We start from the raw sequence: 69760 nt of genomic DNA on the forward strand, positions 1-69760 counted from the left end.
AGTAGCAGGGACATTGAGGGCTAATGTACCAAAGACTGATACCATTTATCCATACTGTGGTTCAGGAGTAGCAGGGACATTGAGGGCTAATGTACCAAAGACTGGTACCATTTATCCATACTGTGGTTCAGGAGTAGCAGGGACATTGAGGGCTAATGTACCAAAGACTGGTACCATTTATCCATACTGTGGTTCAGGAGTAGCAGGGACATTGAGGGTTTATGTACCAAAGACTGGTACCATTTATCCATACTGTGGTTCAGGAGTAGCAGGGACATTGAGGGCTAATGTACCAAAGACTGGTACCATTTATCCATACTGTGGTTCAGGAGTAGCAGGGACATTGAGGGTTTATGTACCAAAGACTGGTACCATTTATCCATACTGTGGTTCAGGAGTAGCAGGGACATTGAGGGCTAATGTACCAAAGACTGGTACCATTTATCCATACTGTGGTTCAGGAGTAGCAGGGACATTGAGGGTTTATGTACCAAAGACTGGTACCATTTATCCATACTGTGGTTCAGGAGTAGCAGGGACATTGAGGGCTAATGTACCAAAGACTGGTACCATTTATCCATACTGTGGTTCAGGAGTAGCAGGGACATTGAGGGCTAATGTACCAAAGACTGATACCATTTATCCATACTGTGGTTCAGGAGTAGCAGGGACATTGAGGGTTTATGTACCAAAGACTGGTACCATTTATCCATACTGTGGTTCAGGAGTAGCAGGGACATTGAGGGCTAATGTACCAAAGACTGGTACCATTTATCCATACTGTGGTTCAGGAGTAGCAGGGACATTGAGGGTTTATGTACCAAAGACTGGTACCATTTATCCATACTGTGGTTCAGGAGTAGCAGGGACATTGAGGGTTTATGTACCAAAGACTGGTACCATTTATCCATACTGTGGTTCAGGAGTAGCAGGGACATTGAGGGTTTATGTACCAAAGACTGGTACCATTTATCCATACTGTGGTTCAGGAGTAGCAGGGACATTGAGGGTTTATGTACCAAAGACTGATACCATTTATCCATACTGTGGTTCAGGAGTAGCAGGGACATTGAGGGTTAATGTACCAAAGACTGGTACCATTTATCCATACTGTGGTTCAGGAGTAGCAGGGACATTGAGGGCTAATGTACCAAAGACTGATACCATTTATCCATACTGTGGTTCAGGAGTAGCAGGGACATTGAGGGCTAATGTACCAAAGACTGATACCATTTATCCATACTGTGGTTCAGGAGTAGCAGGGACATTGAGGGCTAATGTACCAAAGACTGATACCATTTATCCATACTGTGGTTCAGGAGTAGCAGGGACATTGAGGGCTAATGTACCAAAGACTGGTACCATTTATCCATACTGTGGTTCAGGAGTAGCAGGGACATTGAGGGCTAATGTACCAAAGACTGGTACCATTTATCCATACTGTGGTTCAGGAGTAGCAGGGACATTGAGGGTTTATGTACCAAAGACTGGTACCATTTATCCATACTGTGGTTCAGGAGTAGCAGGGACATTGAGGGCTAATGTACCAAAGACTGGTACCATTTATCCATACTGTGGTTCAGGAGTAGCAGGGACATTGAGGGTTTATGTACCAAAGACTGGTACCATTTATCCATACTGTGGTTCAGGAGTAGCAGGGACATTGAGGGCTAATGTACCAAAGACTGGTACCATTTATCCATACTGTGGTTCAGGAGTAGCAGGGACATTGAGGGCTAATGTACCAAAGACTGATACCATTTATCCATACTGTGGTTCAGGAGTAGCAGGGACATTGAGGGCTAATGTACCAAAGACTGGTACCATTTATCCATACTGTGGTTCAGGAGTAGCAGGGACATTGAGGGCTAATGTACCAAAGACTGGTACCATTTATCCATACTGTGGTTCAGGAGTAGCAGGGACATTGAGGGTTTATGTACCAAAGACTGGTACCATTTATCCATACTGTGGTTCAGGAGTAGCAGGGACATTGAGGGCTAATGTACCAAAGACTGGTACCATTTATCCATACTGTGGTTCAGGAGTAGCAGGGACATTGAGGGTTTATGTACCAAAGACTGGTACCATTTATCCATACTGTGGTTCAGGAGTAGCAGGGACATTGAGGGTTTATGTACCAAAGACTGGTACCATTTATCCATACTGTGGTTCAGGAGTAGCAGGGACATTGAGGGTTTATGTACCAAAGACTGGTACCATTTATCCATACTGTGGTTCAGGAGTAGCAGGGACATTGAGGGTTTATGTACCAAAGACTGATACCATTTATCCATACTTTGGTTCAGGAGTAGCAGGGACATTGAGGGCTAATGTACCAAAGACTGATACCATTTATCCATACTGTGGTTCAGGAGTAGCAGGGACATTGAGGGCTAATGTACCAAAGACTGATACCATTTATCCATACTGTGGTTCAGGAGTAGCAGGGACATTGAGGGCTAATGTACCAAAGACTGATACCATTTATCCATACTGTGGTTCAGGAGTAGCAGGGACATTGAGGGCTAATGTACCAAAGACTGATACCATTTATCCATACTGTGGTTCAGGAGTAGCAGGGACATTGAGGGCTAATGTACCAAAGACTGGTACCATTTATCCATACTGTGGTTCAGGAGTAGCAGGGACATTGAGGGCTAATACCAAAGACTACCAAAGACTGGTACCATTTATCCATACTGTGGTTCAGGAGTAGCAGGGACATTGAGGGCTAATGTACCAAAGACTGGTACCATTTATCCATACTGTGGTTCAGGAGTAGCAGGGACATTGAGGGCTAATGTACCAAAGACTGGTACCATTTATCCATACTGTGGTTCAGGAGTAGCAGGGACATTGAGGGCTAATGTACCAAAGACTGGTACCATTTATCCATACTGTGGTTCAGGAGTAGCAGGGACATTGAGGGCTAATGTACCAAAGACTGGTACCATTTATCCATACTGTGGTTCAGGAGTAGCAGGGACATTGAGGGCTAATGTACCAAAGACTGGTACCATTTATCCATACTGTGGTTCAGGAGTAGCAGGGACATTGAGGGCTAATGTACCAAAGACTGGTACCATTTATCCATACTGTGGTTCAGGAGTAGCAGGGACATTGAGGGCTAATGTACCAAAGACTGGTACCATTTATCCATACTGTGGTTCAGGAGTAGCAGGGACATTGAGGGTTTATGTACCAAAGACTGGTACCATTTATCCATACTGTGGTTCAGGAGTAGCAGGGACATTGAGGGCTAATGTACCAAAGACTGGTACCATTTATCCATACTGTGGTTCAGGAATAGCAGGGACATTGAGGGCTAATGTACCAAAGACTGGTACCATTTATCCATACTGTGGTTCAGGAGTAGCAGGGACATTGAGGGTTTATGTACCAAAGACTGGTACCATTTATCCATACTGTGGTTCAGGAGTAGCAGGGACATTGAGGGCTAATGTACCAAAGACTGGTACCATTTATCCATACTGTGGTTCAGGAGTAGCAGGGACATTGAGGGTTTATGTACCAAAGACTGGTACCATTTATCCATACTGTGGTTCAGGAGTAGCAGGGACATTGAGGGCTAATGTACCAAAGACTGGTACCATTTATCCATACTGTGGTTCAGGAGTAGCAGGGACATTGAGGGCTAATGTACCAAAGACTGGTACCATTTATCCATACTGTGGTTCAGGAGTAGCAGGGACATTGAGGGCTAATGTACCAAAGACTGGTACCATTTATCCATACTGTGGTTCAGGAGTAGCAGGGACATTGAGGGCTAATGTACCAAAGACTGGTACCATTTATCCATACTGTGGTTCAGGAGTAGCAGGGACATTGAGGGCTAATGTACCAAAGACTGGTACCATTTATCCATACTGTGGTTCAGGAGTAGCAGGGACATTGAGGGCTAATGTACCAAAGACTGGTACCATTTATCCATACTGTGGTTCAGGAGTAGCAGGGACATTGAGGGTTTATGTACCAAAGACTGGTACCATTTATCCATACTGTGGTTCAGGAGTAGCAGGGACATTGAGGTTTATGTACCAAAGACTGGTACCATTTATCCATACTGTGGTTCAGGAGTAGCAGGGACATTGAGGGTTTATGTACCAAAGACTGGTACCATTTATCCATACTGTGGTTCAGGAGTAGCAGGGACATTGAGGGTTTATGTACCAAAGACTGATACCATTTATCCATACTTTGGTTCAGGAGTAGCAGGGACATTGAGGGCTAATGTACCAAAGACTGATACCATTTATCCATACTGTGGTTCAGGAGTAGCAGGGACATTGAGGGCTAATGTACCAAAGACTGATACCATTTATCCATACTGTGGTTCAGGAGTAGCAGGGACATTGAGGGCTAATGTACCAAAGACTGATACCATTTATCCATACTGTGGTTCAGGAGTAGCAGGGACATTGAGGGCTAATGTACCAAAGACTGGTACCATTTATCCATACTGTGGTTCAGGAGTAGCAGGGACATTGAGGGCTAATGTACCAAAGACTGGTACCATTTATCCATACTGTGGTTCAGGAGTAGCAGGGACATTGAGGGCTAATGTACCAAAGACTGATACCATTTATCCATACTGTGGTTCAGGAGTAGCAGGGACATTGAGGGCTAATGTACCAAAGACTGGTACCATTTATCCATACTGTGGTTCAGGAGTAGCAGGGACATTGAGGGCTAATGTACCAAAGACTGGTACCATTTATCCATACTGTGGTTCAGGAGTAGCAGGGACATTGAGGGCTAATGTACCAAAGACTGGTACCATTTATCCATACTGTGGTTCAGGAGTAGCAGGGACATTGAGGGCTAATGTACCAAAGACTGGTACCATTTATCCATACTGTGGTTCAGGAGTAGCAGGGACATTGAGGGCTAATGTACCAAAGACTGGTACCATTTATCCATACTGTGGTTCAGGAGTAGCAGGGACATTGAGGGCTAATGTACCAAAGACTGGTACCATTTATCCATACTGTGGTTCAGGAGTAGCAGGGACATTGAGGGCTAATGTACCAAAGACTGGTACCATTTATCCATACTGTGGTTCAGGAGTAGCAGGGACATTGAGGGCTAATGTACCAAAGACTGGTACCATTTATCCATACTGTGGTTCAGGAGTAGCAGGGACATTGAGGGCTAATGTACCAAAGACTGGTACCATTTATCCATACTGTGGTTCAGGAGTAGCAGGGACATTGAGGGCTAATGTACCAAAGACTGGTACCATTTATCCATACTGTGGTTCAGGAGTAGCAGGGACATTGAGGGTTTATGTACCAAAGACTGGTACCATTTATCCATACTGTGGTTCAGGAGTAGCAGGGACATTGAGGGCTAATGTACCAAAGACTGGTACCATTTATCCATACTGTGGTTCAGGAGTAGCAGGGACATTGAGGGTTTATGTACCAAAGACTGGTACCATTTATCCATACTGTGGTTCAGGAGTAGCAGGGACATTGAGGGCTAATGTACCAAAGACTGGTACCATTTATCCATACTGTGGTTCAGGAGTAGCAGGGACATTGAGGGTTAATGTACCAAAGACTGGTACCATTTATCCATACTGTGGTTCAGGAGTAGCAGGGACATTGAGGGCTAATGTACCAAAGACTGGTACCATTTATCCATACTGTGGTTCAGGAGTAGCAGGGACATTGAGGGCTAATGTACCAAAGACTGATACCATTTATCCATACTGTGGTTCAGGAGTAGCAGGGACATTGAGGGCTAATGTACCAAAGACTGGTACCATTTATCCATACTGTGGTTCAGGAGTAGCAGGGACATTGAGGGCTAATGTACCAAAGACTGGTACCATTTATCCATACTGTGGTTCAGGAGTAGCAGGGACATTGAGGGTTTATGTACCAAAGACTGGTACCATTTATCCATACTGTGGTTCAGGAGTAGCAGGGACATTGAGGGCTAATGTACCAAAGACTGGTACCATTTATCCATACTGTGGTTCAGGAGTAGCAGGGACATTGAGGGTTTATGTACCAAAGACTGGTACCATTTATCCATACTGTGGTTCAGGAGTAGCAGGGACATTGAGGGCTAATGTACCAAAGACTGGTACCATTTATCCATACTGTGGTTCAGGAGTAGCAGGGACATTGAGGGCTAATGTACCAAAGACTGATACCATTTATCCATACTGTGGTTCAGGAGTAGCAGGGACATTGAGGGCTAATGTACCAAAGACTGGTACCATTTATCCATACTGTGGTTCAGGAGTAGCAGGGACATTGAGGGCTAATGTACCAAAGACTGGTACCATTTATCCATACTGTGGTTCAGGAGTAGCAGGGACATTGAGGGTTTATGTACCAAAGACTGGTACCATTTATCCATACTGTGGTTCAGGAGTAGCAGGGACATTGAGGGCTAATGTACCAAAGACTGGTACCATTTATCCATACTGTGGTTCAGGAGTAGCAGGGACATTGAGGGTTTATGTACCAAAGACTGGTACCATTTATCCATACTGTGGTTCAGGAGTAGCAGGGACATTGAGGGTTTATGTACCAAAGACTGGTACCATTTATCCATACTGTGGTTCAGGAGTAGCAGGGACATTGAGGGTTTATGTACCAAAGACTGGTACCATTTATCCATACTGTGGTTCAGGAGTAGCAGGGACATTGAGGGTTTATGTACCAAAGACTGATACCATTTATCCATACTTTGGTTCAGGAGTAGCAGGGACATTGAGGGCTAATGTACCAAAGACTGATACCATTTATCCATACTGTGGTTCAGGAGTAGCAGGGACATTGAGGGCTAATGTACCAAAGACTGATACCATTTATCCATACTGTGGTTCAGGAGTAGCAGGGACATTGAGGGCTAATGTACCAAAGACTGGTACCATTTATCCATACTGTGGTTCAGGAGTAGCAGGGACATTGAGGGCTAATGTACCAAAGACTGATACCATTTATCCATACTGTGGTTCAGGAGTAGCAGGGACATTGAGGGCTAATGTACCAAAGACTGGTACCATTTATCCATACTGTGGTTCAGGAGTAGCAGGGACATTGAGGGCTAATGTACCAAAGACTGGTACCATTTATCCATACTGTGGTTCAGGAGTAGCAGGGACATTGAGGGCTAATGTACCAAAGACTGGTACCATTTATCCATACTGTGGTTCAGGAGTAGCAGGGACATTGAGGGCTAATGTACCAAAGACTGGTACCATTTATCCATACTGTGGTTCAGGAGTAGCAGGGACATTGAGGGCTAATGTACCAAAGACTGGTACCATTTATCCATACTGTGGTTCAGGAGTAGCAGGGACATTGAGGGCTAATGTACCAAAGACTGGTACCATTTATCCATACTGTGGTTCAGGAGTAGCAGGGACATTGAGGGTTTATGTACCAAAGACTGGTACCATTTATCCATACTGTGGTTCAGGAGTAGCAGGGACATTGAGGGTTAATGTACCAAAGACTGGTACCATTTATCCATACTGTGGTTCAGGAGTAGCAGGGACATTGAGGGCTAATGTACCAAAGACTGGTACCATTTATCCATACTGTGGTTCAGGAGTAGCAGGGACATTGAGGGCTAATGTACCAAAGACTGGTACCATTTATCCATACTGTGGTTCAGGAGTAGCAGGGACATTGAGGGCTAATGTACCAAAGACTGGTACCATTTATCCATACTGTGGTTCAGGAGTAGCAGGGACATTGAGGGCTAATGTACCAAAGACTGGTACCATTTATCCATACTGTGGTTCAGGAGTAGCAGGGACATTGAGGGCTAATGTACCAAAGACTGGTACCATTTATCCATACTGTGGTTCAGGAGTAGCAGGGACATTGAGGGCTAATGTACCAAAGACTGGTACCATTTATCCATACTGTGGTTCAGGAGTAGCAGGGACATTGAGGGCTAATGTACCAAAGACTGGTACCATTTATCCATACTGTGGTTCAGGAGTAGCAGGGACATTGAGGGTTAATGTACCAAAGACTGGTACCATTTATCCATACTGTGGTTCAGGAGTAGCAGGGACATTGAGGGCTAATGTACCAAAGACTGGTACCATTTATCCATACTGTGGTTCAGGAGTAGCAGGGACATTGAGGGTTTATGTACCAAAGACTGGTACCATTTATCCATACTGTGGTTCAGGAGTAGCAGGGACATTGAGGGCTAATGTACCAAAGACTGGTACCATTTATCCATACTGTGGTTCAGGAGTAGCAGGGACATTGAGGGCTAATGTACCAAAGACTGATACCATTTATCCATACTGTGGTTCAGGAGTAGCAGGGACATTGAGGGCTAATGTACCAAAGACTGGTACCATTTATCCATACTGTGGTTCAGGAGTAGCAGGGACATTGAGGGCTAATGTACCAAAGACTGGTACCATTTATCCATACTGTGGTTCAGGAGTAGCAGGGACATTGAGGGTTTATGTACCAAAGACTGGTACCATTTATCCATACTGTGGTTCAGGAGTAGCAGGGACATTGAGGGCTAATGTACCAAAGACTGGTACCATTTATCCATACTGTGGTTCAGGAGTAGCAGGGACATTGAGGGTTTATGTACCAAAGACTGGTACCATTTATCCATACTGTGGTTCAGGAGTAGCAGGGACATTGAGGGTTTATGTACCAAAGACTGGTACCATTTATCCATACTGTGGTTCAGGAGTAGCAGGGACATTGAGGGTTTATGTACCAAAGACTGGTACCATTTATCCATACTGTGGTTCAGGAGTAGCAGGGACATTGAGGGCTAATGTACCAAAGACTGATACCATTTATCCATACTGTGGTTCAGGAGTAGCAGGGACATTGAGGGTTTATGTACCAAAGACTGGTACCATTTATCCATACTGTGGTTCAGGAGTAGCAGGGACATTGAGGGCTAATGTACCAAAGACTGGTACCATTTATCCATACTGTGGTTCAGGAGTAGCAGGGACATTGAGGGCTAATGTACCAAAGACTGATACCATTTATCCATACTGTGGTTCAGGAGTAGCAGGGACATTGAGGGCTAATGTACCAAAGACTGATACCATTTATCCATACTGTGGTTCAGGAGTAGCAGGGACATTGAGGGCTAATGTACCAAAGACTGATACCATTTATCCATACTGTGGTTCAGGAGTAGCAGGGACATTGAGGGCTAATGTACCAAAGACTGGTACCATTTATCCATACTGTGGTTCAGGAGTAGCAGGGACATTGAGGGCTAATGTACCAAAGACTGGTACCATTTATCCATACTGTGGTTCAGGAGTAGCAGGGACATTGAGGGCTAATGTACCAAAGACTGGTACCATTTATCCATACTGTGGTTCAGGAGTAGCAGGGACATTGAGGGCTAATGTACCAAAGACTGGTACCATTTATCCATACTGTGGTTCAGGAGTAGCAGGGACATTGAGGGCTAATGTACCAAAGACTGGTACCATTTATCCATACTGTGGTTCAGGAGTAGCAGGGACATTGAGGGCTAATGTACCAAAGACTGGTACCATTTATCCATACTGTGGTTCAGGAGTAGCAGGGACATTGAGGGCTAATGTACCAAAGACTGGTACCATTTATCCATACTGTGGTTCAGGAGTAGCAGGGACATTGAGGGCTAATGTACCAAAGACTGGTACCATTTATCCATACTGTGGTTCAGGAGTAGCAGGGACATTGAGGGCTAATGTACCAAAGACTGGTACCATTTATCCATACTGTGGTTCAGGAGTAGCAGGGACATTGAGGGCTAATGTACCAAAGACTGGTACCATTTATCCATACTGTGGTTCAGGAGTAGCAGGGACATTGAGGGCTAATGTACCAAAGACTGGTACCATTTATCCATACTGTGGTTCAGGAGTAGCAGGGACATTGAGGGCTAATGTACCAAAGACTGGTACCATTTATCCATACTGTGGTTCAGGAGTAGCAGGGACATTGAGGGCTAATGTACCAAAGACTGGTACCATTTATCCATACTGTGGTTCAGGAGTAGCAGGGACATTGAGGGCTAATGTACCAAAGACTGGTACCATTTATCCATACTGTGGTTCAGGAGTAGCAGGGACATTGAGGGCTAATGTACCAAAGACTGGTACCATTTATCCATACTGTGGTTCAGGAGTAGCAGGGACATTGAGGGCTAATGTACCAAAGACTGGTACCATTTATCCATACTGTGGTTCAGGAGTAGCAGGGACATTGAGGGCTAATGTACCAAAGACTGGTACCATTTATCCATACTGTGGTTCAGGAGTAGCAGGGACATTGAGGGTTAATGTACCAAAGACTGGTACCATTTATCCATACTGTGGTTCAGGAGTAGCAGGGACATTGAGGGTTTATGTACCAAAGACTGGTACCATTTATCCATACTGTGGTTCAGGAGTAGCAGGGACATTGAGGGTTTATGTACCAAAGACTGGTACCATTTATCCATACTGTGGTTCAGGAGTAGCAGGGACATTGAGGGTTTATGTACCAAAGACTGGTACCATTTATCCATACTGTGGTTCAGGAGTAGCAGGGACATTGAGGGCTAATGTACCAAAGACTGGTACCATTTATCCATACTGTGGTTCAGGAGTAGCAGGGACATTGAGGGCTAATGTACCAAAGACTGATACCATTTATCCATACTGTGGTTCAGGAGTAGCAGGGACATTGAGGGCTAATGTACCAAAGACTGATACCATTTATCCATACTGTGGTTCAGGAGTAGCAGGGACATTGAGGGCTAATGTACCAAAGACTGATACCATTTATCCATACTGTGGTTCAGGAGTAGCAGGGACATTGAGGGCTAATGTACCAAAGACTGGTACCATTTATCCATACTGTGGTTCAGGAGTAGCAGGGACATTGAGGGCTAATGTACCAAAGACTGGTACCATTTATCCATACTGTGGTTCAGGAGTAGCAGGGACATTGAGGGCTAATGTACCAAAGACTGGTACCATTTATCCATACTGTGGTTCAGGAGTAGCAGGGACATTGAGGGCTAATGTACCAAAGACTGGTACCATTTATCCATACTGTGGTTTCAGGGACATTGAGGGTTTATGTACCAAAGACTGGTACCATTTATCCATACTGTGGTTCAGGAGTAGCAGGGACATTGAGGGCTAATGTACCAAAGACTGGTACCATTTATCCATACTGTGGTTCAGGAGTAGCAGGGACATTGAGGGCTAATGTACCAAAGACTGGTACCATTTATCCATACTGTGGTTCAGGAGTAGCAGGGACATTGAGGGCTAATGTACCAAAGACTGGTACCATTTATCCATACTGTGGTTCAGGAGTAGCAGGGACATTGAGGGCTAATGTACCAAAGACTGGTACCATTTATCCATACTGTGGTTCAGGAGTAGCAGGGACATTGAGGGCTAATGTACCAAAGACTGGTACCATTTATCCATACTGTGGTTCAGGAGTAGCAGGGACATTGAGGGCTAATGTACCAAAGGCATTTATAATGTCAGGACCAAAGACTACCAAAGACTGGTACCATTTATCCATACTGTGGTTCAGGAGTAGCAGGGACATTGAGGGTTTATGTACCAAAGACTGGTACCATTTATCCATACTGTGGTTCAGGAGTAGCAGGGACATTGAGGGTTTATGTACCAAAGACTGGTACCATTTATCCATACTGTGGTTCAGGAGTAGCAGGGACATTGAGGGTTTATGTACCAAAGACTGGTACCATTTATCCATACTGTGGTTCAGGAGTAGCAGGGACATTGAGGGTTTATGTACCAAAGACTGGTACCATTTATCCATACTGTGGTTCAGGAGTAGCAGGGACATTGAGGGTTAATGTACCAAAGACTGGTACCATTTATCCATACTGTGGTTCAGGAGTAGCAGGGACATTGAGGGCTAATGTACCAAAGACTGGTACCATTTATCCATACTGTGGTTCAGGAGTAGCAGGGACATTGAGGGCTAATGTACCAAAGACTGATACCATTTATCCATACTGTGGTTCAGGAGTAGCAGGGACATTGAGGGCTAATGTACCAAAGACTGGTACCATTTATCCATACTGTGGTTCAGGAGTAGCAGGGACATTGAGGGCTAATGTACCAAAGACTGGTACCATTTATCCATACTGTGGTTCAGGAGTAGCAGGGACATTGAGGGCTAATGTACCAAAGACTGGTACCATTTATCCATACTGTGGTTCAGGAGTAGCAGGGACATTGAGGGCTAATGTACCAAAGACTGATACCATTTATCCATACTGTGGTTCAGGAGTAGCAGGGACATTGAGGGCTAATGTACCAAAGACTGGTACCATTTATCCATACTGTGGTTCAGGAGTAGCAGGGACATTGAGGGACATTGAGGGCTAATGTACCAAAGACTGGTACCATTTATCCATACTGTGGTTCAGGAGTAGCAGGGACATTGAGGGCTAATGTACCAAAGACTGGTACCATTTATCCATACTGTGGTTCAGGAGTAGCAGGGACATTGAGGGCTAATGTACCAAAGACTGGTACCATTTATCCATACTGTGGTTCAGGAGTAGCAGGGACATTGAGGGCTAATGTACCAAAGACTGGTACCATTTATCCATACTGTGGTTCAGGAGTAGCAGGGACATTGAGGGCTAATGTACCAAAGACTGGTACCATTTATCCATACTGTGGTTCAGGAGTAGCAGGGACATTGAGGGTTTATGTACCAAAGACTGGTACCATTTATCCATACTGTGGTTCAGGAGTAGCAGGGACATTGAGGGTTTATGTACCAAAGACTGGTACCATTTATCCATACTGTGGTTCAGGAGTAGCAGGGACATTGAGGGCTAATGTACCAAAGACTGGTACCATTTATCCATACTGTGGTTCAGGAGTAGCAGGGACATTGAGGGCTAATGTACCAAAGACTGATACCATTTATCCATACTGTGGTTCAGGAGTAGCAGGGACATTGAGGGTTAATGTACCAAAGACTGGTACCATTTATCCATACTGTGGTTCAGGAGTAGCAGGGACATTGAGGGCTAATGTACCAAAGACTGGTACCATTTATCCATACTGTGGTTCAGGAGTAGCAGGGACATTGAGGGCTAATGTACCAAAGACTGATACCATTTATCCATACTGTGGTTCAGGAGTAGCAGGGACATTGAGGGCTAATGTACCAAAGACTGGTACCATTTATCCATACTGTGGTTCAGGAGTAGCAGGGACATTGAGGGCTAATGTACCAAAGACTGGTACCATTTATCCATACTGTGGTTCAGGAGTAGCAGGGACATTGAGGGCTAATGTACCAAAGACTGGTACCATTTATCCATACTGTGGTTCAGGAGTAGCAGGGACATTGAGGGCTAATGTACCAAAGACTGGTACCATTTATCCATACTGTGGTTCAGGAGTAGCAGGGACATTGAGGGTTTATGTACCAAAGACTGGTACCATTTATCCATACTGTGGTTCAGGAGTAGCAGGGACATTGAGGGCTAATGTACCAAAGACTGGTACCATTTATCCATACTGTGGTTCAGGAGTAGCAGGGACATTGAGGGCTAATGTACCAAAGACTGGTACCATTTATCCATACTGTGGTTCAGGAGTAGCAGGGACATTGAGGGTTAATGTACCAAAGACTGGTACCATTTATCCATACTGTGGTTCAGGAGTAGCAGGGACATTGAGGGCTAATGTACCAAAGACTGGTACCATTTATCCATACTGTGGTTCAGGAGTAGCAGGGACATTGAGGGCTAATGTACCAAAGACTGGTACCATTTATCCATACTGTGGTTCAGGAGTAGCAGGGACATTGAGGGCTAATGTACCAAAGACTGATACCATTTATCCATACTGTGGTTCAGGAGTAGCAGGGACATTGAGGGCTAATGTACCAAAGACTGATACCATTTATCCATACTGTGGTTCAGGAGTAGCAGGGACATTGAGGGCTAATGTACCAAAGACTGGTACCATTTATCCATACTGTGGTTCAGGAGTAGCAGGGACATTGAGGGCTAATGTACCAAAGACTGGTACCATTTATCCATACTGTGGTTCAGGAGTAGCAGGGACATTGAGGGCTAATGTACCAAAGACTGATACCATTTATCCATACTGTGGTTCAGGAGTAGCAGGGACATTGAGGGCTAATGTACCAAAGACTGGTACCATTTATCCATACTGTGGTTCAGGAGTAGCAGGGACATTGAGGGCTAATGTACCAAAGACTGGTACCATTTATCCATACTGTGGTTCAGGAGTAGCAGGGACATTGAGGGCTAATGTACCAAAGACTGGTACCATTTATCCATACTGTGGTTCAGGAGTAGCAGGGACATTGAGGGCTAATGTACCAAAGACTGGTACCATTTATCCATACTGTGGTTCAGGAGTAGCAGGGACATTGAGGGCTAATGTACCAAAGACTGGTACCATTTATCCATACTGTGGTTCAGGAGTAGCAGGGACATTGAGGGCTAATGTACCAAAGACTGGTACCATTTATCCATACTGTGGTTCAGGAGTAGCAGGGACATTGAGGGCTAATGTACCAAAGACTGGTACCATTTATCCATACTGTGGTTCAGGAGTAGCAGGGACATTGAGGGCTAATGTACCAAAGACTGGTACCATTTATCCATACTGTGGTTCAGGAGTAGCAGGGACATTGAGGGCTAATGTACCAAAGACTGGTACCATTTATCCATACTGTGGTTCAGGAGTAGCAGGGACATTGAGGGCTAATGTACCAAAGACTGGTACCATTTATCCATACTGTGGTTCAGGAGTAGCAGGGACATTGAGGGCTAATGTACCAAAGACTGGTACCATTTATCCATACTGTGGTTCAGGAGTAGCAGGGACATTGAGGGCTAATGTACCAAAGACTGGTACCATTTATCCATACTGTGGTTCAGGAGTAGCAGGGACATTGAGGGTTAATGTACCAAAGACTGGTACCATTTATCCATACTGTGGTTCAGGAGTAGCAGGGACATTGAGGGCTAATGTACCAAAGACTGGTACCATTTATCCATACTGTGGTTCAGGAGTAGCAGGGACATTGAGGGTTAATGTACCAAAGACTGGTACCATTTATCCATACTGTGGTTCAGGAGTAGCAGGGACATTGAGGGCTAATGTACCAAAGACTGGTACCATTTATCCATACTGTGGTTCAGGAGTAGCAGGGACATTGAGGGTTTATGTACCAAAGACTGGTACCATTTATCCATACTGTGGTTCAGGAGTAGCAGGGACATTGAGGGCTAATGTACCAAAGACTGGTACCATTTATCCATACTGTGGTTCAGGAGTAGCAGGGACATTGAGGGCTAATGTACCAAAGACTGGTACCATTTATCCATACTGTGGTTCAGGAGTAGCAGGGACATTGAGGGCTAATGTACCAAAGACTGGTACCATTTATCCATACTGTGGTTCAGGAGTAGCAGGGACATTGAGGGTTTATGTACCAAAGACTGGTACCATTTATCCATACTGTGGTTCAGGAGTAGCAGGGACATTGAGGGCTAATGTACCAAAGACTGGTACCATTTATCCATACTGTGGTTCAGGAGTAGCAGGGACATTGAGGGCTAATGTACCAAAGACTGGTACCATTTATCCATACTGTGGTTCAGGAGTAGCAGGGACATTGAGGGCTAATGTACCAAAGACTGATACCATTTATCCATACTGTGGTTCAGGAGTAGCAGGGACATTGAGGGCTAATGTACCAAAGACTGGTACCATTTATCCATACTGTGGTTCAGGAGTAGCAGGGACATTGAGGGCTAATGTACCAAAGACTGGTACCATTTATCCATACTGTGGTTCAGGAGTAGCAGGGACATTGAGGGTTTATGTACCAAAGACTGGTACCATTTATCCATACTGTGGTTCAGGAGTAGCAGGGACATTGAGGGCTAATGTACCAAAGACTGGTACCATTTATCCATACTGTGGTTCAGGAGTAGCAGGGACATTGAGGGTTTATGTACCAAAGACTGGTACCATTTATCCATACTGTGGTTCAGGAGTAGCAGGGACATTGAGGGTTTATGTACCAAAGACTGGTACCATTTATCCATACTGTGGTTCAGGAGTAGCAGGGACATTGAGGGTTTATGTACCAAAGACTGGTACCATTTATCCATACTGTGGTTCAGGAGTAGCAGGGACATTGAGGGTTTATGTACCAAAGACTGATACCATTTATCCATACTGTGGTTCAGGAGTAGCAGGGACATTGAGGGCTAATGTACCAAAGACTGATACCATTTATCCATACTGTGGTTCAGGAGTAGCAGGGACATTGAGGGCTAATGTACCAAAGACTGATACCATTTATCCATACTGTGGTTCAGGAGTAGCAGGGACATTGAGGGCTAATGTACCAAAGACTGATACCATTTATCCATACTGTGGTTCAGGAGTAGCAGGGACATTGAGGGCTAATGTACCAAAGACTGATACCATTTATCCATACTGTGGTTCAGGAGTAGCAGGGACATTGAGGGCTAATGTACCAAAGACTGATACCATTTATCCATACTGTGGTTCAGGAGTAGCAGGGACATTGAGGGCTAATGTACCAAAGACTGATACCATTTATCCATACTGTGGTTCAGGAGTAGCAGGGACATTGAGGGTTTATGTACCAAAGACTGATACCATTTATCCATACTGTGGTTCAGGAGTAGCAGGGACATTGAGGGTTTATGTACCAAAGACTGATACCATTTATCCATACTGTGGTTCAGGAGTAGCAGGGATTTGTCACCATTAGATTTACTGAAGTGATGTGATGATGTCTCTCTCCCTGCAGGACTTCCAGAGGAGTGTGCTAGCAGAGGAGATGTCCCTCCAGACAGACTCTGAGTCCAGCCAAGCCCTAGACCAGCTGCTTACCAGGATCTAGACAACATAGACCTGCAGGAAAGACCCATTTCACAACCAGTTCACAGACTACCTGTCCCTTCTAATCAGTATATATATCTATAGTCATCTCTCTCCACTTGTCTGCTGTTCAGTCTACAGAGTGATCTAGACTGTATAGATCTATAGTCATCTCTCTCCACTTGTCTGCTGTTCAGTCTACAGAGTGATCTAGACTGTATAGATCTATAGTCATCTCTCTCCACGTGTCTGCTGTTCAGTCTACAGAGTGATCTAGACTGTATAGATCTATAGTCATCTCTCTCCACTTGTCTGCTGTTCAGTCTACAGAGTGATCTAGACTGTATAGATCTATAGTCATCTCTCTGTATTAGTAATAGGAGCTGTATTAGTAATAGGAGCTGTATTAGTAGTAGATGGACCCTGGGCTGGGGGAGGGGGGAGGGATCCAGGTCTGATGGACCCTGGGCTGGGGGAGGGGGAGGGATCCAGGTCTGATGGACCCTGGGCTGAGGGAGGGGGGAGGGATCCAGGTATGATGGACCCTGGGCTGAGGGAGGGGGATCCAGGTCTGATGGACCCTGGGCTGGGGGAGGGGGATCCAGGTCTGATGGACCCTGGGCTGGGGGTGGGGGGAGGGATCCAGGTCTGTATTAGTAGTAGATGGACCCTGGGCTGGGGGAGGGGGGAGGGATCCAGGTCTGATGGACCCTGGGCTGGGGGAGGGGGGGGATCCAGGTCTGATGGACCCTGGGCTGGGGGAGGGGGGAGGGATCCAGGTCTGATGGACCCTGGGCTGAGGGAGGGGGGAGGGATCCAGGTCTGATGGACCCTGGGCTGGGGGAGGGGGATCCAGGTCTGATGGACCCTGGGCTGGGGGAGGGGGATCCAGGTCTGATGGACCCTGGGCTGGGGGAGGGGGAGGGATCCTGGGCTGATGGACCCTGGGCTGGGGGAGGGGGGTGAATCCAGGTCTGATGGACCCTGGGCTGGGGGAGGGGGTGAATCCAGGTCTGATGGACCCTGGGCTGGGGGAGGGGGATCCAGGTCTGATGGACCCTGGGCTGGGGGAGGGGGATCCAGGTCTGATGGACCTTGGGCTGGGGGAGGGGGATCCAGGTCTGATGGACCCTGGGCTGGGGAGGGGATCCAGGTCTGATGGACCCTGGGCTGGGGGAGGGGGATCCAGGTCTGATGGACCCTGGGCTGGGGGAGGGGGGAGGGATCCAGGTCTGATGGACCCTGGGCTGGGGGAGGGGGATCCAGGTCTGATGGACCCTGGGCTGGGGGAGGGGGATCCAGGTCTGATGGACCCTGGGCTGGGGGAGGGGGATCCAGGTCTGATGGACCCTGGGCTGGGGGAGGGATCCAGGTCTGATGGACCCTGGGCTGGGGGAGGGGGATCCAGGTCTGATGGACCCTGGGCTGGGGGAGGGGGAGGGATCCAGGTCTGATGGACCCTGGGCTGGGGGAGGGGGATCCAGGTCTGATGGACCCTGGGCTGGGGGAGGGATCCAGGTCTGATGGACCCTGGGCTGGGGGAGGGGATCCAGGTCTGATGGACCCTGGGCTGGGGAGGGGGATCCAGGTCTGATGGACCCTGGGCTGGGGGAGGGATCCAGGTCTGATGGACCCTGGGCTGGGGGAGGGGGATCCAGGTCTGATGGACCCTGGGCTGGGGGAGGGGGATCCAGGTCTGATGGACCCTGGGATGGGGGAGGGGGATCCAGGTCTGATGGACCCTGGGCTGGGGGAGGGATCCAGGTCTGATGGACCCTGGGCTGGGGGAGGGGGATCCAGGTCTGATGGACCCTGGGTTGGGGGAGGGGATCCAGGTCTGATGGACCCTGGGCTGGGGGAGGGATCCAGGTCTGATGGACCCTGGGCTGGGGGGGGGATCCAGGTCTGATGGACCCTGGGCTGGGGGAGGGATCCAGGTCTGATGGACCCTGGGCTGGGGGAGGGGATCCAGGTCTGATGGACCCTGGGCTGGGGAGGGGGATCCAGGTCTGATGGACCCTGGGCTGGGGGAGGGGGATCCAGGTCTGATGGACCCTGGGCTGGGGGAGGGATCCAGGTCTGATGGACCCTGGGCTGGGGGAGGGGGATCCAGGTCTGATGGACCCTGGGCTGGGGGAGGGATCCAGGTCTGATGTGTGTAGGATCTGTTTACGCAGATGTGTTCAGATCTAGGTGTGTCCTGGCAAACAGACTAGCCTGCCCTGTCAGTGTGTGTGTGTGTGTGTGTGTGTGTGTGTGTGTGTGTGTGTGTGTGTGTGTGTGTGTGTGTGTGTGTGTGTGTGTGTGTGTGTGTGTGTGTGTGTGTGTGTGTGTGTGTGTGTGTGTGTGTGTGTGTGTGTGTGTGTGTGTGTGTGTGTGTGTGTGTGTGTGTGTGTCTAGGCGTACGACACACCAAAGTAACTGCGTGCCTGGTTCTCTTTGATGACCCTTTAAAGGAGACCAGGGCAAAAGATGTTGATGGACAGAGAGAGAGGGAGAGAGAGAAAAGAATGGGGGGTGGAAAAGGGGAGAGGGGGGGAATATAGAGAGAAAAGGAGGAAGGGAGAAACAGGTGTCTCCTTTGGTCTGCCATTGGCGAAGAGAGAGAGAGAGATGTCCCCTCAAGACCACAATCCTTTGTCTGTTTCTCCATCTCACCGCTGATCCCTCTCTTCCACCCAGAGGACAGACCTAGAGAACAGGACCTGTAGCTGGGACTAAACCAGAGCTCTGAACTGCCTGATCCCTCTCTTCCACCCAGAGGACAGACCTAGAGAACAGGACCTGTAGCTGGGACTAAACCAGAGCTCTGAACTGCCTGATCCCTCTCTTCCACCCAGAGGACAGACCTAGAGAACAGGACCTGTAGCTGGGACTAAACCAGAGCTCTGAACTGCCTGATCCCTCTCTTCCACCCAGAGGACAGACCTAGAGAACAGGACCTGTAGCTGGGACTAAACCAAAGCTCTGAACTGCTTGTGTCCCTTACTTCCACCCAGAGGACATGTTAAGGTAAATAAGATCAGTGCCAGGACTTTCACAAAAACATTGTTGAATTGTCCTGAATGGCTGAGCTTGTCAGAACATCCAGATATACTGTGTCACCGTAGTGTTTATGATATTGCATTCAGAATAAAAGCATACTTCGCTGTAATGTTAATGATATTGACTTCAGAATAAAAGCATACTGTAGTGTTAATGATATTGACTTCAGAAACACTGTAGTGTTTATGAATTGTAGTGTTAATGATATTGACTTCAGAATAAAAGCATACTGTAGTGTTTATGATATTGACTTCAGAATAAAAGCATACATCACTGTAGTGTTTATGATATTGCCTTCAGAATAAAATCATACTTCACTGTAGTGTTTATGATATTGACTTCAGAATAAAAGCATACTGTAGTGTTAATGATATTGACTTCAGAATAAAAGCATACTGTAGTGTTAATGATATTGACTTCAGAATAAAAGCATACTGTAGTGTTTATGATATTGCCTTCAGAATAAAAGCATACATCACTGTAGTGTTTATGATATTGCCTTCAGAATAAAAGCATACTGTAGTGTTTATGATATTGCCTTCAGAATAAAAGCATACATCACTGTAGTGTTTATGATATTGACTTCAGAATAAAAGCATACTTCACCATAGTGTTTATGATATTGACTTCAGAATAAAAGCATACTTCACTGTAGTGTTTATGATATTGCCTTCAGAATAAAAGCATACTGTAGTGTTTATGATATTGCCTTCAGAATAAAAGCATATTTCACTGTAGTGTTTATGATATTGCCTTCAGAATAAAAGCATACTTCACTGTAGTGTTTATGATATTGCCTTCAGAATAAAAGCATACTTCACTGTAGTGTTTATGATATTGCCTTCAGAATAAAAGCATACTTCACTGTAGTGTTAATGATATTGACTTCAGAATAAAAGCGTACTTCACTGTAGTGTTTATGATATTGACTTCAGAATAAAAGCGTACTTCACTGTAGTGTTTATGATATTGACTTCAGAATAAAAGCATACTTCACTGTAGTGTTTATGATATTGACTTCAGAATAAAAGCGTACATCACTGTAGTGTTTATGATATTGACTTCAGAATAAAAGCGTACTTCACTGTAGTGTTTATGATATTGACTTCAGAATAAAAGCAGAGGAAAGAGTAACTGTTGTATGTCGTGTCTCTATTAGTGTGTCTGCATCTCTAGTGTGTGTGTGTGTGTGTGTGTGTGTGTGTGTGTGTGTGTGTGTGTGTGTGTGTGTGTGTGTGTGTGTGTGTGTGTGTGTGTGTGTGTGTGTGTGTGTGTGTGTGTGTGTGTGTGTGTGTGTGTGTGTGTGTGTGTGTGTGTGTGTGTGTGTGTGTATGTATGTGTGTGTGTGTGTGTGTGCGTGCGTGTATGTATGTGTGTGTGTTCCTAGAACAAGGAACATAAATGGAGGGCTACAGTTCTATTCTACCGCTTCTCCTGTCCTCCATTACACTAACTCTATCCAGAGAATGACATACTGGTCTCTCTCCTGTCCTCCATTACACTAACTCTATCCAGAGAATGACATACTGGTCTCTCTCCTGTCCTCCATTACACTAACTCTATCCAGAGAATGACATACTGGTCTCTCTCCTGTCCTCCATTACACTAACTCTATCCAGAGAATGACATACTGGTCTCTCTCCTGTCCTCCATTACACTAACTCTATAAAGAGAATGACATACTGGTCTCTCTCCTGTCCTCCATTAAACTAACTCTATCCAGAGAATGACATACTGGTCTCTCTCCTGTCCTCCATTACACTAACTCTATCCAGAGAATGACATACTGGTCTCTCTCCTGTCCTCCATTACACTAACTCTATCAGAGAATGACAGAGAATGACAACCATTACACTAACTCTATCCAGGAATGACATCTGGTCTCTCTCCTGTCCTCCATTACACTAACTCTATCCAGAGAATGACATACTGGTCTCTCTCCTGTCCTCCATTACACTAACTCTATCCAGAGAATGACATACCGGTCTCTCTCCTGTCCTCCATTACGCTAACTCTATCCAGAGAATTACATTTACATTACATTTAAGTCATTTAGCAGACGCTCTTATCCAGAGCGACTTACAAATGCATTCACCTTATGAGATCCAGTGGAACAGTCACTTTACAATAGTGCATCTAAATCTTAAAGGGGGTGAGAGGGATTACTTATCCTATCCTAGGTATTCCTTAAAGAGGTGGGGTTTCAGGTGTCTCCGGAAGGTGGTGATTGACTCCGCTGTCCTGGCGTCGTGAGGGAGTTTGTTCCACCATTGACATACTGGTCTCTCTCCTGTCCTCCACTACACTAACTCTATCCAGAGAATGACATACCGGTCTCTCTCCTGTCCTCCATTACACTAACTCTATCCAGAGAATGACATACTGGTTTCTCTCCTGTCCTCCATTACACTAACTCTATCTAGAGAATGACATACTGTCTCTCTCCTGTCCTCCATTACACTAACTCTCAGAGAATGACATACTGGTCTCTCTCCTGTCCTCCATTACACTAACTCTATCCAGAGAATGACATACTGGTCTCTCTCCTGTCCTCCATTACACTAACTCTATCCAGAGAATGACATACTGGTCTCTCTCCTGTCTAACCCTCCATTACACTAACTCTATCCAGAGAATGACATACTGGTTTCTCTCCTGTCCTCCATTACACTAACTCTATCCAGAGAATGACATACTGGTCTCTCTCCTGTCCTCCATTACACTACCTTATAGTGAACCACTAAAACAAAACAGAAAAAGAAGGAAGAGCTTTTCAGAAATCAGCTATATGTAATTGAAAAATCCATAGAATCTAACCACTTCTGAGAAAATGGGAAAACACTAAACAAACAACATCACGAAGAGTTATCTATTCAAACCGGAGATGTATGGATAAACCACTTCTCCAATCTGATTGGCTCTATAGCAAAGAACAAACAGCAAAAACATGTACATGATCAAATCCAAATCCTAGAATCAACTGTTAAAGACCAGCAGAACCCACTGGATTCCAGAACAAACTGGAATCCAGAACCCATTGGATTCCAGAACCCACTGCATTCAACAATTACATTGAATGACGTTCTGAATTGATTAAATATACAGACCACAAATTCCAATTGGCTATACTTAAAATCTTTAACATCAGCCTTGGCTCTGGCAACTTTCCCAATATTTTGAACCAAGGACTTTTAACCCCAATCCACAAAAGTGGAGATAAATTTGACCCCAATAACTACCGTGGGATATCCGTCAACAGCAACCTTGGGAAAATCCTCTGCATTATCATTCAAATCAGATTCCTACATTTCAAGCAATGTACTGAGCAAATGCCAAATTGGCTTTTTATGAAATGAGTCTACGACAGACCACGTATTCACGCTGCACATCCTAATTCACAAACAAACCAAAACAAAGGCAAAGTCTTCTCATGATTTCAAAAAGGCTTTTGACTCAATTTGGCATGAGGATCTGCTATACAAATGGATGGAAAGTTGTGTTGGGTAAAAAACATACGACATTATAAAATCCATTTACTAAAACAACATTTGTGCAGATAAAATGGGCAAAAAAAACATTTATTTCCACAGGGCCGTGGGGTGAGACAGGGATGCAGCTTAAGCCCCACCCTCCTCAACATATATATCAACGAATTGGTGAGGGCACTAGAACAGTCTGCATTACCCGGCCTCACCCTACTAGAATCTGAAGTCAAATGTCTACTGTTTGCTGATGATCTGGTGCTTCTGTCCCCAACCAAGGAGGGACTACAGCAGCACCTAGATCTTATGCACAGATTCCGTCAGACCTGGGCCCTGACAGTGAATCTAAGTAAGACAAAAATAATGGTGTTCCAAAAATGTCCAGTTACCAGGAACACGAATACAAATTCCATCTAGACACCATTGCCCTAGAGCACACAAAAGACTATACATCAACGCCACAGGTAACTTCCACAAAGCTGTAAATGATCTGAGAGACAAGGTAAGAAGGGCCTTCTATGCCATCGAAGGAACATAAATTCTACATAGAAATCTGGCAAAAAATACTTGAATCAGCGATAGAACCCATTGCCCTTTATGGTTGTGAGGTCTGTGGTCTGCTCACCAACCAAGAATTCACAAAATAGGACAAACACCAAATTGAGAAAGCATGCATAATTCTGCAAAAATATACTGTGTACAACGTAAAACACCAAATAATACATGCAGTGAATTAGGCTAATTCTCGCTAATTAGCAAAATCCAGAAGTGAGCCGTTATATTCTACAACCACCTAAAAGGAAGCGATTCCCAAACCTTCCATGACAAAGTCATCACCTACAGTGAGATGGACCTGGAGAAGATTCCCCTAAGCAAGCTGGTCCTGGGGCTCTGTTCACAAACACAAACACACCCCACAGAGCCCCAGGACAGCAGCACAATTAGACCCAACCAAATCATGAGCAAAATCATCCTGTCTCAGCCTCCAGTATTTATGCTGCAGTAGTTTATGTGTCGGGGGGCTAGGGTCAGTTTGTTATATCTGGAGTATTTCTCCTGTCCTATTCGGTGTCCTGTGTGAATCTAAGTGTGCGTTCTCTAATTCTGTCCTTCTCTCTTTCTTTCTCTCTCTGAGGACCTGAGCCCTAGGACCATGCCCCAGGACTACCTGACATGGTGACTCCTTGCTGTCCCCAGTGCACCTGGCCATGCTGCTGCTCCAGTTTCAACTGTTCTGCCTTACTATTATTCAACCATGCTGGTCATTTATGAACATTTGAACATCTTGGCCACGTTCTGTTATAATCTCCACCCGGCACAGCCAGAAGAGGACTGACCACCCCACATATGCTCTCTCTAATTCTCTCTTTCTTTCTCTCTCTCGGGAGGACCTGAGCCCTAGGACCGTGCCCCAGGACTACCTGACATGATGGCTCCTTGCTGTCCCCATTCCACCTGACTGTGCTGCTGCTCCAGTTTCAACTGTTCTGCCTTATTATTATTCGACCATGCTGGTCATTTATGAACATTTGAACATCTTGGTCATGTTCTGTTATAATCTCTACCCGGCACAGCCAGAAGAGGACTGGCCACCCCACATAGCCTGGTTCCTCTCTAGGTTTCTTCCTAGGTTTTGGCCTTTCTAGGGAATTTTTCCTAGCCACCGTGCTTTTACACCTGCATTGTTTGCTGTTTGGGGTTTTAGGCTGGGTTTCTGTACAGCACTTTGAGATATCAGCTGATGTACGAAGGGCTATATAAATAAATTTGATTTGATTTGATTTGATGAGAAAACTCAGTTAATTACTTAATATATAATAATAATATATGCCATTTAGCAGACGCTTTTATCCAAAGCGACTTACAGTCATGTGTGCATACATTCCACGTATGGGTGGTCCCGGGAATCGAACCCACTACCCTGGCGTTACAAGCGCCATGCTCTACCAACTGAGCTACAGAAGGACCATGGACACATTGGAAAAAACTAACAAAAAACAGAGCAAACTAGAATGCTATTTGGCCCTAAACAGAGAGTACACAGTAGCAGAATACCTGACCACTGTGACTGACCCAAAATGAAGGAAATCTTTTTGACTGTACAGACTCAGTGAGCATAGCCTTGCTATTGAGAAAGGCTGTCGTAGGGAGACCTGACTCTCAAGGGAGACAGGCTATGTGCACACTGCCCACAAAACTTCCTAACCTCCTGCCAAATGTATGACCATATTAGAGACACATATTTCCCTCGGATTACACAGATCCACAAATAATTAGAAAACAAACCCAATTTTGATAAACTCCCATATCTACTGGGTGAAATACCACAGTGTGTCATCACAGCAGCAAGATTTGTGACCTGTTGCCACAAAAAAGGGCAACCAGTGAAGAACAAACACCATTGTAAATACAACCCAAATTTATGCTTATTTATTTTCCCTTTTGTACTTTAACTATTTACTCATTGTTACAACACTGTGTTGTATGGCACACATGTGACATTTGAAATGTCTCTATTATTTTGGAACTTATTTTGTAATGTTTACTGTTCATTTTGATAGTTTATTTCATTTATGATCTATTCCACTTGATTTGGCAATGTTAACATATGTCCCACATGCCAATAAAGCCCCGTAAATTGAATTTGAATTGAGGGAAAGAGATAGAGAGACAAAGTAAACATCACCTGAGACAAATCAGTTCATCAAAGTTTTGTGGAGCCGGTTCAGGAATGTGCCAGAGGCTGGGCTTAAGCACGCACACACACACACACACACACACACACACACACACACACACACACACACACACACACACACACACACACACACACACACACACACACACACACACACACACACACACACACACACACACACACACACACACACACACTAGGGGAATGTAGAGGTGTAGCCAACACATGACACCCTGTGAAAGTGCAGCCTGGAGGCTGTTTATGACTTCAGAACACAGGCTCTCCTTACATTATCCTGTTCTGCTCCCTCTCAGAACACAGGCTCTCCTTACATTATCCTGTTCTGCTCCCTCTCAGAACACAGGCTCTCCTTACATTATCCTGTTCTGCTCCCTCTCAGAACACAGGCTCTCCTTACATTATCCTGTTCTGCTCCCTCTCAGAACACAGGCTCTCCTTACATTATCCTGTTCTGCTCCCTCTCAGAACACAGGCTCTCCTTACATTATCCTGTTCTGCTCCCTCTCAGAACACAGGCTCTCCTTACATTATCCTGTTCTGCTCCCTCTCAGAACACAGGCTCTCCTTACATTATCCTGTTCTGCTCCCTCTCAGAACACAGGCTCTCCTTACATTATCCTGTTCTGCTCCCTCTCAGAACACAGGCTCTCCTTACATTATCCTGTTCTGCTCCCTCTCAGAACACAGGCTCTCCTTACATTATCCTGTTCTGATCCCTCTCAGAACACAGGCTCTCCTTACATTATCCTGTTCTGCTCCCTCTCAGAACACAGGCTCTCCTTACATTATCCTGTTCTGCTCCCTCTCAGAACACAGGCTCTCCTTACATTATCCTGTTCTGCTCCCTCTCAGAACACAGGCTCTCCTTACATTATCCTGTTCTGCTCCCTCTCAGAACACAGGCTCTCCTTACATTATCCTGTTCTGCTCCCTCTCAGAACACAGGCTCTCCTTACATTATCCTGTTCTGCTCCCTCTCAGAACACAGGCTCTCCTTACATTATCCTGTTCTGCTCCCTCTCAGAACACAGGCTCTCCTTACATTATCCTGTTCTGCTCCCTCTCAGAACACAGGCTCTCCTTACATTATCCTGTTCTGCTCCCTCTCAGAACACAGGCTCTCCTTACATTATCCTGTTCTGCTCCCTCTCAGAACACAGGCTCTCCTTACATTATTCTGTTCTGCTCCCTCTCAGAACACAGGCTCTCCTTACATTATCCTGTTCTGCTCCCTCTCAGAACACAGGCTCTCCTTACATTATTCTGTTCTGCTCCCTCTCAGAACACAGGCTCTCCTTACATTATCCTGTTCTGCTCCCTCTCAGAACACAGGCTCTCCTTACATTATCCTGTTCTGCTCCCTCTCAGAACACAGGCTCTCCTTACATTATCCTGTTCTGCTCCTTCTCAGAACACAGGCTCTCCTTACATTATCCTGTTCTGCTCCCTCTCAGAACACAGGCTCTCCTTACATTATCCTGTTCTGCTCCCTCTCAGAACACAGGCTCTCCTTACATTATCCTGTTCTGCTCCCTCTCAGAACACAGGCTCTCCTTACATTATCCTGTTCTGCTCCCTCTCAGAACACAGGCTCTCCTTACATTATCCTGTTCTGCTCCCTCTCAGAACACAGGCTCTCCTTACATTATCCTGTTCTGCTCCCTCTCTGTTCTGCTGTCATCTGGGTCAGATAGATACAGGGCATTCCATAAGTATTCAGACTACTTGACTTTCCCCACATGTTGTTACGTTACAACCTTATTCTAAAATGGAATACATGGTTTTAAATCTACACACAATACTCCATAATGAAAAAGCAAAAACAACCATTCAGACCCTTTTACTCAGTACTTTGTTGAAGCACCTTGGGCAGAGATTACAGCCTGGAGTCTTCTTGGGTATGATGCTTGCCACACCTGTATTTGGGGAGTTTCTCCCATTCTTCTCTGCAGATCCTCTCAAGCTCTGTCAGGTTGGATGGGGAGCGTTGCTGCACAGCTATTTTCAGAGTTAGATCTTGGTTTCATCAGACCAGAGAATCTTGTTTCTCATGGTGTGAGTTCTTCAGATTCCTTTTGGCAAACTCCAAGCGAGCTGTCATGTGCCTTTTACTGAGGAGTGGCTTTTCTTTTGGCCACTCTACCATAAAAGACCTGATTGGTGGAGTGCTGCAGAGATGGCTTCTGGAAGGTTCTCCACAGAGGAACTCTGGAGCTCTGTCAGAGTAACCATCGGGTTCTTGGTCACCTCTCTGACCAACGCCCTTCTCCCCCGATTTCTCAGTTTGGCCAGGCGGGCAGCTCTAGGAAGAGTCTTGGTGGTTCCAAACGTCTTCCATTTAAGAATGATGGAGGCCACTGTGGTCTTGGAGTCATTCAATGTTGCAGACATTTTTTGGTTCCTTTCCCCAGATCTGTGCCTCGACACAATCCTGTCTCGGAGCTCTACAGATGGCTTTGTTTTTTCTCCGTATATAGACAATTCATGTCCAATCAATTGAATTTGCCACAGGTGGACTCCAATGAAGTTGTAGAAACATCTGAAGGATGATCAACGGAAACAGGATGCACCTGAGCTCAATTTCAAGTCTCATAGAAAAGGGTCTGAATGCTGACGTAAATAAGGGATTATTTTTTAAATGTGCTAAAATTCCTTAAAACCTGTTTTTGCATTGTGATTATGGGGTGGTGTCTCTAGATTGATGAAGACATTACACACTTCATTCTAGATTAAAGGTGTAATGTCACAAAATATGGAAAAACTCAAAGGGTCTTTTATGACTGTAGGTTTAATCCACTATGATGTTACAGGGCTGGGTTGTTCTGATAGGTTTAATCCACTATGATGTTACAGGGCTGGGTTGTTCTGATAGGTTTAATCCACTATGATGTAACAGGGCTGGGTTGTTCTGATAGGTTTAATCCACTATGATGTAACAGGGCTGGGTTGTTCTGATTGGTTTAATCCACTATGATGTTACAGGGCTGGGTTGTTCTGATTGGTTTAATCCACTATGATGTAACAGGGCTGGGTTGTTCTGATTGGTTTAATCCACTATGATGTAACAGGGCTGGGTTGTTCTGATTGGTTTAATCCACTATGATGTTACAGGGCTGGGTTGTTCTGATAGGTTTAATCCACTATGATGTAACAGGGCTGGGTTGTTCTGATAGGTTTAATCCACTATGATGTAACAGGGCTGGGTTGTTCTGATAGGTTTAATCCACTATGATGTTACAGGGCTGGGTTGTTCTGATAGGTTTAATCCACTATGATGTAACAGGGCTGGGTTGTTCTGATAGGTTTAATCCACTATGATGTTACAGGGCTGGGTTGTTCTGATAGGTTTAATCCACTATGATGTAACAGGGCTGGGTTGTTCTGATAGGTTTAATCCACTATGATGTAACAGGGCTGGGTTGTTCTGATAGGTTTAATCCACTATGATGTAACAGGGCTGGGTTGTTCTGATAGGTTTAATCCACTATGATGTAACAGGGCTGGGTTGTTCTGATAGGTTTAATCCACTATGATGTTACAGGGCTGGGTTGTTCTTAGGTTTAATCCACTATGATGTAACAGGGCTGGGTTGTTCTGATAGGTTTAATCCACTATGATGTTACAGGGCTGGGTTGTTCTGATAGGTTTAATCCACTATGATGTAACAGGGCTGGGTTGTTCTGATAGGTTTAATCCACTATGATGTAACAGGGCTGGGTTGTTCTGATAGGTTTAATCCACTATGATGTTACAGGGCTGGGTTGTTCTGATAGGTTTAATCCACTATGATGTAACAGGGCTGGGTTGTTCTGATTGGTTTAATCCACTATGATGTTACAGGGCTGGGTTGTTCTGATTGGTTTAATCCACTATGATGTAACAGGGCTGGGTTGTTCTGAAAGGTTTAATCCACTATGATGTAACAGGGCTGGGTTGTTCTGATAGGTTTAATCCACTATGATGTTACAGGGCTGGGTTGTTCTGATTGGTTTAATCCACTATGATGTTACAGGGCTGGGTTGTTCTGATAGGTTTAATCCACTATGATGTAACAGGGCTGGGTTGTTCTGATAGGTTTAATCCACTATGATGTTACAGGGCTGGGTTGTTCTGATAGGTTTAATCCACTATGATGTAACAGGGCTGGGTTGTTCTGATAGGTTTAATCCACTATGATGTTACAGGGCTGGGTTGTTCTGATAGGTTTAATTCACTATGATGTAACAGGGCTGGGTTGTTCTGATAGGTTTAATCCACTATGATGTTACAGGGCTGGGTTGTTCTGATTGGTTTAATCCACTATGATGTAACAGGGCTGGGTTGTTCTGATAGGTTTCATCCACTATGATGTAACAGGGCTGGGTTGTTCTGATAGGTTTAATCCACTATGATGTAACAGGGCTGGGTTGTTCTGATAGGTTTAATCCACTATGATGTAACAGGGCTGGGTTGTTCTGATAGGTTTAATCCACTATGATGTAACAGGGCTGGGTTGTTCTGATTGGTTTAATCCACTATGATGTTACAGGGCTGGGTTGTTCTGATTGGTTTAATCCACTATGATGTAACAGGGCTCGGTTGTTCTGATAGGTTTAATCCACTATGATGTAACAGGGCTGGGTTGTTCTGATTGGTTTAATCCACTATGATGTTACAGGGCTGGGTTGTTCTGATTGGTTTAATCCACTATGATGTTACAGGGCTGGGTTGTTCTGATAGGTTTAATCCACTATGATGTAACAGGGCTGGGTTGTTCTGATAGGTTTAATCCACTATGATGTTACAGGGCTGGGTTGTTCTGATAGGTTTAATCCACTATGATGTAACAGGGCTGGGTTGTTCTGATAGGTTTAATTCACTATGATGTAACAGGGCTGGGTTGTTCTGATTGGTTTAATCCACTATGATGTAACAGGGCTGGGTTGTTCTGATTGGTTTAATCCACTATGATGTAACAGGGCTGGGTTGTTCTGATTGGTTTAATCCACTATGATGTTACAGGGCTGGGTTGTTCTGATTGGTTTCATTCACTATGATGTAACAGGGCTGGGTTGTTCTGATAGGTTTCATCCACTATGATGTAACAGGGCTGGGTTGTTCTGATAGGTTTAATCCACTATGATGTAACAGGGCTGGGTTGTTCTGATAGGTTTCATTCACTATGATGTAACAGGGCTGGGTTGTTCTGATAGGTTTCATTCACTATGATGTAACAGGGCTGGGTTGTTCTGATAGGTTTAATCCACTATGATGTAACAGGGCTGGGTTGTTCTGATAGGTTTAATCCACTATGATGTTACAGGGCTGGGTTGTTCTGATTGGTTTAATCCACTATGATGTAACAGGGCTGGGTTGTTCTGATAGGTTTCATCCACTATGATGTAACAGGGCTGGGTTGTTCTGATAGGTTTAATCCACTATGATGTTACAGGGCTGGGTTGTTCTGATAGGTTTAATCCACTATGATGTTACAGGGCTGGGTTGTTCTGATAGGTTTAATCCACTATGATGTTACAGGGCTGGGTTGTTCTGATAGGTTTATCCACTATGATGTAACAGCGCTGGGTTGTTCTGATTGGTTTCATTCACTATGATGTAACAGGGCTGGGTTGTTCTGATAGGTTTCATCCACTATGATGTAACAGGGCTGGGTTGTTCTGATAGGTTTAATCCACTATGATGTAACAGGGCTGGGTTGTTCTGATAGGTTTCATTCACTATGATGTAACAGGGCTGGGTTGTTCTGATAGGTTTCATTCACTATGATGTAACAGGGCTGGGTTGTTCTGATAGGTTTAATCCACTATGATGTAACAGGGCTGGGTTGTTCTGATAGGTTTCATTCACTATGATGTAACAGGGCTGGGTTGTTCTGATAGGTTTAATCCACTATGATGTAACAGGGCTGGGTTGTTCTGATTGGTTTAATCCACTATGATGTTACAGGGCTGGGTTGTTCTGATAGGTTTAATCCACTATGATGTAACAGGGCTGGGTTGTTCTGATTGGTTTCATTCACTATGATGTTACAGGGCTGGGTTGTTCTGATAGGTTTAATCCACTATGATGTTACAGGGCTGGGTTGTTCTGATTGGTTTAATCCACTATGATGTTACAGGGCTGGGTTGTTCTGATAGGTTTAATCCACTATGATGTTACAGGGCTGGGTTGTTCTGATAGGTTTAATCCACTATGATGTTACAGGGCTGGGTTGTTCTGATAGGTTTAATCCACTATGATGTTACAGGGCTGGGTTGTTCTGATTGGTTTAATCCACTATGATGTTACAGGGCTGGGTTGTTCTGATAGGTTTAATCCACTATGATGTTACAGGGCTGGGTTGTTCTGATTGGTTTAATCCACTATGATGTTACAGGGCTGGGTTGTTCTGATAGGTTGGCTGTTCCGACTAGCAGCATGTTCTGACAGAGTTGTAATGTCTCCTAGCTAACAGAGTGAAGTGATTAGGCAGTCTGACTAGCAGCATGTTCTGACAGAGTTGTAATGTCTCCTAGCTAACATAGTGAAGTGATTAGGCAGTCTGACTAGCAGCATGTTCTGACAGAGTTGTAATGTCTCCTAGCTAACATAGTGAAGTGATTAGGCAGTCTGACTAGCAGCATGTTCTGACAGAGTTGTAATGTCTCCTAGCTAACATAGTGAAGTGATTAGGCAGTCTGACTAGCAGCATGTTCTGACAGAGTTGTAATGTCTCCTAGCTAACAGAGTGAAGTGATTAGGCAGTCTGACTAGCAGCATGTTCTGACAGAGTTGTAATGTCTCCTAGCTAACAGAGTGAAGTGATTAGGCAGTCTGACTAGCAGCATGTTCTGACAGAGTTGTAATGTCTCCTAGCTAACATAGTGAAGTGATTAGGCAGTCTGACTAGCAGCATGTTCTGACAGAGTTGTAATGTCTCCTAGCTAACATAGTGAAGTGATTAGGCAGTCTGACTAGCAGCATGTTCTGACAGAGTTGTAATGTCTCCTAGCTAACAGAGTGAAGTGATTAGGCAGTCTGACTAGCAGCATGTTCTGACAGAGTTGTAATGTCTCCTAGCTAACAGAGTGAAGTGATTAGGCAGTCTGACTAGCAGCATGTTCTGACAGAGTTGTAATGTCTCTGCTAACATAGTGAAGTGATTAGGCAGTCTGACTAGCAGCATGTTCTGACAGAGTTGTAATGTCTCCTAGCTAACAGAGTGAAGTGATTAGGCAGTCTGACTAGCAGCATGTTCTGACAGAGTTGTAATGTCTCCTAGCTAACAGAGTGAAGTGATTAGGCAGTCTGACTAGCAGCATGTTCTGACAGAGTTGTAATGTCTCCTAGCTAACAGAGTGAAGTGATTAGGCAGTCTGACTAGCAGCATGTTCTGACAGAGTTGTAATGTCTCCTAGCTAACAGAGTGAAGTGATTAGGCAGTCTGACTAGCAGCATGTTCTGACAGAGTTGTAATGTCTCCTAGCTAACATAGTGAAGTGATTAGGCAGTCTGACTAGCAGCATGTTCTGACAGAGTTGTAATGTCTCCTAGCTAACAGAGTGAAGTGATTAGGCAGTCTGACTAGCAGCATGTTCTGACAGAGTTGTAATGTCTCCTAGCTAACAGAGTGAAGTGATTAGGCAGTCTGACTAGCAACATGTTCTGACAGAGTTGTGATGTTACAGGAGCTGGGCTAGGATACATCAGACCTCTGGGAATCTGTCCCAGTTCACTCTGTCCTCATGAATCAGTAATGATCTCATCTCACAGCCATCATCATCATCGTCGTCTGGTAACTCTTATTCTGATGTCCTTCCCTCCCTCCCTACCTCATTTACTTTCTCTCTTCCTTTCCCCTCTCTTTTTCTTCCCGCCCCCCTCCCCTCTTCTATGAGCTGGGAATCTGCTAGTCACTAAATGAGATATCCTTCCTCTCCCTCGCAACCTCATTTACTTAAATCTTCCTTTCTTGGGCCCTCTTCCTCCCCCTCTTCTATGAGCTAGGGAATCTGCTAGTCACTAAATGGGATATCCTTCCTTCTGGTGGCAGGAGAGGGCGAGATGTGAATCTCAGAGTAATTCTGTGCCACGGATGTAATGCGCATGACCCCAACCCCCTATAAATACCTGGGTCCCCCCAACCCCCTATAAATACCTGGGCCCCCCAACCCTTTAAATACCTGGAGCCCCAACCCCCTATAAATACCTGGGTCCCCCAACCCCTATGAATACCTGGCCCCCAACCCCTATAAATACCTGGGCCCCCAACCCCTATAAATACCTGGAGCCCCAACCCCTATAAATACCTGGGCCCCCAAACCCCTATAAATACCCCCCCAACCCCTATAAATACCTGGGCCCCCCAAACCCCTATAAATACCTGGGCCCCCCAACCCCCTATAAATACCTGCCCCCCCCAACCCCCTAAAAATACCTGGGCCCCCAACCCCTATAAATACCTGGCCCCCAACCCCTATAAATAACTGGGCCCCCAACCCCTATAAATACCTAACACCCAACCCCTATAAATACCTGGGCCCCCAAACCCCTATAAATACCTGGGCCTCCCAACCCCTATAAATACCTGGCCCCAAACCCCTATAAACACCTGGCCCCAAACCCCTATAAATACCTGGCCCCCAACCCCCTATAAACACCTGGGCCTCCCAACCCCCTATAAATACCTGGCCTCCCAACCCCTATAAATACCTGGTCCCCAACCCCCTATAAATACCTGGCCCCCAACCCCCTATAAATACCTGGGCCCTATAAATACCAGTATGTCTACTTGCACATTCATCTTCTGCACAGCTATCACGCCAGTGTTTAATTGCCAAATTTTAATTATTTTGCCACTATGGCCTATTTATTGCCTTATCTCCCTGATCTTACTTACAGTGGGGCAAAACAGTATTTAGTCAACCACCAATTGTGCAAGTTCTCCAACTTAAAAAGACAAGAGGCCTGTAATTTTCATCATAGATACACTTCAACTATGACAGATGAAATTAGAAAAAAAATCCAGAAAATCACATTGTAGGATTTTTAATGAATTTATTTGCAAATTATGGTGGAAAATAAGTATGAATAAATAATAAATAAGACACACTGTACATAGACTTTTCTATTGTGTTATTGACATGTTGTTTATTCCATGTGGAACTCTGTTGTGGTTTGTGTCGCTCTGCTTGTCTTTATCTTGGCCATGTCACAGTTGTAAATGAGAACTTGTTCTCAACTAGTTATATAAAAAGGTGAAATAAAATGTGACTATCCTTCATTCTATTTTGCTTGAGGGACTATACTAGTCACTCAATGGGATAAACACACCAGAGTAACTGGGTTCTCGTAAGGGAACAGCAACACATCACTAGAGGCTATACCCATCCCACCACAGGTTACTGTTGGGAGGGAAGGGGAGCACACTGTGCGAGTCAGCCACATTCACCTGGTAGAGGGACTGGGGGGCGGCCAGATGACAGCCACACCTACTATACACTATTGCTTTTTCAAGTTTTATGTGTTCTTGTTTTTAAAAATGGTTGAATTAATAAACTAAACTAAAAGCAGTAGAAGGTTACAGACCTCTGTGTGGCCCTGATTTAGCCCACTGCAGTAGAAGGTCACATAACTCTGTGTGGCCCTGATTTAGCCCACTGCAGTAGGTCACATAACTCTGTGTGGCCCTGATTTAGCCGACTGCAGTAGAAGGTCACATAACTCTGTGTGGCCCTGATTTAGCCCACTGCAGTAGAAGGTCACATAACTCTGTGTGGCCCTGATTTAGCCCACTGCAGTAGAAGGTTACAGACCTCTGTGTGGCCCTGATTTAGCCCACTGCAGTAGAAGGTTACAGACCTCTGTGTGGCCCTGATTTAGCCCACTGCAGTAGAAGGTCACATAACTCTGTGTGGCCCTGATTTAGCCCACTGCAGTAGAAGGTTACAGACCTCTGTGTGGCCCTGATTTAGCCCACTGCAGTAGAAGGTTACAGACCTCTGTGTGGCCCTGATTTAGCCCACTGCAGTAGAAGGTTACAGACCTCTGTGTGGCCCTGATTTAGCCCACTGCAGTAGAAGGTTACAGACCTCTGTGTGGCCCTGATTTAGCCCACTGCAGTAGAAGGTTACAGACCTCTGTGTGGCCCTGATTTAGCCCACTGCAGTAGAAGGTTACAGACCTCTGTGTGGCCCTGATTTAGCCGACTGCAGTAGAAGGTCACATAACTCTGTGTGGCCCTGATTTAGCCGACTGCAGTAGAAGGTTACAGACCTCTGTGTGGCCCTGATTTAGCCCACTGCAGTAGAAGGTTACAGACCTCTGTGTGGCCCTGATTTAGCCCACTGCAGTAGAAGGTCACATAACTCTGTGTGGCCCTGATTTAGCCCACTGCAGTAGAAGATCACATAACTCTGTGTGGCCCTGATTTAGCCGACTGCAGTAGAAGGTCACATAACTCTGTGTGGCCCTGATTTAGCCCACTGCAGTAGAAGGTCACATAACTCTGTGTGGCCCTGATTTAGCCCACTGCAGTAGAAGGTCACATAACTCTGTGTGGCCCTGATTTAGCCCACTGCAGTAGAAGGTCACATAACTCTGTGTGGCCCTGATTTAGCCCACTGCAGTAGAAGGTTACAGACCTCTGTGTGGCCCTGATTTAGCCCACTGCAGTAGAAGGTCACATAACTCTGTGTGGCCCTGATTTAGCCCACTGCAGTAGAAGGTCACATAACTCTGTGTGGCCCTGATTTAGCCCACTGCAGTAGAAGGTCACATAACTCTGTGTGGCCCTGATTTAGCCCACTGCAGTAGAAGGTCACATAACTCTGTGTGGCCCTGATTTAGCCCACTGCAGTAGAAGGTTACAGACCTCTGTGTGGCCCTGATTTAGCCCACTGCAGTAGAAGGTCACATAACTCTGTGTGGCCCTGATTTAGCCCACTGCAGTAGAAGGTCACATAACTCTGTGAGGCCCTGATTTAGCCCACTGCAGTAGAAGGTTACAGACCTCTGTGTGGCCCTGATTTAGCCCACTGCAGTAGGTGGTCACATAACTCTGTATGGCCCTGATTTAGCCCACTGCAGTAGAATGTTACATAACTCTGTGTGGCCCTGATTTAGCCGACTGCAGTAGAAGGTTACAGAACCACTGCAGTAGAAGATTACAGAACCACTGCAGTAGAAGGTTACATAACCACTGCAGTAGAAGGTTACAGAACCACTGCAGTAGAAGGTTACAGAACCACTGCAGTAGAAGGTTACAGAACCACTGCAGTAGAAGGTCACATAACTCTGTGTGGCCCTGATTTAGCCCACTGCAGTAGAAGGTTACAGAACCACTGCAGTAGAAGGTTAAAGAAACCACTGCAGTAGAAGGTTACAGAACCACTGCAGTAGAAGGTTACAGAACCACTGCAGTAGAAGGTTACAGAACCACTGCAGTAGAAGGTTACAGAACCACTGCAGTAGAAGGTTACATAACCACTGCAGTAGAAGGTTACATAACCACTGCAGTAGAAGGTTACATAACCACTGCAGTAGAAGGTTACATAACCACTGCAGTAGGTTACAGAACCACTGCAGTAGAAGGTTACAGAACCACTGCAGTAGAAGGTTACAGAACCACTGCAGTAGAAGGTTACAGAACCACTGCAGTAGAAGGTTACATAACCACTGCAGTAGAAGGTTATAGAACCACTGCAGTAGAAGGTTAAAGAAGCAGTGCTGTCCAAATTGTTCCCAGTGTTGTTTTAAGACATACAACACTCAGATTGTGAAAATAATGATAATACCTTTTTTTAGGGAAAGAGCTTTCTGAAATAAATGACTGTAATTTCAGGCATGGAGTTTTTGGCCCCGGTCATGACATCACAATCTGATCTGGTTATTCTGACAAACGACCAGTCATATTTTATTTAAATATGCATCACAGGAGGCTGCTGAGGGGAGGATGGCTCATAATAATGGTCAGAGTGAATGTAATGGCATCAAACACATGGAAACGTGTTTGATACCATCCCAGTCATGAACACGAGCCTGTCCTCCCTAATTAAGGTGCCATTATCCATCCCAGTCATGAACACGAGCCTGTCCTCCCTAATTAAGGTGCCATTATCCATCCCAGTCATGAACACGAGCCTGTCCTCCCTAATTAAGGTGCCATTATCCATCCCAGTCATGAACACGAGCCTGTCCTCCCTAATTAAGGTGCCATTATCCATACCAGTCATGAACACGAGCCTGTCCTCCCTAATTAAGGTGCCATTATCCATACCAGTCATGAACACGAGCCTGTCCTCCCTAATTAAATCAAATCAAATCAAATCAAATTTATTTATATAGCCCTTCGTACATCAGCTGATATCTCAAAGTGCTGTACAGAAACCCAGCCTAAAACCCCAAACAGCAAACAATGCAGGTGTAAAAGCACGGTGGCTAGGAAAAACTCCCTAGAAAGGCCAAAACCTAGGAAGAAACCTAGAGAGGAACCGGGCTATGTGGGGTGGCCAGTCCTCTTCTGGCTGTGCCGGGTAGAGATTATAACAGAACATGACCAAGATGTTCAAATGTTCATAAATGACCAGCATGGTCAAATAATAATAAGGCAGAACAGTTGAAACTGGAGCAGCAGCACAGTCAGATGGACTGGGGACAGCAAGGAGCCATCATGTCAGGTAGTCCTGGGGCACGGTCCTAGGGCTCAGGTCAGTTAAAACTGGAGCAGGAGCATGGCCAGGTGGACTGGGGACAGCAAGGAGTCCTCATGTCAGGTAGTCCTGGGACATGGTCCTAGGGCCCAGGCCAGTTGAAACTGGAGCAGCAGCATGGCCAGGTGGACTGGGGACAGCAAGGAGTCATCATGTCAGGTAGTCCTGGGGCATGGTTCTAGGGCTCAGGTCCTCCGAGAGAGAGAAAGAAAGAGAGAAGGAGAGAATTAGAGAACGCACACTTAGATTTACACAGGACACCGAATAGGACAGGAGAAGTACTCCAGATAAACAAACTGACCCCAGCCCCCCGACACATAAACTACTGCAGCATAAATACTGGAGGCTGAGACAGGAGGGGTCAGGAGACACTGTGGCCCCATCCGAGGACACCCCGGACAGGGCCAAACAGGAAGGATATAACCCACCCACTTTGCCAAAGCACAGCCCCCACACCACTAGAGGGAAATCTTCAACCACCAACTTACCATCCTGAGACAAGGCCGAGTATAGCCCACAAAGATCTCCGACACGGTACAACCCAAGGGGTGGGGGAACCCAGACAGGCCGACCACAACAGTGAATCAACCCACCCAGGTGACGATCCCCCCCAGGGACGGCACGAGAGAGCCCCAGCAAGCCAGTGACTCAGCCCCGTAACAGGGTTAGAGGCAGAGAATCCCAGTGGAAAACGGGGAACCGGCCAGGCAGAGACAGCAAGGGCGGTTCGTTGCTCCAGAGCCTTTCCGTTCACCTTCCCACTCCTGGGCCAGACTACACTCAATCATATGACCCACTGAAGAGATGAGTCTTCAGTAAAGACTTAAAGGTTGAGACCGAGTTTGCGTCTCTGACATGGGTAGGCAGACCGTTCCATAAAAATGGAGCTCTATAGGAGAAAGCCCTGCCTCCAGCTGTTTGCTTAGAAATTCTAGGGACAATTAGGAGGCCTGCGTCTTGTGACCGTAGCGTACGTATAGGTATGTACGGCAGGACCAAATCAGAGAGGTAGGTAGGAGCAAGCCCATTAGGTAGGTAGGTGCCATTATCCATACCAGTCATGAACACGAGCCTGTCCTCCCTAATTAAGGTGCCACCAATCTCCTCTGATATGCCTCCACCTACTTTGAAGGGGTAAGTGGGTAGATTCTAAAGTCAGTCCCCCCCTCCCTAGGTGCACACTTTGTTTTTTGAACGACACAGCTGATTCAAATAACCAACTCATCATCGAGCTGTGATTATCTGAATCAGCGGAGTAGTGCTGGGGGACAAACCAAAAGGTCCACCCAAGGGGCCCCAGCACCGAGTTTGGGAATCCCAAGTCTGGACCATCCTATCTGCCAATCAGGGCTCTGTACATTACATTTATATCAACACGGCCACATGATCAGACTGAGCATTTCAATGGCAAAATGAGGCTCAGGGAAATAAATGACCAAAATATATTTGACGTTATTTTCATGAAATAAACAGTGATTTATTAGCCGTACAATGATGATGATTTAAAAATACACTTTCAACAACTGCATGTGGCTTTAAGAGAAGAGATAGAATGAACTGGAACGAAGAGCTCCACCCTCTCTTTCCAAGTTACAGGCAAGAATATGGACCAAAAGTCTCCCCGTCTTGTGAAATGTGACAGATGCTAACACCTGTGAAATGTGACAGATGCTAACACCTGTGAAATGTGACAGATGCTAACACCTGTGAAATGTGACAGATGCTAACACCTGTGAAATGTGACAGATGCTAACACCTGTGAAATGTGACAGATGCTAACACCTGTGAAATGTGACAGATGCTAACACCTGTGAAATGTGACAGATGCTAACACCTGTGAAATGTGACAGATGCTAACACCTCAACATGTACATTACCCAGTTATACACTCTGGACCTCAACATGTACATTACCCAGTTATACACTCTGGGCCTCAACATGTACATTACCCAGTTATACACTCTGGACCTCAACATGTACATTACCCAGTTATACACTCTGGACCTTGATATTCTATACATTACCCAGTTATACACTCTGGGCCTCAACATGTACATTACCCAGTTATACACTCTGGACCTCAACATGTACATTACCCAGTTATACACTCTGGGCCTCAACATGTACATTACCCAGTTATACACTCTGGACCTCAACATGTACATTACCCAGTTATACACTCTGGACCTTGATATTCTATACATTACCCAGTTATACACTCTGGGCCTCAACATGTACATTACCCAGTTATACACTCTGGACCTCAACATGTACATTACCCAGTTATACACTCTGGGCCTCAACATGTACATTACCCAGTTATACACTCTGGACCTCAACATGTACATTACCCAGTTATACACTCTGGGCCTCAACATGTACATTACCCAGTTATACACTCTGGGCCTCAACATGTACATTACCCAGTTATACACTCTGGACCTTGATATTCTATACATTACCCAGTTATACACTCTGAACCTTGATATTCTATACATTACCCACTTATACACTCTGGACCTCAACATGTACATTACCCAGTTATACACTCTGAACCTTGATATTCTATACATTACCCACTTATACACTCTGGACCTCAACATGTACATTACCCAGTTATACACTCTGGGCCTCAACATGTACATTACCCAGTTATACACTCTGGACCTCAACATGTACATTACCCATTATACACTCTGGACCTCAACATGTACATTACCCAGTTATACACTCTGGGCCTCAACATGTACATTACCCAGTTATACACTCTGGGCCTCAACATGTACATTACCCAGTTATACACTCTGGACCTCAACATGTACATTACCCAGTTATACACTCTGGACCTCAACATGTACATTACCCAGTTATACACTCTGGACCTCAACATGTACATTACCCAGTTATACACTCTGGACCTCAACATGTACATTACCCAGTTATACACTCTGGACCTTGATATTCTATACATTACCCAGTTATACACTCTGGGCCTCAACATGTACATTACCCAGTTATACACTCTGGACCTCAACATGTACATTACCCAGTTATACACTCTGTACCTTGATATTCTATACATTACCCAGTTATACACTCTGAGCCTCAACATGTACATTACCCAGTTATACACTCTGGGCCTCAACATGTACATTACCCAGTTATACACTCTGGGCCTCAACATGTACATTACCCAGTTATACACTCTGGGTCTCAACATGTACATTACCCAGTTATACACTCTGAACCTCAACATGTACATTACCCAGTTATACACTCTGGACCTCAACATGTACATTACCCAGTTATACACTCTGGACCTCAACATGTACATTACCCAGTTATACACTCTGAACCTTGATATTCTATACATTACCCAGTTATACACTCTGGACCTCAACATGTACATTACCCAGTTATACACTCTGAACCTTGATATTCTATACATTACCCAGTCCTTTTAATTATTATTCTTAAGTTTTATTTTTTTACAGGAACAGTACACATTTATCAACATTTCTGTAAAGGTGATGGTTTTAGCGAGCTGGATCATTTTCGACCAGAGCCCCTGGGAAAAACAAATCCAATAACAATACAGACAGATAATAAGCACAGACAGTGCAACATATGACCAGTAACACAGACAGAACAACATAACCAGTAACACAGACAGAGCAGCATATAACCAGTAACACAGACAGAGCAACATATGACCAGTAACACAGACAGAGCAGCATATAACCAGTAACACAGACAGAGCAACATATGACCAGTAACACACAGACAGACAGACAGACAGACAGACAGAGCAACATATGACCAGTAACACACAGACAGACAGACAGACAGACAGACAGACAGAGCAGCATATAACCAGTAACACAGACAGAGCAACATATGACCAGTAACACAGACAGACAGACAGAGCAACATATGACCAGTAACACAGACAGAGCAGCATATAACCAGTAACACAGACAGAGCAACACATAACCAGTAACACAGACAGAGCAGCACATAACCAGTAACACAGACAGAGCAACACATAACCAGTAACACAGACAGAGCAACATATGACCAGTAACACACAGACAGACAGACAGACAGACAGACAGACAGACAGACAGACAGAGCAGCATATAACCAGTAACACAGACAGAGCAACATATGACCAGTAACACAGACAGACAGACAGAGCAACATATGACCAGTAACACAGACAGAGCAGCATATAACCAGTAACACAGACAGAGCAACATATGACCAGTAACACAGACAGACAGACAGAGCAACATATGACCAGTAACACAGACAGAGCAACATATGACCAGTAACACAGACAGACAGACAGAGCAACATATGACCAGTAACACAGACAGAGCAGCATATAACCAGTAACACAGACAGAGCAACATATGACCAGTAACACAGACAGACAGACAGAGCAACATATGACCAGTAACACAGACAGAGCAACATATGACCAGTAACACAGACAGAGCAACACATGACCAGTAACACAGACAGAGCAGCATATAACCAGTAACACAGACAGAGCAACATATGACCAGTAACACAGACAGACAGACAGAGCAACATATGACCAGTAACACAGACAGAGCAACATATGACCAGTAACACAGACAGACAGACAGAGCAACATATGACCAGTAACACAGACAGACAGACAGAGCAACATATGACCAGTAACACAGACAGAGCAACATATGACCAGTAACACAGACAGACAGACAGAGCAACATATGACCAGTAACACAGACAGAGCAACATATAACCAGTAACACAGACAGAGCAACATATGACCAGTAACACAGACAGAGCAACACATAACCAGTAACACAGACAGAGCAACACATAACCAGTAACACAGACAGACAGACAGAGCAACATATGACCAGTAACACAGACAGAGCAACATATGACCAGTAACACAGACAGAGCAACACATAACCAGTAACACAGACAGAGCAACACATAACCAGTAACACAGACAGAGCAACATATGACCAGTAACACAGACAGAGCAACATATGACCAGTAACACAGACAGACAGACAGAGCAACATATGACCAGTAACACAGACAGAGCAACACATAACCAGTAACACAGACAGAGCAACATATGACCAGTAACACAGACATAGCAACATATGACCAGTAACACAGACAGAGCAACATATGACCAGTAACACAGACAGACAGACAGAGCAACACATAACCAGTAACACAGACAGACAGACAGACAGAGCAACACATAACCAGTAACACAGACATAGCAACATATGACCAGTAACACAGACAGACAGACAGACAGAGCAACATATGACCAGTAACACAGACAGACAGACAGAGCAACATATGACCAGTAACACAGACAGACAGAAAGCAACAACACAAAAAGCAAACAAACAGCATGACAGAAAAAGAGCCAAGACTGTATAGCAGACAGCATGGAACGCAGGTCTACACAGCTGGGGGATGGTGTTGACACACCTGACTGTATAGCAGACAGCATGGAACGCAGGTCTACACAGCTGGGGGATGGTGTTGACACACCTGACTGTATAGCAGACAGCATGGAACGCAGGTCTACACAGCTGGGGGATGGTGTTGACACACCTGACTGTATAGCAGACAGCATGGAACGCAGGTCTACACAGCTGGGGGATGGTGTTGACACACCTGACTGTATAGCAGACAGCATGGAAAGCAGGTCTACACAGCTGGGGGATGGTGTTGACACACCTGACTGTATAGCAGACAGCATGGAACACAGGTCTACACAGCTGGGGGATGGTGTTGACACACCAGACTGTCCGTTGGCCATGTCTTTAGGTTATTGGTGACGGTAAACAGCAGCTCCATGTGTGTTCCAGACATGGGAAGCTCTCTCAGAGAAGACCGTCAGGCTGAAGGTGTTTTTCCTTAAGGTGAACTATACAGTCACTTCTCATCATGCAGATTAACATACAATGGTCAAGAATACGTAGATTATCCGGCCAGAAGAACAAGTCCATGATCAGTATGTTCCATCATCACACTGCTTCAGAAAGAGAACACCAAGTCTACATGGGTGAGAGATCTCAGAGGAGCATTCAGACTCCATGTAGCTACCACACTGGTGTCTGAACTTCTCCTGTGGGGATAAAGAACGTTTGTATCCAACCGCTACAGTGGCGTGTCAGACCGCTGTGTGTCGGGCTGCATCGTTGCTAGGAGACATGGACATCTGTCTGGTGAACTGGCTGAAACTGGCAGCCCTGCATCTCACCCGGGATTCCCCTCCCTCTCCGCCCGGGGGCTGGCCTAGGCCCTGAGAGAGGCCTAGGGGTAGAGTACGGAAGTGGGCCGTGTTGGGGTGACCCTGGCTGCGCTGGTCCTTGGAGGAGAAGAGGCTCTGGAGGAGGTGGAACTTCTCCTTCTCCTCCCGGAGAAACACATCCACCAGCAGAGTCTTCTCTCTCTTCAGCTGCTCACTGATGTCCTTCGGTACGTCTGGGATCACCCAGGCAACCAGCAGGCTCAGGAACATCACCAGGTTCTGGTGGAGACAGCGTCGTGGACGTCAGGGTGGAGATTGAAGGAAGGATGGAGCACAAAGGGACAACAGAAGACAGGAGTTTGTTAAACTGGTTGGTGATGTACTGAATCATCTGATAAATGCTGCACTGTGACTACAATACAGCCACCCTGCAACCACAGTGGTCCAACCACCCTGCAACCACAGTGGTCCAACCACACTGATCATTGGTCCAACCACCCTGCAACCACAGTGGTCCAACCACCCTGCAACCACAGTGATCCAACCACCCTGCAACCACAGTGGTCCAACCACCCTGCAACCACAGTGGTCCAACCACCCTGCAACCACAGTGGTCCAATCACACTGATCATTGGTCCAACCACACTGATCATTGGTCCAACCACACTGCAACACAAGTGGTCCAACCACACTGATCATTGGTCCAACCACACTGCAACACAAGTGGTCCAACAACACTACAATCACAGTGGTCCAACAACACTACAATCACAGTGGTCCAACCACACTACAATCACAGTGGTCCAACCACACTACAATCACAGTGGTCCAACACTACTACAACCACAGTGGTCCAACAACACTACAATCACAGTGGTCCAACACTACTACAACCACAGTGGTCCAACCACACTACAACCACAGTGGTCCAACCACACTACAATCACAGTGGTCCAACAACACTACAACCACAGTGGTCCAACCACACTACAATCACAGTGGTCCAACCACACTACAATCACAGTGGTCCAACACTACTACAATCACAGTGGTCCAACAACACTACAATCACAGTGGTCCAACACTACTACAACCACAGTGGTCCAACCAAACAACAATCACAGTGGTCCAACACTACTACAATCACAGTGGTCCAACCACACTACAACCACAGTGGTCCAACCACACTACAACCACAGTGGTCCAACAACACTACAATCACAGTGGTCCAACACTACTACAACCACAGTGGTCCAACACTACTACAACCACAGTGGTCCAACACTACTACAACCACAGTGGTCCAACCACACTACAACCACAGTGGTCCAACCACAGTTGTCCAACCACACTGATCATTGGTCCAACCACACTACAACCACAGTGGTCCAACCACACTTCAAACACAGTGGTCCATCCACACTGATCATTGTACCAGGTAACTGTTCCAGAGTCAGTTTGATATTACATACAGTACCAGGTAACTGTTCCAGAGTCAGTTTGATATTACATACAGTACCAGGTAACTGTTCCAGAGTCAGTTTGATATTACATACAGTACCAGGTAACTGTTCCAGAGTCAGTTTGATATTACATACAGTACCAGTCAACAGTTTGGACAACCCTACTCATTCAAGTTAATTTAAAAAACAAACAATTTTCTACATTTTAGAATAATAGAGTTCAAGTAACAGACACATCTCAACAATTGTTCAGAGACTGCGTGAATCAGGCCCTCATGGCTGCAAAAAAAAACACTACTGAAGGACACCAATGAGAAGAAGAGACTTGATTGGGCCAAAACACATGAGCAATAGACATCAGACTGATTGGGCCAAAACACATGAGCAATAGACATCAGACTGATTGGGCCAAAACACATGAGCAATAGACATCAGACTGATTGAAATCTGTGCTAGGGTGGCTAGTAGGTGTCCAAACTTTTGACTGGTACTGTACATACAGAATATCTCCTGACTAAAGTAATTTTTAAATGTTCATAGGTGTCCCTGATATCTGTGGTACTGTACATACAGAATATCACCTGACTAAAGTAATTTTTAAATGTTCATAGGTGTCCCTGATATTTGTGGTACTGTACATACAGAATATCTCCTGATACAATACTTGTTTAAATGTTCATAGGTGTCCCTGATATTTGTGGTACTGTACCTGGAACAGGATGACGAAGGCCAGTCTGGCAGCAAGGACGGCCCAGTAGGTTTTAGAGAACTGGTAGGCTTCAGCTGACCATGGAGGCTCTCTGTAGTCCTTATACCTGGGGGGTTGGGAGGGGGGTTACTAGAGGTCTTAGGTATGTTAGTGATCTCTCTAAGGCAGACAGCAGATAGACACCCCCTCTAGGGATCAGAGCCATAATGGAGGTGGTCAGACTGTAGTCTAGGGAACAGAGTCATAATGGAGGTGGTCAGACTGTAGTCTTGGGGACAGAGTCAAAATGGAGGTGGTCAGACTGTAGTCTAGGGAACAGAGTCATAATGGTGGTCAGACTGTAGTCTAGGGAACAGAGTCATAATGGTGGTCAGACTGTAGTCTAGGGAACAGAGTCATAATGGTGGTCAGACTGTAGTCTAGGGAACAGAGTCATAATGGAGGTGGTCAGACTGTAGTCTAGGGAACAGAGCCATAATGGAGGTGGTCAGACTGTAGTCTAGGGGACAGAGCCATAATGGAGGTGGTCAGTCTGTAGTCTAGGGGACAGAGCCATAATGGAGGTGGTCAGTCTGTAGTCTAGGGGACAGAGCCATAATGGAGGTGGTCAGACTGTAGTCTAGGGGACAGAGTCATGGAGGTGGTCAGACTGTAGTCTAGGGGACAGAGTCAAAATGGAGGTGGTCAGACTGTAGTCTAGGGGACAGAGTCATAATGGAGGTGGTCAGACTGTAGTCTAGGGGACAGAGCCATAATGGAGGTGGTCAGTCTGTAGTCTAGGGAATAGAGCCATAATGGAGGTGGTCAGACTGTAGTCTAGGGAACAGAGTCATAATGGAGGTGGTCAGACTGTAGGGTAAGTGCCCTCAGTACCCCTCTATACAACCATGTTATTAATGATGCCCCTCATCACCCCTCTATTCAACCATGTTATTAATGATGCCCCTCAGTACCCCTCTATCCTCTATTCAACCATGTTATTAATGATGCCCTCAGTACCCCTCTATCCTCTATCCAACCATGTTATTAATGATGCCCCTCAGTACCCCTCTATACAACCATGCTATTAATGATGCCCCTCAGTTATCCTCTATACAACCATGTTATTAATGATTCCCCTCAGTACCCCTCTATACAACCATGTTATTAATGATGCCCCTCAGTACCCCTCTATACAACCATGTTATTAATGATGCCCCTCAGTACCCCTCTATCCTCTATACAACCATGTTATTAATGATGGCCCTCAGTTATCCTCTATACAACCATGTTATTAATGATGCCCCTCAGTTATCCTCTATCCAACCATGTTATTAATGATGCCCCTCAGTTATCCTCTATACAACCATGTTATTAATGATGCCCCTCAGTTATCCTCTATCCAACCATGTTATTAATGATGCCCCTCAGTTATCCTCTATCCAACCATGTTATTAATGATGCCGCTCAGTTATCCTCTATCCAACCATGTTATTAATGATGCCCCTCAGTTATCCTCTATTCAACCATGTTATTAATGATGCCCCTCAGTTATCCTCTATCCAACCATGTTATTAATGATGGCCCTCAGTTATCCTCTATACAACCATGTTATTAATGATGCCCCTCAGTTATCCTCTATCCAACCATGTTATTAATGATGCCCCTCAGTTATCCTCTATCCAACCATGTTATTAATGATGCCCCTCAGTTATCCTCTATTCAACCATGTTATTAATGATGCCCCTCAGTACCCCTCTATTCAACCATGTTATTAATGATGCCCCTCAGTTATCCTCTATCCAACCATGTTATTAATGATGCCCCTCAGTTATCCTCTATCGTGGCTAGAGGACCGTGGCTAGAGGACCGTGGCTAGAGGACCGTGGCTAGAGGACCGTGGCTAGAGGACCGTGACTAGAGGACTGTAGCTAGAGGACTGTGGCTAGAGGACCGTGGCTAGAGGACCGTGGCTAGAGGACCGTGGCTAGAGGACCGTGGCTAGAGGACCGTGGCTAGAGGACCGTGACTAGAGGACTGTGGCTAGAGGACCGTGGCTGGAGGACCGTGGCTGGAGGACCATAAAGCACAATAACAGCCAGTTTAATGTTTCTATTAGAAACTGGGTTCCTACTATGAAACAACTAGAGTCGCTAGAGTTACTACGATACTACGGCAGGTCAGACAGACGGATGAAAACAGAGAAACTATTTTTGTCAGAATGGACATCAAAGCCAAGTTGAATTTCCTCTGAACGTTTGATTGGCTGTATTGAATTAGGAAAACATCATAGAGACAGACTGGTCCTGGTGTATGGCCATATACAGGCATGGAGCAGGAATGTGTGAGACTGGCTCCGATTCACCCAGCCACCCTACACTCTATCTGCCCTCAGGCCCCTGCCTCTCCCTGGGAGCCTCTCCCTGGGAGCCCCCCACACACACACACACACACACACACAGATCTGATTCCCTGAAAAAGACATCACCTCAATGATCCTCTGGCTGCCTCCATGTTTGGTTATCACAATACTGACCATGTCAAAAATAGAACAGACACACACTCATTCAATAATACAGAGCTCTCCAGAAGGGACAGCAATTTATTTGTTGTTATTTTGGCTCTGTACTCCAGCACTTTGGATTTTAAATGATACAATTACTACGAGGTTAAAGTGTAGATATCAAGCTCTAATTTGAGGGTATTTTCATCCATATTGGGTCAATCGTTTAGAAATTACACCACTTTTGTACATAAGCCCCCCCCCCCAATTTAGAGGACCAAAAATCTTCGGACAAATTCACTTATATTTGTAATACTCAAAAGTTTAGTATTTGGTTCCATAAGCAATGAGTTTCGGCACCGGAGGAGATGGCTGTTTTACGATCTCCTAACCAACTGTGCCATTGTGCGTGTTTTTTGCGTTATTTGTAACTTAACTTGAACATAATGTTTCTGCCACCGTGTCTTATGACTGAAAAGAGCTTCTAGATATCAGGACAGCGATTACTCAACCCGTACTGGAGGAAACCTAGGATTAGACAAAGAGTTTCTAGATATCAGGACAGCGATTACTCAACCCGTACTGGAGGAAACCTAGGATTAGACAAAGAGTTTCTAGATATCAGGACAGCGATTACTCAACCCGTACTGGAGGAAACCTAGGATTAGACAAAGAGTTTCTAGATATCAGGACAGCGATTACTCAACCCGTACTGGAGGAAACCTTTTCCTTTAACGAGTCGGACGGGTAGGATTTACTCCAGACGAGTCGGACGGGTAGGATTTACTCCAGACGAGTCGGATGGGTAGGTAAGGCACCCAGACGCCCGACAGGGCCCCCATCCCCATCATTGGCAGGAGAAAGTGACAGAGATTTCGGGGATGAAGGTCTGAGTGCCTTGTAAGGATCCGACGGCGAGCGGTTAATCTCCCTTTACCATCGGTCCTATTAGCCAACGTACAATCAATGGAAAATAAAATAGACTAACTACGATCACGTTTATCCTAGCAACGGGACATTAAAAACTGGAATATCTTATGTTTCACAGAGTCATGGCTAAACGACGAAATTAATAAAATACAGCTGACAGGTTAAACACTATCGGCAGGATAGACCACCGGCCTCTGGTAAGACACGGGGCGGAGGTCTATGTTATACACTCTATAGGCAGGATAGAACAGCAGCCTCTGGTAAGACACGGGGCGGAGGTCTATGTTATACACTCTATAGGCAGGATAGAACAGCAGCCTCTGGTAAGACACGGGCGGAGGTCTATGTTATACACTCTATAGGCAGGATAGAACAGCAGCCTCTGGTAAGACACGGGGCGGGGGTCTATGTTATACACTCTATAGGCAGGATAGAACAGCAGCCTCTGGTAAGACACGGGGCGGAGGTCTATGTTATACACTCTATAGGCAGGATAGAACAGCAGCCTCTGGTAAGACACGGGGCGGAGGTCTATGTTATACACTCTATAGGCAGGATAGAACAGCAGCCTCTGGTAAGACACGGGGCGGAGGTCTATGTTATACACTCTATAGGCAGGATAGAACAGCAGCCTCTGGTAAGACACGGGGCGGAGGTCTATGTTATACACTCTATAGGCAGGATAGAACAGCAGCCTCTGGTAAGACACGGGGCGGAGGTCTATGTTATACACTCTATAGGCAGGATAGAACAGCAGCCTCTGGTAAGACACGGGGCGGGGGTCTATGTTATACACTCTATAGGCAGGATAGAACAGCAGCCTCTGGTAAGACACGGGGCGGGGGTCTATGTTATACACTCTATAGGCAGGATAGAACAGCAGCCTCTGGTAAGACACGGGGCGGGGGTCTATGTTATACACTCTATAGGCAGGATAGAACAGCAGCCTCTGGTAAGACACGGGGCGGAGGTCTATGTTATACACTCTATAGGCAGGATAGAACAGCAGCCTCTGGTAAGACACGGGGCGGAGGTCTATGTTAAACACTCTATAGGCAGGATAGAACAGCAGCCTCTGGTAAGACACGGGGCGGGGGTCTATGTTATACACTCTATAGGCAGGATAGAACAGCAGCCTCTGGTAAGACACGGGGCGGGGGTCTATGTTATACACTCTATAGGCAGGATAGAACAGCAGCCTCTGGTAAGACACGGGGCGGGGGTCTATGTTATACACTCTATAGGCAGGATAGAACAGCAGCCTCTGGTAAGACACGGGGCGGGGTCTATGTTATACACTCTATAGGCAGGATAGAACAGCAGCCTCTGGTAAGACACGGGGCGGAACGTTAAACACTCTATAGGCAGGATAGAACAGCAGCCTCTGGTAAGACACGGGGCGGGGGTCTATGTTATACACTCTATAGGCAGGATAGAACAGCAGCCTCTGGTAAGACGCGGGGCGGAGGTCTACGTTAAACACTCTATAGGCAGGATAGAACAGCAGCCTCTGGTAAGACGCGGGGCGGAGGTCTATGTTAAATACTCTATAGGCAGGATAGAACAGCAGCCTCTGGTAAGACACGGGGCGGAGGTCTATGTTAAACACTCTATAGGCAGGATAGAACAGCAGCCTCTGGTAAGACACGGGGCGGAGGTCTATGTTATACACTCTATAGGCAGGATAGAACAGCAGCCTCTGGTAAGACACGGGGCGGAGGTCTATGTTATACACTCTATAGGCAGGATAGAACAGCAGCCTCTGGTAAGACACGGGGCGGAGGTCTATGTTATACACTCTATAGGCAGGATAGAACAGCAGCCTCTGGTAAGACACGGGGCGGAGGTCTATGTTATACACTCTATAGGCAGGATAGAACAGCAGCCTCTGGTAAGACACGGGTCTATGTTATACACTCTATAGGCAGGATAGAACAGCAGCCTCTGGTAAGACACGGGGCGGAGGTCTATGTTATATACTCTATAGGCAGGATAGAACAGCAGCCTCTGGTAAGACACGGGGAGGAGGTCTATGTTATACACTCTATAGGCAGGATAGAACAGCAGCCTCTGGTAAGACACGGGGCGGAGGTCTATGTTAAACACTCTATAGGCAGGATAGAACAGCAGCCTCTGGTAAGACACAGGGCGGGGGTCTATGTTATACACTCTATAGGCAGGATAGAACAGCAGCCTCTGGTAAGACACGGGGCGGAGGTCTATGTTATACACTCTATAGGCAGGATAGAACAGCAGCCTCTGGTAAGACACGGGCCGGGGGTCTATGTTATACACTCTATAGGCAGGATAGAACAGCAGCCTCTGGTAAGACACGGGGCGGAGGTCTATGTTATACACTCTATAGGCAGGATAGAACAGCAGCCTCTGGTAAGACAAGGGGCGGGGGTCTATGTTATACACTCTATAGGCAGGATAGAACAGCAGCCTCTGGTAAGACACGGGGCGGAGGTCTATGTATATTTGTAAACAACTGCTGGTGCATGAAATCTAAGGAGGTCTTGAGGTTTTGCTCGCCTGAGGTAGAGTTTCTGATGATAAGCTGTAGACCACATTATTTACCAAGAGAGTTTATCTATATTCTTTGTAGCACCACAAACCGATGCTGTTACTTAGACCACTGAACTAAATACGGCCATAAGCAAACAGGAAAACACTTATCCAGAGGGGGGACACCTACTGGGAGGGGGGCACCTAGTGGGTGGGGGACACCTAGTGGGGGGGGACACCTAGTGGGGGGGGACACCTAGTGGGGGGGGGACACCTAGTGGGGGGGGGGACACCTAGTGGCCGCGGAATTTAATGAAAGGAAACTTGAATCCGTTTTCTATCAGCATGTTAAAGCGTCAATACAGTGATTGAAAGCGTCAATACAGTGATTGAAAGCGTCAATACAGTGATTGAAAGCGTCAATACAGTGATTGATTGAATCGTACTAAACCGGCTTCGATGCTCATCAGATGTGGCAGGGCTTGCAAACTATTACAGACTACAAAGGGAAGCACAACCGAGAGCTGCCCAGTGACACGAGTCTACCAGACAAGCTAAATTACTTCTATGCTCGCTTCGAGGAAAGTAACACTGAAACACGTATGAGCGCATCAGCTGTTTGGAACGACTGTGTGATCACGCTCTCCGCAGCCGATGTGAGTAAGACCTTTAACCTGACACGCAGGCGTCCCATCTAGACATCTGGAAATGCAAATGCGCTACGCTAAATGCTAATAGTACTAGTCGTTTAGCCACGACTCGGTGAAACCGACAACGATGAGACAGACTATAGGGAGGAGATCGTGTGGTACCAGGATAACAACCTCTTCCTCAATGTGATCAAGACTAAGGAGATGATTGTAGACTACAGGAAAAGGAGGACAGAGCACACCCCCATTCTTATCGCCGGGGCTGCAGTGGAGCAGGTTAAGAGCGTCAAGTTCCTTGGTGTCCACACCAACAAAAACTAACATGGTCCTTGGTGTCCACATCACCAACAAACTAACATGGTCCAAGCACACCAAGACAGTCGTGAAGAGGGCACGACAAAACCTATTCCCAGTCAGGAGACTGAAAAGATTTGGCATGGGTCCTCAGATCCTCTAAAGGTTCTACAGCTGCACCATCGAGAGCATCCTGACTGGTTGCATCACTGCCTAATATGGCAACTGCCTGGCCTCCGACCACAGGGCACAACAGAGGGTAGTGCGTACAGCCCAGTACATCCAGGACATCTATACCTGTCATAGGAAGGACCTAAAAATTGTCAAAGACTCCAGCGCCAAGTCTAGGTCCAAAAGGCTTGTTAATAGTTTCTACCCCCAAGCCATAAGACTCATGAACAGCTAATCCAAGGGCTACACAGACCCCTCTTTAGTGCTGCTGCTGCTCTGTTAATTATCTGTGCATAGTCACTCTACCTACATGTACATATTACCTCAATTACCTCCACTAACTGGTGCCCCCATTGGCTCTACACCGATATCCCCTGTATATAGTCTCCTCATTGACTCTGTACCGTAATACCCTGTATATAGCCTCCACATTGACTCTGTACCGGTACCCCCTGTATATAGCCTCCACATTGACTCTGTACCGGTACCCCCTATATATAGCCTCCACATTGACTCGGTACCGGTTCCCCCTGTATATAGCCTCCACATTGACTCTGTACCGGTACCCCCTGTATATAGCCTCCACATTGACTCTGTACCGGTACCCCCTGTATATATAGCCTCCACATTGACTCTGTGCCGGTACCCCTGTATATAGCCTCCACATTGACTCTGTACCGGTACCCCCTGTATATAGCCTCCACATTGACTCTGTACCGGTATCCCTGTATATAGTCTCCACATTGACTCTGTACCGGTACCCCCTGTATATAGCCTCCACATTGACTCTGTACCGGTACCCCCTGTATATAGCCTCCACATTGACTCTCTACCGGTACCCCCTGTATATAGCCTCCACATTGACTCTGTACCGGTACCCCCTGTATATAGCCTCCACATTGACTCTGTACTGGTACCCCCTGTATATAGCCTCCACATTGACTCTGTACTGGTACCCCCTGTATATAGCCTCCATATTGACTCTGTACTGGTACCCCCTGTATATAGCCTCCATATTGACTCTGTGCCGTAACACCCTGTATATAGCCTCCACATTGACTCTGTACTGGTACCCCCTGTATATAGCCTCCATATTGACTCTGTACTGGTACCCCCTGTATATAGCCTCCACATTGACTCTGTACTGGTACCCCCTGTATATAGCCTCCACATTGACTCTGTACTGGTACCCCCTGTATATAGCCTCCACATTGACTCTGTACTGGTACCCCCTGTATATAGCCTCCACATTGACTCTGTACTGGTACCCCCTGTATATAGCCTCCACATTGACTCTGTACTGGTACCCCCTGTATATAGCCTCCACATTGACTCTGTACTGGTACCCCCTGTATATAGCCTCATGACAACTACAATTTGATTACATGAAACTTATGATTCTACAAACTTGTTGGATGCATTCGCTGTTTGTTGCATTTCAGATTATTTTGTGTCCAATAGAAATTAATGGTAAATAAAGATGAATCAGAAAGCACAAATATCATTTGTCAACACGGTCACCACCGATAAATCCATGATTATCGAAAACTTCAACAGGCATTTCTCAACGGCTGGCCATGCCTTCCGCCTGGCTACTCCTACCTCGGCCAACAGCTCCGCCCCCCCCCGCAGCTCCTCGCCCAAGCCTCTCCAGGTTCTCCTTTACCCAAATCCAGATAGCAGATGTTCTGAAAGAGCTGCAAAACCTGGACCCGTATAAATCAGCTGGGCTTGACAATCTGGACCCTCTATTTCTGAAACTATCCGCCGCCATTGTCGCAACCCCTATTACCAGCCTGTTCAACATCTCTTTCATATCGTCTGAGATCCCCAAGGATTGGAAAGCTGCCGCAGTCATCCCCCTCTTCAAAGGCGGAGACACCCTGGACCCAAACTGTTACAGACCTATATCCATCCTGCCCTGCCTATCTAAGGTCTTCGAAAGTCAAGTCAACAAACAGGTCACTGACCATCTCGAATCCCACCGTACCTTCTCCGCTATGCAATCCGGATTCCGAGCCGGTCACGGGTGCACCTCAGCCACACTCAAGGTACTAAACGATATCATAACCGCCATCGATAAAAGACAGTACTGTGCAGCCGTCTTCATCGACCTCGCAAAGGCTTTCGACTCTGTCAATCACCATATTCTTATCGGCAGACTCAGTAGCCTCGGTTTTTCGGATGACTGCCTTGCCTGGTTCACCAATTACTTTGCAGACAGAGTTCAGTGTGTCAAATCGGAGGGCATGCTGTCTGGTCCTCTGGCAGTCTCTATGGGGGTGCCACAGGGTTCAATTCTCAGGCCGACTCTTTTCTCTGTATATATCAATGATGTTGCTCTTGCTGCGGACGATTCCCTGATCCACCTCTACGCAGACGACACCATTCTATATACTTTCGGCCCGTCATTGGACACTGTGCTATCTAACCTCCAAACGAGCTTCAATGCCATACAACACTCCTTCCGTGGCCTCCAACTGCTCTTAAACGCTAGTAAAACCAAATGCATGCTTTTCAACCGATCGCTGCCTGCACCCGCATGCCCGACTAGCATCACCACCCTGGATGGTTCTGACCTTGAATATGTGGACACCTAGGTGTCTGGCTAGACTGCAAACTCTCCTACCAGACTCATATCAAACATCTCCAATCGAAAATCAAATCAAGAGTCGGCTTTCTATTCCGCAACAAAGCCTCTTTCACTCACGCTGCCAAGCTTACCCTAGTAAAACGGACTATCCTACCGATCCTCGACTTCGGCGATGTCATCTACAAAATTGCTTCCAACATTCTACTCAGCAAACTGGATGCAGTTTATCACAGTGCCATCCATTTTGTCACTAAAGCACCTTATACTACCCACCACTGCGACTTGTATGCTCTTGTCGGCTGGCCCTCGCTACATATTCGTCGGCAGACCCACTGGCTCCAGGTCATCTACAAGGCCATGCTAGGTAAAGCTCCGCCTTATCTCAGTTCATTGGTCATGATGACAACACCCATCCGTAGCACGCGCTCCAGCACGTGTATCTCACTGATCATCCCTAAAGCCAACATTCGGCCGCCTTTCGTTCCAGTACTCTGCTGCCTGTGACTGGAACGAATTGCAAAAATCGCTGAAGTTGGAGACTTTTATCTCCCTCACCAACTTCAAACATCAGCTATCTGAGCAGCTAACTGATCGCTGCAGCTGTACATAGTCTATTGGTAAATAGCCCACCCATTTTCACCTACCTCATCCCCTCAGTTTTTATTTATTTACTTTTCTGCTCTTTTGCACACCAATATCTCTACCTGTACATGATCATCTGATCATTTATCACTCCAGTGTTAATCTGCAATATTGTAATTATTCGCCTACCTCCTCATGCCTTTTGCACACATTTTATATAGACTCCCCCCTTTTTTTTCTTTTTTTACTGTTTTATTGACTTGTTAATTGTTGACTCCATGTGTAACTCTGTGTTGTCTGTTCACACTGCTATGCTTTATCTTGGCCAGGTCGCAGTTGCAAATGAGAACTTGTTCTCAACTAGCCTACCTGGTTAAATAAAGGTGTTCTCAACTAGCCTACCTGGTTAAATAAAAGTGAAATAAAATAAAAATAAATACTGCAATGGTGAGAGGTTAGCATGTCTTGGAGGTATGATATGCTAACCTCCCCTGTTACTGCAATGGTGAGAGGTTAGCATGTCTTGGAGGTATGATATGCTAACCTCCCCTGTTACTGCAATGGTGAGAGGTTAGCATGTCTTGGAGGTATGATATGCTAACCTCCCCTGTTACTGCAATGGTGAGAGGTTAGCATGTCTTGGAGGTATGATATGCTAACCTCCCCTGTTATTGTAATGGTGAGAGGTTAGCATGTCTTGGAGGTATGATATGCTAACCTCCCCTTTTACTGCAATGGTGAGAGGTTAGCATGTCTTGGAGGTATGATATGCTAACCTCCCCTGTTACTGCAATGGTGAGAGGTTAGCATGTCTTGGAGGTATGATATGCTAACCTCCCTGTTACTGCAATGGTGAGAGGTTAGCATGTCTTGAGGTATGATATGCTAACCTCCCCTGTTACTGCAATGGTGAGAGGTTAGCATGTCTTGGAGGTATGATATGCTAACCTCCCCTGTTACTGCAATGGTGAGAGGTTAGCATGTCTTGGAGGTATGATATGCTAACCTCCCCTGTTACTGCAATGGTGAGAGGTTAGCATGTCTTGGAGGTATGATATGCTAACCTCCCCTGTTACTGCAATGGTGAGAGGTTAGCATATCTTGGGGGTATGATATAAAATGCTAACCTCCCCTGTTATTGTAATGTTGCTAGGTTAGCATGTCTTGGGGGTATGATATAACATCCTAACCTCCCCTATTATTGTAATGTTGCGAGGTTAGCATGTCTTGTAGGTATGATCTTTGTGTCTTTCTCACTCATAATTATTCACGATTCATTCAGGATTATCCGTAGCCATGGTAACATCCACATTAATGTAGAAGTGCTTAGAAACATATCTAACCACGCTCTAACCACTAGGCTTCCCTGCCGCCCCGAATACAACAAAAGCAAACAGCAAATGCATCCAACAAGTTTGTAAAGTCACAAGCTTGATGTAATCATTGCGTGCTAGGAATATAGGACTGAATACTAAACGTTTGACTACTTTAATACACAAGTGAATTTGTCCTAATAATTCGTCTGTCATTTCTAAAACGGCTCCCCTTATGTGGATGAAATACCCTCAAATTAAATCTGACAGTCTGCACTTTAACCTCATAGTCACTGTATCATTTCCAATCCATAGTGCTGGCGTACAGAGCCAAAACAACCAAAATGGGTCCCTGTCTCAATAATATAATAATAATAATAATAATAATAATATATGCCATTTAGCAGACGCTTTTATCCAAAGCGACTTACAGTCATGTGTGCATACATTCTACGATAACAACATTAGACCATTAGACCATAACAACATTAGACCATAACAACATTAGACCATTAGACCATAACAGCATTAGACCATTAGATCATAACAACATTAGATCATAACAACATTAGATCATAACAACATTAGACCATAACAACATTAGACCATAACAACATTAGACCATAACAACATTAGACCATAACAACATTAGACCATTAGATCATAACAACATTAGACCATTAGACCATAACAACATTAGACAATTAGATCATAACAACATTAGATCGTAACAACATTAGATCATAACAGCATTAGACCATTAGATCATAACAGCATTAGACCATAACAACATTAGACCATAACAACATTAGACCATAACAACATTAGACCATAACAACATTAGATCAATACTATTGGAGATCACTGTATTTCCTCTAGATGAGTGCGTGACAGTACCAGAGGAAGTTGGACTGATTTCCACTAGTATCTCTGGGGAACAGGGCTCAAATCTGCAAAAAAAAAAGGGTCAGCCCATTCCCACCCCTCCCTCCCTCACACACACACACGCAGCCAATTTCCGAGTGAGCCCCTTTGCCAGAATATGTGGTCCACGCCTGATATCATTCCCCCCCTGATAAAGCACCCAGCTTCTCTAGTTCCCCAGTATGTTTAAGCAGAACCACAGTATGTGGTCCTGTGTGGTCCAGTTGGTAGAGCATGATGCTCCCCCAGCTTCTCTAGTTCCCAGTATGTGGTCCTGTGTGGTCCAGTTGGTAGAGCATGTTGCTCCCCCAGCTTCTCTAGTTCCCAGTATGTGGTCCTGTGTGGTCCAGTTGGTAGAGCATGATGCTCCCCCAGCTTCTCTAGTTCCCAGTATGTGGTCCTGTGTGGTCCAGTTGGTAGAGCATGATGCTCCCCCAGCTTCTCTAGTTCCCAGTATGTGGTCCTGTGTGGCCCAGTTGGTAGAGCATGTTGCTCCCCCAGCTTCTCTAGTTCCCAGTATGTGGTCCTGTGTGGTCCAGTTGGTAGAGCATGTTGCTCCCCCAGCTTCTCTAGTTCCCAGTATGTGGTCCTGTGTGGTCCAGTTGGTAGAGCATGTTGCTCCCCCAGCTTCTCTAGTTCCCAGTATGTGGTCCTGTGTGGTCCAGTTGGTAGAGCATGATGCTCCCCCAGCTTCTCTAGTTCCCAGTATGTGGTCCTGTGTGGTCCAGTTGGTAGAGCATGATGCTCCCCCAGCTTCTCTAGTTCCCAGTATGTGGTCCTGTGTGGTCCAGTTGGTAGAGCATGATGTTCCCCCAGCTTCTCTAGTTCCCAGTATGTGGTCCTGTGTGGTCCAGTTGGTAGAGCATGTTGCTCCCCCAGCTTCTCTAGTTCCCAGTATGTGGTCCTGTGTGGCTCAGTTGGTAGAGCATGTTGCTCCCCCAGCTTCTCTAGTTCCCAGTATGTGGTCCTGTGTGGTCCAGTTGGTAGAGCATGTTGCTCCCCCAGCTTCTCTAGTTCCCAGTATGTGGTCCTGTGTGGTCCAGTTGGTAGAGCATGTTGCTCCCCAGCTTCTCTAGTTCCCAGTATGTGGTCCTGTGTGGTCCAGTTGGTAGAGCATGTTGCTCCCCCAGCTTCTCTAGTTCCCAGTATGTGGTCCTGTGTGGTCCAGTTGGTAGAGCATGTTGCTCCCCCAGCTTCTCTAGTTCCCAGTATGTGGTCCTGTGTGGTCCAGTTGGTAGAGCATGTTGTTCCCCCAGCTTCTCTAGTTCCCAGTATGTGGTCCTGTGTGGTCCAGTTGGTAGAGCATGTTGCTCCCCCAGCTTCTCTAGTTCCCAGTATGTGGTCCTGTGTGGTCCAGTTGGTAGAGCATGTTGCTCCCCCAGCTTCTCTAGTTCCCAGTATGTGGTCCTGTGTGGTCCAGTTGGTAGAGCATGTTGCTCCCCCAGCTTCTCTAGTTCCCAGTATGTGGTCCTGTGTGGTCCAGTTGGTAGAGCATGTTGCTCCCCCAGCTCTCTAGTTCCCAGTATGTGGTCCTGTGTGGTCCAGTTGGTAGAGCATGTTGCTCCCCCAGCTTCTCTAGTTCCCAGTATGTGGTCCTGTGTGGTCCAGTTGGTAGAGCATGTTGCTCCCCCAGCTTCTCTAGTTCCCAGTATGTGGTCCTGTGTGGTCCAGTTGGTAGAGCATGTTGCTCCCCCAGCTTCTCTAGTTCCCAGTATGTGGTCCTGTGTGGTCCAGTTGGTAGAGCATGTTGCTCCCCCAGCTTCTCTAGTTCTAGTTCCCAGTATGTGGTCCTGTGTGGTCCAGTTGGTAGAGCATGTTGCTCCCCCAGCTTCTCTAGTTCCCAGTATGTGGTCCTGTGTGGTCCAGTTGGTAGAGCATGTTGCTCCCCCAGCTTCTCTAGTTCCCAGTATGTGGTCCTGTGTGGTCCAGTTGGTAGAGCATGTTGCTCCCCCAGCTTCTCTAGTTCCCAGTATGTGGTCCTGTGTGGTCCAGTTGGTAGAGCATGATGCTCCCCCAGCTTCTCTAGTTCCCAGTATGTGGTCCTGTGTGGTCCAGTTGGTAGAGCATGATGCTCCCCCCAGTTCCCAGTATGTGGTCCTCTAGTTCCCAGTATGTGGTCCTGTGTGGTCCAGTTGGTAGAGCATGATGCTCCCCCAGCTTCTCTAGTTCCCAGTATGTGGTCCTGTGTGGTCCAGTTGGTAGAGCATGATGCTCCCCCAGCTTCTCTAGTTCCCAGTATGTGGTCCTGTGTGGTCCAGTTGGTAGAGCATGTTGCTCCCCCAGCTTCTCTAGTTCCCAGTATGTGGTCCTGTGTGGTCCAGTTGGTAGAGCATGTTGCTCCCCCAGCTTCTCTAGTTCCCAGTATGTGGTCCTGTGTGGTCCAGTTGGTAGAGCATGATGCTCCCCCAGCTTCTCTAGTTCCCAGTATGTGGTCCTGTGTGGTCCAGTTGGTAGAGCATGATGCTCCCCCAGCTTCTCTAGTTCCCAGTATGTGGTCCTGTGTGGTCCAGTTGGTAGAGCATGTTGCTCCCCCAGCTTCTCTAGTTCCCAGTATGTGGTCCTGTGTGGTCCAGTTGGTAGAGCATGTTGCTCCCCCAGCTTCTCTAGTTCCCAGTATGTGGTCCTGTGTGGTCCAGTTGGTAGAGCATGTTGCTCCCCCAGCTTCTCTAGTTCCCAGTATGTGGTCCTGTGTGGTCCAGTTGGTAGAGCATGTTGCTCCCCCAGCTTCTCTAGTTCCCAGTATGTGGTCCTGTGTGGTCCAGTTGGTAGAGCATGTTGCTCCCCCAGCTTCTCTAGTTCCCAGTATGTGGTCCTGTGTGGTCCAGTTGGTAGAGCATGTTGCTCCCCCAGCTTCTCTAGTTCCCAGTATGTGGTCCTGTGTGGTCCAGTTGGTAGAGCATGTTGCTCCCCCAGCTTCTCTAGTTCCCAGTATGTGGTCCTGTGTGGTCCAGTTGGTAGAGCATGTTGCTCCCCCAGCTTCTCTAGTTCCCAGTATGTGGTCCTGTGTGGTCCAGTTGGTAGAGCATGTTGCTCCCCAGCTTCTCTAGTTCCCAGTATGTGGTCCTGTGTGGTCCAGTTGGTAGAGCATGTTGCTCCCCCAGCTTCTCTAGTTCCCAGTATGTGGTCCTGTGTGGTCCAGTTGGTAGAGCATGTTGCTCCCCCAGCTTCTCTAGTTCCCAGTATGTGGTCCTGTGTGGTCCAGTTGGTAGAGCATGTTGCTCCCCCAGCTTCTCTAGTTCCCAGTATGTGGTCCTGTGTGGTCCAGTTGGTAGAGCATGTTGCTCCCCCAGCTTCTCTAGTTCCCAGTATGTGGTCCTGTGTGGTCCAGTTGGTAGAGCATGATGCTCCCCCAGCTTCTCTAGTTCCCAGTATGTGGTCCTGTGTGGTCCAGTTGGTAGAGCATGATGCTCCCCCAGCTTCTCTAGTTCCCAGTATGTGGTCCTGTGTGGTCCAGTTGGTAGAGCATGATGCTCCCCCAGCTTCTCTAGTTCCCAGTATGTGGTCCTGTGTGGTCCAGTTGGTAGAGCATGATGCTCCCCAGCTTCTCTAGTTCCCAGTATGTGGTCCTGTGTGGTCCAGTTGGTAGAGCATGATGCAGTATGTGGTCCCCAGCTTCTCTAGTTCCCAGTATGTGGTCCTGTGTGGTCCAGTTGGTAGAGCATGTTGCTCCCCAGCTTCTCTAGTTCCCAGTATGTGGTCCTGTGTGGTCCAGTTGGTAGAGCATGTTGCTCCCCCAGCTTCTCTAGTTCCCAGTATGTGGTCCTGTGTGGTCCAGTTGGTAGAGCATGTTGCTCCCCAGCTTCTCTAGTTCCCAGTATGTGGTCCTGTGTGGTCCAGTTGGTAGAGCATGTTGCTCCCCCAGCTTCTCTAGTTCCCAGTATGTGGTCCTGTGTGGTCCAGTTGGTAGAGCATGATGCTCCCCCAGCTTCTCTAGTTCCCAGTATGTGGTCCTGTGTGGTCCAGTTGGTAGAGCATGTTGCTCCCCCAGCTTCTCTAGTTCCCAGTATGTGGTCCTGTGTGGTCCAGTTGGTAGAGCATGATGCTCCCCCAGCTTCTCTAGTTCCCAGTATGTGGTCCTGTGTGGTCCAGTTGGTAGAGCATGTTGCTCCCCCAGCTTCTCTAGTTCCCAGTATGTGGTCCTGTGTGGTCCAGTTGGTAGAGCATGATGCTCCCCCAGCTTCTCTAGTTCCCAGTATGTGGTCCTGTGTGGTCCAGTTGGTAGAGCATGATGTTCCCCCAGCTTCTCTAGTTCCCAGTATGTGGTCCTGTGTGGTCCAGTTGGTAGAGCATGTTGCTCCCCCAGCTTCTCTAGTTCCCAGTATGTGGTCCTGTGTGGTCCAGTTGGTAGAGCATGATGTTCCCCAGCTTCTCTAGTTCCCAGTATGTGGTCCTGTGTGGTCCAGTTGGTAGAGCATGATGCTCCCCCAGCTTCTCTAGTTCCCAGTATGTGGTCCTGTGTGGTCCAGTTGGTAGAGCATGATGCTCCCCCAGCTTCTCTAGTTCCCAGTATGTGGTCCTGTGTGGTCCAGTTGGTAGAGCATGTTGCTCCCCCAGCTTCTCTAGTTCCCAGTATGTGGTCCTGTGTGGTCCAGTTGGTAGAGCATGATGCTCCCCCAGCTTCTCTAGTTCCCAGTATGTGGTCCTGTGTGGTCCAGTTGGTAGAGCATGATGCTCCCCCAGCTTCTCTAGTTCCCAGTATGTGGTCCTGTGTGGTCCAGTTGGTAGAGCATGATGCTCCCCAGCTTCTCTAGTTCCCAGTATGTGGTCCTGTGTGGTCCAGTTGGTAGAGCATGATGCTCCCCCAGCTTCTCTAGTTCCCAGTATGTGGTCCTGTGTGGTCCAGTTGGTAGAGCATGTTGCTCCCCAGCTTCTCTAGTTCCCAGTATGTGGTCCTGTGTGGTCCAGTTGGTAGAGCATGATGCTCCCCCAGCTTCTCTAGTTCCCAGTATGTGGTCCTGTGTGGTCCAGTTGGTAGAGCATGATGCTCCCCCAGCTTCTCTAGTTCCCAGTATGTGGTCCTGTGTGGTCCAGTTGGTAGAGCATGATGCTCCCCCAGCTTCTCTAGTTCCCAGTATGTGGTCCTGTGTGGTCCAGTTGGTAGAGCATGTTGCTTCCCCAGCTTCTCTAGTTCCCAGTATGTGGTCCTGTGTGGTCCAGTTGGTAGAGCATGATGCTCCCCCAGCTTCTCTAGTTCCCAGTATGTGGTCCTGTGTGGTCCAGTTGGTAGAGCATGATGCTCCCCCAGCTTCTCTAGTTCCCAGTATGTGGTCCTGTGTGGTCCAGTTGGTAGAGCATGATGCTCCCCCAGCTTCTCTAGTTCCCAGTATGTGGTCCTGTGTGGTCCAGTTGGTAGAGCATGATGTTCCCCCAGCTTCTCTAGTTCCCAGTATGTGGTCCTGTGTGGTCCAGTTGGTAGAGCATGATGCTCCCCCAGCTTCTCTAGTTCCCAGTATGTGGTCCTGTGTGGTCCAGTTGGTAGAGCATGTTGCTCCCCCAGCTTCTCTAGTTCCCAGTATGTGGTCCTGTGTGGTCCAGTTGGTAGAGCATGTTGCTCCCCCAGCTTCTCTAGTTCCCAGTATGTGGTCCTGTGTGGTCCAGTTGGTAGAGCATGATGCTCCCCCAGCTTCTCTAGTTCCCAGTATGTGGTCCTGTGTGGTCCAGTTGGTAGAGCATGATGCTCCCCCAGCTTCTCTAGTTCCCAGTATGTGGTCCTGTGTGGTCCAGTTGGTAGAGCATGATGCTCCCCAGCTTCTCTAGTTCCCAGTATGTGGTCCTGTGTGGTCCAGTTGGTAGAGCATGATGCTCCCCCAGCTTCTCTAGTTCCCAGTATGTGGTCCTGTGTGGTCCAGTTGGTAGAGCATGATGTTCCCCCAGCTTCTCTAGTTCCCAGTATGTGGTCCTGTGTGGTCCAGTTGGTAGAGCATGTTGCTCCCCCAGCTTCTCTAGTTCCCAGTATGTGGTCCTGTGTGGTCCAGTTGGTAGAGCATGATGCTCCCCCAGCTTCTCTAGTTCCCAGTATGTGGTCCTGTGTGGTCCAGTTGGTAGAGCATGATGTTCCCCCAGCTTCTCTAGTTCCCAGTATGTGGTCCTGTGTGGTCCAGTTGGTAGAGCATGATGTTCCCCAGCTTCTCTAGTTCCCAGTATGTGGTCCTGTGTGGTCCAGTTGGTAGAGCATGATGCTCCCCCAGCTTCTCTAGTTCCCAGTATGTGGTCCTGTGTGGTCCAGTTGGTAGAGCATGATGCTCCCCCAGCTTCTCTAGTTCCCAGTATGTGGTCCTGTGTGGTCCAGTTGGTAGAGCATGATGTTCCCCCAGCTTCTCTAGTTCCCAGTATGTGGTCCTGTGTGGTCCAGTTGGTAGAGCATGTTGCTCCCCCAGCTTCTCTAGTTCCCAGTATGTGGTCCTGTGTGGTCCAGTTGGTAGAGCATGATGTTCCCCCAGCTTCTCTAGTTCCCAGTATGTGGTCCTGTGTGGTCCAGTTGGTAGAGCATGATGCTCCCCCAGCTTCTCTAGTTCCCAGTATGTGGTCCTGTGTGGTCCAGTTGGTAGAGCATGATGTTCCCCCAGCTTCTCTAGTTCCCAGTATGTGGTCCTGTGTGGTCCAGTTGGTAGAGCATGATGTTCCCCCAGCTTCTCTAGTTCCCAGTATGTGGTCCTGTGTGGTCCAGTTGGTAGAGCATGATGCTCCCCCAGCTTCTCTAGTTCCCAGTATGTGGTCCTGTGTGGTCCAGTTGGTAGAGCATGATGCTCCCCCAGCTTCTCTAGTTCCCAGTATGTGGTCCTGTGTGGTCCAGTTGGTAGAGCATGATGCTCCCCCAGCTTCTCTAGTTCCCAGTATGTGGTCCTGTGTGGTCCAGTTGGTAGAGCATGATGTTCCCCCAGCTTCTCTAGTTCCCAGTATGTGGTCCTGTGTGGTCCAGTTGGTAGAGCATGATGCTCCCCAGCTTCTCTAGTTCCCAGTATGTGGTCCTGTGTGGTCCAGTTGGTAGAGCATGATGTTCCCCCAGCTTCTCTAGTTCCCAGTATGTGGTCCTGTGTGGTCCAGTTGGTAGAGCATGATGCTCCCCCAGCTTCTCTAGTTCCCAGTATGTGGTCCTGTGTGGTCCAGTTGGTAGAGCATGTTGCTCCCCCAGCTTCTCTAGTTCCCAGTATGTGGTCCTGTGTGGTCCAGTTGGTAGAGCATGATGTTCCCCCAGCTTCTCTAGTTCCCAGTATGTGGTCCTGTGTGGTCCAGTTGGTAGAGCATGATGCTCCCCCAGCTTCTCTAGTTCCCAGTATGTGGTCCTGTGTGGTCCAGTTGGTAGAGCATGATGCTCCCCCAGCTTCTCTAGTTCCCAGTATGTGGTCCTGTGTGGTCCAGTTGGTAGAGCATGATGCTCCCCCAGCTTCTCTAGTTCCCAGTATGTGGTCCTGTGTGGTCCAGTTGGTAGAGCATGATGTTCCAGGGCTGAGGGTTTGACTCCTGCTGGGGCCACCCAGACCAAAAGATAGGTCTGCACTACTTAAAGTCGCTTTGGATAGAAGTGTCTGCTAAATGGCAGAGGGTGAACGGACAAGACATGAGAATTAAGTGCCTTTGAACAGGGTATGGTAGTAGGTTCCAGGCGAACCGGTTTGTGTCCAGAACTGCAACACTGCTGGGTTTTTTCATGCTCAACAGTTTCCTGTGTGTATCAAGAACGGTCCACCACCCAAAGGACATCCAGCCAACTTGACACAACTGTGGGAAGCATTGGAGTCAACATGGGCCAGCATCTCTGTGGAGCGCTTTCGACACCTTGTGGAGTCCACGACCCAATGAATTGAGGCTGTTCTGAGGGCTAAAGGGGAGGAGCAACTCAATATGATAATATATAATAATATATGCCATTTAGCAGACGCTTTTATCCAAAGCGACTTACAGTCATGTGTGCATACATTCTACGTATGGGTGGTCCCGGGGATCGAACCCACTACCCTGGCGTTACAAGCGCCATGCTCTACCAACTGAGCTACAGAAGGAATATGAGGAAGGTGTTCTTAATGTTTTGTCCACTCAGTTGACCCCCCGGGAAGATGCCATCTCTCCCTCCATCCACCCCTGTCCCCACCCCCCAGGAAGATGGCATCTCTCCCTCCATCCACCCCTGTCCCCACCCCCCGGGAAGATGGCATCTCTCCCTCCATCCACCCCTGTCCCCACCCGGCCCACCCCCCAGGAAGATGGCATCGCTCTCTCCATCCACCCCTGTCCCCACCCGGCCCACCCCCCGGGAAGATGGCATCTCTCTCCATCCACCCCTGTCCGGCCATCCCATGTCCCCACCCGGCCCACCACCCCATCTCTCCCTCCATCTGCAATGTCCCCACCCGGCCCACCCCCCAGGAAGATGGCATCTCTCTCTCCATCCACCCCTGTCCCCATCCGGCCAATCTTCCATGTCCCCATCCGGCCCACCCCCCAGGAAGACAATGATCTGTCCTTACTGAATAGTCCCTCTTTCTTGAATAAAACGTTTCATTCATGACAAATATAGTGTTTTCTGGGAATGGCTCATTAGTCATGCTTTAACACTGGAGGGACATTCCTATAGTCTTAAAGTGGCGTGTGTTTTAAACAGACCGTCTCTACAGTAAGTACTGTTACGTAACAGAATCCCCTACAGACCTGGAGGGTCCCAGTCAGACAGACAGTAACACCCTCTGTGTTGGGTTAGAAGGATTTTAACACCAACAGGGCTGTAGGGTTCTGCCTCTACAGTTATGTAACAGAGTTCCTAACAGACCTGCAGGGTTATGCCATCTAGCTAATGATTTAAAGCCAGACAGTTGGAACATTGCTGTAGGACAGACACTGTTAACTGGACCAACAACACTGATGACTAGAGAGAGGGGTGGCAGGGGTGGCAGGAGAGAGAGGGGTGGCAGGAGAGAGAGGGGTGGCAGGAGAGAGAGGGGGTGGCAGGAGAGAGGGGTATCAGGAGAGAGAGGGGTGGCAGGAGAGAGAGGGGTGGCAGGAGAGAGAGGGGTGGCAGGAGAGAGGGGTGGCAGGAGAGAGGGGTGGCAGGGAGAGAGGGCTAGCAGGAGCAGGAGAGAGAGGGGTAGCAGGAGAGAGAGCAGGAGAGAGAGGGGTTGCAGGAGAGAGAGGGGTTGCAGGAGAGAGAGGGGTTGCAGGAGAGAGAGGGGTGGCAGGAGAGAGAGGGGTGGCAGGAGAGAGAGGGGTAGCAGGAGAGAGAGGGGTAGCAGGAGAGAGAGGGGTAGCAGGAGAGAGGGGTAACAGACTGATTGATAGCTTGGGAACACCATGGATCCTCAAGCACCAGACTATAATGTCAGTCCAACCTGTTACGTTCCCCAATGAGAAAAGCTAAAATTGTCCCTCAAACAGAAGTGGGAACTAACAAAGAGCCAATGACAACAACCAAAACGAATCAGGTGGGGTTTTAGGAGGGGTTGTGAAAGACACTCAAGGGGCTGTCCACTAGAAACAACAACTGGAACCTAAAAGATACACTAAATTTGCCCACTTAGAGGCCAACAAAAGAAAAACCCACAACAAACTTAGAGAGGAAGAAAATCAAAATCTCTCAAGACAACTAAAGGAGTTGACCCTCCACATCTATCAAGACAACTAAAGGAGTTGACCCTCCACATCTATCAAGACAACTAAAGGAGATGACCCTCCACATCTATCAAGACAACTAAAGGAGATGACCCTCCACATCTATCAAGACAACTAAAGGAGATGACATCTATCAAGACAACTAAAGGAGATGACCCTCCACATCTATCAAGACAACTAAAGGAGATGACCCTCCACATCTATCAAGACAACTAAAGGAGATGACCCTCCACATCTATCAAGACAACTAAAGGAGATGACCCTCCACATCTATCAAGACAACTAAAGGAGATGACCCTCCACATCTATCAAGACAACTAAAGGAGATGACCCTCCACATCTATCAAGACAACTAAAGGAGATGACCCTCCACATCTATCA

The 69760-nt window shown here is 46.6% G+C and overlaps 2 protein-coding genes across 4 annotated transcripts; both read right to left on the bottom strand.

The window, feature by feature from the left end:
- Nucleotides 1-40337: 40337 nt before the first annotated feature.
- LOC124019802 lies at nucleotides 40338-42634 on the bottom strand. 3 transcript variants are annotated; one of them, XM_046335235.1, is made up of 3 exons: nucleotides 41580-42634; nucleotides 40957-41319; nucleotides 40338-40711 (listed from the first exon to the last, which is right to left on the bottom strand). In XM_046335235.1, the coding sequence occupies exons 1-3, from the start codon at nucleotides 42323-42325 to the stop codon at nucleotides 40705-40707; spliced, it is 1116 nt and encodes a 371-aa protein (XP_046191191.1). In that variant the 5' UTR covers nucleotides 42326-42634; the 3' UTR covers nucleotides 40338-40704. The 3 variants fall into 3 exon arrangements, with proteins under 3 accessions (XP_046191191.1, XP_046191190.1, XP_046191189.1); XM_046335234.1 differs by having other exon boundaries at nucleotides 40338-40659; nucleotides 40774-41319; XM_046335233.1 differs by lacking the exon at nucleotides 40338-40711 and having other exon boundaries at nucleotides 40718-41319.
- A 1573-nt stretch (nucleotides 42635-44207) lies between these two features.
- LOC124019798 (anoctamin-2-like) lies at nucleotides 44208-47438 on the bottom strand (the record flags this gene model as incomplete). The annotated part of the gene is made up of 2 exons (XM_046335226.1): nucleotides 44208-45439; nucleotides 47333-47438. Coding segments are annotated over 2 exons (466 nt in total), but the record flags the coding sequence as incomplete, so codon positions are not given.
- Between the last annotated feature and the right edge of the window lie 22322 nt (nucleotides 47439-69760).

The sequence above is a fragment of the Oncorhynchus gorbuscha genome, unplaced genomic scaffold (assembly GCF_021184085.1).
Source record: "Oncorhynchus gorbuscha isolate QuinsamMale2020 ecotype Even-year unplaced genomic scaffold, OgorEven_v1.0 Un_scaffold_687, whole genome shotgun sequence".
Taxonomy (NCBI): domain Eukaryota; kingdom Metazoa; phylum Chordata; class Actinopteri; order Salmoniformes; family Salmonidae; genus Oncorhynchus; species Oncorhynchus gorbuscha.

Excerpts from the sequence above, each read along its gene's own strand:
- LOC124019802 (XM_046335233.1), bottom strand. The coding sequence starts at position 42,325 with ATGTATAGAATATCAAGGTTCAGAGTGTATAACTGGGTAATGTACATG. Across the intron at positions 41,320-41,579 it reads TGGGTAATGTACATGTTGAG|GTCCAGAGTGTATAACTGGG; the intron begins GTCCAGAGTGTA and ends TAGAATATCAAG.